Source organism: Mustela nivalis (assembly GCF_964662115.1).
Source record: "Mustela nivalis genome assembly, chromosome: X".
NCBI classification, from domain to species: Eukaryota; Metazoa; Chordata; class Mammalia; order Carnivora; family Mustelidae; genus Mustela; species Mustela nivalis.
The window spans coordinates 49,344,340-49,416,428 of NC_139040.1; the positions used below are offsets into that span (position 1 = coordinate 49,344,340).

The 72,089-nt window shown below is 36.7% G+C and overlaps 2 pseudogenes across 2 annotated transcripts; both read left to right on the forward strand.

The window, feature by feature from the left end:
* Window positions 1–29,665: 29,665 nt before the first annotated feature.
* Window positions 29,666–30,685, forward strand: LOC309855825 (L-lactate dehydrogenase A chain pseudogene; annotated as a pseudogene). Its single transcript has one exon. The product of its transcript is annotated as an L-lactate dehydrogenase A chain pseudogene (transcript).
* A 36,027-nt stretch (window positions 30,686–66,712) lies between these two features.
* On the forward strand, window positions 66,713–68,320 carry LOC309855563 (elongation factor 1-alpha 1 pseudogene; annotated as a pseudogene). The gene has a single exon. The product of its transcript is annotated as an elongation factor 1-alpha 1 pseudogene (transcript).
* Window positions 68,321–72,089: the final 3,769 nt, after the last annotated feature.

The following is a 72,089-nucleotide window of genomic DNA, read 5'->3' on the forward strand; positions in this document are numbered from 1 at the left end:
GGGCAGTGTTGCTAAAATACAACAAAAGACTGACAAGACTAAATGGTGCCAAAGATATAGAGTCATTGGAAGTCTAATACATTGTTGGTGAAAATGGGAAAATGTTAAAAACAAGTTTGGAGAAAGGACTAGAATTTCTTATCAAATTAAACACACCATAGTGAAGAATCACCAATTCCAATCCTAAGCATTTACCAAAGAGAAATAAAAACATATGCTCACACATTAACAGTAAAAAACGAGTTGTATTAAGTATCTCTTGCTTTGTAATTAATTACCACAAACTTGGCTTAAAACAATACATGATCATTGTCAAACAGTTTTTGTGGGTCAGAAACTAAAGCATATCTTAACTGGGTCTTATGCTTAGTGTTTCAGATGAATGAAATTACAATGTCAACCAGAATGCATTTTTACCTTGAGGCTCAACTGGGAAAGAATCTACTCCAAATGTCATCAGGTTGTTGGAATAATTAACTGTCTTGTGGTTGGGAGTTGAACACCCCAGCTGCTGGTTTACAGTTTGTTGGAGGCTGCCTTTACTTCCTAGTCATGTGGTATTCTCAAACTGACTATTTATTTCATCCAAGTTAGGTAAGGAGAGAGTCTCTAGAAAGAGATTATTAGCAAGACATGGAGTTGTATAATGTAACAAAATCATGGGAGTGACATACCTTTTCTATATTCTGTTGGTTAGAATCAGGTCACAGGTATTCCCCACATTCAAGAACAGGAGATTATACAAGCACGTGAGCACCAAGTAGTAAGCACAACATAACACCCTAGAGTCTGTCTACCATAAAGTTTACAGGAACTTTATTCATAATAGCAGAAAATTAGAAAGAGCCAAAGTATTGGTCAATAGGAAAACCGAAGAATAATCTGGAGTAAAGGTACAAATAAATAACTACTCAAGGGGAAGAGTCAGGATGGCAGAGAAGTAGCAGGCTGAGACTGCTTCAGCTAGCAGGAGATCAGCTAGATAGCTTATCTAAAGATTGCAAACACCTACAAATCCATCGGCAGATCAAAGAGAAGAAGAACAGCAATTCTAGAAAGAGAAAAACAACCACTTTCTGAAAGGTAGGACTGGCGGAGAAGTAAATCCAAAGCAATGGGAAGATAGACTCAGGGAGGAGGGGCCAGCTCCCAGCAAGCAGCAGAGCAATGGAGCACAAAATCGGGACTTTCAAAAGTCTGTTTCATTGAGAGACATCACTCCAGAGGCTAAACCAGGATGAAGCCCACATGGGGTCAGCGTGACCTCAGGTCCCGCAGGGTCACAGAAGGATGGGGGGTGTCCGAGTGTCACAGAGCTTACAATTATTAGAACGGAGAAGCCGGCTACATAGAGCTGACAGTGAGCTCATAGCCCAGGGGGTACCTTGAACTGGTCGCAGGCTCGGTGAGCTTGGAGTGCGGCCTGAGGTCAGACAGATGGGAGTTACTGGGCGCTATTCTCTGAGGGCGCACTGAGGAGTGGGGCCCCGGGCTCTTGGCTCCTCCGGGCCAGAGACCAGTAGGCCACCACTTGTATTCCTGTCCTCCAGAACTCTATGGAAATCGCTCAGGGAACAAAAGCTCCTGAAAACTAACCCAAGCAGATTATTCAGCCGAGCCCCTGGTAAGGGCAGTACAATTCCACCTGGGGAAAAGGCACTTGAGAATCACTACAAGAGACCCCTCCACCAGAAGATCAACAAAAAATCCAGCCATGACCAAGTTCGCCTACCAAGGAGTACAGTTTCAATACCAAGGAGAGCAGAAGAATTCCAGAGAAGGAAAAAGCAAAGCACGGAACTCATGGCTTTCTCCCTATGATTCCATAGTCTTGCAGTTAGTTTAATTTTTTTTTTCATTTTTTTCTATTCTTCTGCTAAAATTTTTTTAACTTTTACCCTTTGCATTTTTAACGTTTTTTAACTAGTTTAATATATATATATTTTCTTTTTTATACTTTTCTTTATTCGTTTTCTTTTTTTAATTCCTTTATTTCTTTCCTTTTTTTTTTTTCTTTCTTTCTTTCTGAACCTCTTTTTATCCCCCCTAACAATTTGGGATCTCTTCTGATTTGGTTAAAGCATATTTTCCTGGGGTTGTTGCCACCCTTTTAGTATTTTACTTGCCTCTTCATATACTCTTATCTGGACAAAATGACAAGGTGGAAAAATTCGCCACAAAAAAAAGAACAAGAGGAAGTACCACAGGATAGGGACATAATCAATACAGACATTGGTAATATGTCAGATCTAGAGTTCAGAATGACAATTCTCAAGGTTCTAGCCGGGCTCGAAAAAGGCATGGAAGATATTAGAGAAAACCTCTATGGAGATATAAAAGCCCTTTCTGGAGAAATAAAAGAACTAAAATCTAGCCAAGCTGAAATAAAAAAAAGCTATTAATGAGCTACAATAAAAAAGGGAGGCTCTCACTGCTAGGATAAATGAGGCAGAAGAAAGAATTAGTGATATAGAAGACAAAATGACAGAGAATAAAGAAGCTGAGAAAAAGAGGGACAAACAGCTATTGGACGACGAGGGGAGAATTCGAGAGAAAAGTGACACCATAAGAGGAAACAACATTAGAGTAATTGGGATTCCAGAAGAAGAAGAAAGAGAGAGGGGAGCAGAAGATATACTGGAGAGAATTATTGGGGAAAATTTCCCCAATATGGCAAAGGGAACAAGAATCAAAACTCAGGAGGATCAGAGAATGCCCCTCAAAATCAATAAGAATAGGCGCACACCCCGTGACCTAATACTAAAATTTACAAGTCTTAGTGACAAAGAGAAAATCCTGAAAGCAGCCAGGGAATAGAAGTCTGTAACATACAATGGTAAAAATATTAGAGTGGCAGAAGACTTATCCACAGAGACCTGGCAGGCCTGAAAGAGCTGGCATGATATATGCAGAGCACTAAACGAGTAAAACATGCAGCCAAGAATACTATATCCAGCTAGGCTATCATTGAAAATAGAAGGAGAGATTAGAAGCTTCCAGGACAAACAAAAACTGAAAGAATTTGCAAACACCAAACCAGCTCTACAGGAAATCTTGTAAGGGGTCCTCTAAGCAAAGAGAGAGCCTTCAAGTGGTAGATCAGAAAGGAACAGAGACCATACACAGTAACAGTCACCATACAGGCAATACAATGGCACTAAATTCATATCTCTCAATAGTTACCCTGAATGTTAACGGGCTTAATGCCATAATCAAAAGACACAGGGTATCAGAATGAATAAAAAAACCAAAACCCATCTATATGTTGCCTCCAAGAAACTCATTTTAAGCCTGAAGACACCTCCAGATTTAAAGTGAGGGGGTGGAAAAGAATTTACCATGCTAATGGACATCAGAAGAAAGCAGGAATGGCATTCCTTATATCAGATCAATTAGATTTTAAGCCAAAGACTATAATAAAAATGAGAAAGGACACTATATCATACTCAAGGGGTCTGTCCAACTAGAAGATCTAACAATTTTAAATATCTATGCCCCCAACGTGGGAGCAGCCAAATACATAAACAAATTAAGAGCAAAATCAAAGAAACACATAAACAATAATACAGTAATTCTAGGGGACTTTAACACTCCTCTCACTGAAATTGACAAATCATCCAAGCAAAAAATAAACAAGGAAATAAAGGCCTTAAATGACACACTGGACTAGATGGACATCACAGATATATTCAGAACATTTCATCCCAAAGCAACAGAATACACATTCTTCTCCAGTGCACATGGAACATTCTCCAGAGTAGATCACATACTCGGTCCTAAATCAGGACTCAACCGGTATCAAAAGATTGGGATCATTCCCTGCATATTCTAAGACCACAACGCTCTGTAGCTAGAACTCAACCACAAAAGAAAGTTTGGAAAGAACCCAAATACATGGAGACTAAACAACATTCTTCTAAAGAATGAATGGGTTAACCAGGAAATTAAAGAAGAATTGAAAAAAAACCATGAAAACAAATGATAATGAAAACACAATGGTTCAAAATCTGTGGGACACAACAAAGGCAGTCCTGAGAGGAAAATATATAGTGGTATAAGCCTTTCTCAAGAAACAAGAAAGGTCTCAGGTACACAACCTAACACCTAAAGGAGCTGGAGAAAGAACAAGAAAGAAACCCTAAACCCAGCAGCAGAAGAGAAATCATAAAGATAAGGGCAGAAAACAATGAAATAGAAACCAAGGAAACAAAAGAACAAAACAACGAAACTAGGAGCTGGTTCTTTGAAAGAATTAATAAAATTGATAAAACCCTGGCCAGAATTATCAAGAGGAAAAGAGAAAGGACCCAAATAAATAAAAGCATGAATGAAAGAGGAGAGATCACAACTAACACCAAAGAAATACAAACAATTAAAAAAACATACTATGAACAACAAATTTGACAATCTGGAAGAAATCGATGCATTCCTAGAAACCTATAAACTACCACAACAGAACAAGGAAGAAATAGAAAGCCCGAACAGACCCATAACCAGTAAGGAGATTGAAACAGTCATTAAAAATCTCCAAACAAAATTCCAGGGCCAGACGGCTTCCTGGGGGAATTCTACCAAACATTTAAAGAAGAACTAATTCCTTTTCTCCTGAAAGTGTTCCAAAAAATAGAAATGGAAGGAAAACTTCCAAACTCATTTTATGAGGCCAGCATCACCTTGATACCAAAACCAGACAAGGAGCCCATCAACAAAGAGAATTACAGACCTATATCCTTGATGAACACAGATGCGAAAAAACTCACCAAAATAGTAGCATATAGGATTCAACAGTACATTAAAAGGATTATTCACCACGATCAAGTGGGATTTATTCCAGGGCTGCAAGGTTGGTTCAACATCCACAAGTCAATCCATGTGATACAACACATCTATAAAAGAAAGAACAAGAACCATAGGATATTCTCAATAGATGCTGAAAAAGCATTTGACAAAGTACAGCATCCCTTCTTGATCAAAACTCTTCAATGTGTAGGGATAGAGGGCACATACCTCAATATTATCAAAGCCATTTATGAAAAACCCACCGCAAATATAATTCTCAATGGAGAAAAACTGAGAGCTTTTCCACTAAGGTCAAGAACACCTCATGGATGTCCATTACCACACTGCTATTCAACATAGTACTAGAAGTCCTAGCCTCAGCAATCAGACAAATAAATAAATAAATAAAAGGCATCCAAATCAGCAAAGAAGAAGTCAAACTATCACTCTTCACAGATGATATGATACTATATGTGGAAAACCCAAAAGACTGCACTCCAAAACTGCTAGAACTTGTACAGGAATTCAGTAAAGTGTCAGGATATAAAATCAATGCACAGAAATAATTTGCATTTCTATACACCAACAACAAGACAGAAGAAAGAGAAATTGAGGACTCAATCCCATTTACACTTGCACCCCAAACCATAAGATACCTAAGAATAAACCTAACCAAAGAGGCTAAGTATCTATACTCAGAAAACTATAAAGTACTCATGAAAGAAATTGAGGAAGACACAACAAAATAGAAATATGTTCCATGCTCCTGGATTGGAAGAATAAATATTGTGAAAATGTCTATGCTACTTAAAGCAATCTACACATTTAATGCAATTCCTATCAAACTACCATCCATCCTTTTCAACGAAATGGAACAAATAATCCTAAAATTTATATGGAACCAGGAAAGACCTCGAATAACCAAATAAATATTGAAAAAGAAAGCCAAAGTTGGTGGCATCACAATTCCGGACTTCAAGCTCTATTACAAAGCTGTCATCATCAAGACAGTATGAACTGGCACAAAAACAGACACATAGATCAATGGAACAGAATAGAAATCCCAGAAATAGACCCTCAACTCTATGGTTAACTAATCTTCCACAAAGCAGGAAAGAATATCCAATGGAAAAAAGACAGCCTCTGCAATGAATGGTGTTGGGAAAATTGGACAGCCACATGCAGAAAAATGAAATTGGACCATTTCCTTACACCACACATGAAAATAGACACAAAATGGATGAAGGACCTCAATGTGAGAAAGGAATCCATCAAAATCCTTGAGGAGAACACAGGCAGCAACCTCTTCGACCTCAACCGCAGCAACATCTTCTTAGGAACATCGCCAAAGGCTGGGAAGCAAGGGCAAAAATGAACTATTGGGATTTTATCAAAATCAAAAGCTTTTGCACAGCAAAGAAAACAGTTAACAAAACCAAAAGACAACTGACAGAATGGGAGAAGATATTTGCAAACGACATATCAGATAAAGGACTAGTGTCCAGAATCTATAAAGAACATAGCAAACTCAACACCCAAAGAACAAATAATCCAATCAAGAAATGGGCAGAGGACATGAACAGACATTTCTGCAAAGAAGACATCCAGATGGCCAACAGACACATGAAAAAAGTGCTCCATATCACTCGGCATAAGGGAAATACAAATCAAAACCACATTGAGATATCACCTCACACCAGTCAGAATGGCTAAAATCAACAAGTCAGGAAATGACAGATGCTGGCGAGGATGTGGAGAAAGGGGAACCCTCCTACACTGCAGGTGGGAATGCAAGCTGGTGCAGCCACTCTGGAAAACCACATGGAGTTTCCTCAAAATGTTGAAAATAGAACTGACCTATCACCCAGCAATTGCACTATTGGGTATTTACCCTAAAGATACAAACGTAGTGATCCAAAGGGGCACGTGCACCCGAATGTTTATAGCAGCAATGTCCACAATAGCCAAACTATGGAAAGAACCTAGATGTCCATCAACAGATGAATGGATAAAGAAGAAGTGGTATATATACACAATGGAATACTATGCAGCCATCAAAAGAAACGAAATTTTGCCATTTGTGACAACGTGGATGGAACTAGAGGGTATCATGCTTAGCGAAATAAGTCAATCGGAGAAAGACAACTATCATATGATCTCCCTGATATGAGAATGTGGTGATGCAACATGGGGGCTTAAGGAGGTAGGAGAAGAATCAATGAATCAAGATGGGATTGGGAGGGAGACAAACCATAAGTGACTCTTAATCTCACAAAACAAACTAAAGAGTGCTGGGGGGGGAGAGGGGTTGGAAGAAAGAGGGTGGGATTATGGACATTGGGGAGGGTATGTGCTTTGGTGAGTGCTGTGAAGTATGTAAACTGGGCGATTCACAGACCTGTACCCCTGGGGATAAAAATATATGTTTATAAAAAATTAAAAAATTAAAAAAATAACCACTCAAAAATTATAAGGCACAAACTTCCAATATATACAACAATATAAATAAATTTCAAAAATATGCTGATTAGTGAAATAAGCCTTACTCAAATGAATGCATAGAGCATGATTCTACTTATTTGAAATTCTATAACAGGAACAACTAATTTATGATGAGAAAAACCAGAAAAGCAAATTTCCCTGAGGGATGGTAATGAGACTGATTAAGAAGAAACATGAGAGAATTTTCTGATATGAAGTAATGTTCTATATCACTACTGTAATGTTCCTGACCAGAGAGCTCAGTTGAAATCACTAAAATGCTGGGAGTCATACTGTATCAGTGACACTAAAAACTGTAATACTCAGTAAGGATATTTTCTCAGAGTTTATCATTCACTTCATTTCTAAAAATGTTTATTTCTAAGATTAAAATTATTATGAGATTCTTCATTACAAATGAACTTCAGATTAAAAAATATGCAAGAAAGTATAGAATTAGAATAATCACCATTTTTGCAGTCCTCAGTGTAATCATGGATTCAGACAATGATTACCAATGGTTCTAAAACTGTTGGGTAAAAGGATATTGGATCACAGGACAGTTACAGTTCTCAGAATATCAGTCAGCAGAATATATATTAACTGTAAAGGGGAAATATACATTACATTGAAGAAATCAGGCATAAACAACAAACTAGTGATCAAACGTGGCATCACCTAAAACATGAGACAATCTGACATTAATGACGTGAACTTTTTAAAAATGTCAATTTTGTAAAAGAAAAAAAAGGCAAAGAGGACTATTCTAGATCAAAGGAAGCTAAAGATTCTAATAATCAAATATAGGTCCCTAGATTTAAAAATGGTCCCTAGATTGAGGAAGTGGTGATGCAACATGGAGGCTTAAGTGGGTAGGAGAAGAATAAAAGAAACAAGATGGGATTGGGAGGGAGACAAACCATAAGTGACTCTTAATCTCACAAAACAAACTGAGGGTTGCTGGGGGAGGGGGTTTGGGAGAAGAGGGTGGGATTATGGACATTGGGGAGGGTATGTGCTTTGGTGAGTGCTGTGAAGTGTGTAAACCTGGTGATTCACAGACCTGTACCCCTGGGGATAAAAATATATGTTTATAAAAAATAAAAAATTAAAAAAAAAAAACTCTAAAGAACTGTGGAGGAAAAGTTGAAGAAATTTTAATATAGTCTATATTAGAAAATATTTCTTTTTTAAATTAATTTATTTTCAGCATAACAGTATTCATTATTTTTTCACCACACTCAGTGCTCTATCTGAAACTATTTCTGATGGTTCAGCAAATAATTGATAATAGATCATAGCAAAAGAAAGAAGGAAAGATAATCAAAGAAAGAAGGAAAGATAATAGAAAGAAAGAAGAAAGAAAGAAAGAAAGGCAGATAAACCAGGACAAGATGATAATTGGTAAATCTAAGTTAAAGGTATGCATGCTCTTCTTTCAACTTTTATGTAGGTTTAAAATTGTCTGAAATAAAAATTGGTGGGACTATAATTTGACTGATAGCCAGGATCATATATTTAGTACTATGCTACCCCTTCCACTATACATAACTATAAAACGTGACAAAATATATGGAGCAATAGTTTTCAAATATTATACAACAGGCAGTACAAGATTATGATTGCTGACAAAGGGGAACACAGGAAGTGAGCCCAATTATTTTCCTGATTTTCAGCCAAGAGGCACTTTCCAGAATGTTTTAAATAGGTGGAGAACAAACCATGTCAATATTCCAGAGCTGAACAGATTTCAAAGTTAGGTTCTGTGTAGGTGGGTGGATTTTGTAAGGCAAAATAAAAGAAAAGGGAGCTATGCAGAGAGAAGCTCCAGGAATACACAGAAGTATACCAATGATTATTAGGTTGCATATGTGCAAGGCAGAATACAACTATTGAGGATACATAAACTAAATGGAGATTCCAGAGTTTGCAAAGTACTAGAAATTACCCAGATTCTGATCAACCAAGAAGAACAGACATTACTGAATAACACGGACATTAGATGAGACCTGCCTCATTCACATGAGACATTTAGATAAGACATAGTTGCACACCTAAGAAGAAGAGAAGAGAAAAGGGGACAGAAAAATTTATTGAGGAAATAATAACTGAAAACTTTTCTAGCCTGGGAAAGGGAACAGGCATGCAGATTGAAGAGGCACAAAGAATTCCCATCAAAATCACCAAAAGCAGGCCAACGTCAAGATATATTGTAACTTAATTTGCAAAATATAATAATAAAGAAAAAAATCTGGAATGCAGCAAGGTAAAACAAGTCCAGATTTTACAAGAGAAGACCCCATAAGACTATCTGCAGCTTTCTAAACAGAAATGTGGCAAGCCAGAGAAGAATGGCATGATATATTAAATGGGTTGATTAGGAAAAATCTGCAGCCAAGAATACTCTATCCAGCAAGGTTATCATTCAGAAGAGAAGCAGAGATAAAGAGTTTCCCAACTAACAAAAACTAACGGAGTTTGTGACCAATAAAACAGCCTTAAAAGAAATATTAAAGGGAATATTTTTAGTGGAAAGGAAAGACCAAAAGTGACAAAGACTAGAAAGTAAAAGAGAAAATCTCCAGAAACAATGACAAAACAAGTAACAAAATGGCAATAAATACATATCTAGCAATAATTACTCTGAATGTGAACTGACAGAATAGTCAAATCAAAAGACATGGGATGGTAGACGTATCATATAAGAAGAAAATCAATAAAGAAACAAGAGTATTGAATGACACAATGGACCAGGTGGACCTCATAGATTGATGCAACACATTCCATCCTAAAACAACTGAATACACATTCTTCTTGAGCGCACATGAAACATTCTTCAGAATAAAACAAATACTGGATCACAAATCAGGGCTCAACCAACACCAAAAGATTGAGATTATCCCCCACATATTCTCAAACCACAATCCTTTGAAACTAGAACACAACCACAAGAAAAAGTTTGGAAGGCATTCAAACACTTCAAAACTAAAAACCAGGGGCAACTGGGTGGCTCAGTGGGTTAAAGCCTCTGCCTTCAGCTCGGTTCATGGTCCCAGGGTCCTGGGATCGAGCCCCACATCGGGCTCTCTGCTCTGCGGAGGGCCTGCTTCCTCCTTTCTCTCTCTGCCTGCCTCTCTGCCTACTTGTGATCTCTGTCTGTCAAATGAATAAATAAAATCTAAAAAAAAAAACCCCAAAACCAAAAACCACCCTGCTTAAGAATGTTTGAATCAACCAGGAAAACAAAGAAGAATTAAAACAATTCATGGAAAACAAAAAGAATGAAGACCCATCAGTCCAAAAACTATGGGATATGGCAAAGGTGGTCCTAAGGGGGAAATACATAGCTATGTAAGCCTCCCTCAAAAAAATTGAGAAATCCAGAATAAACCAGCTTTCTTTACACCTTAAAAACCTGGAGAATCAACAACAAATTAAGTCATCCCACACACAAGAGGGGAAAAATCAAGATTAGAGCAGAGATCAATGAGATAGAAATTAGACATACAGAAGAACACATCAACAAAACTAGAAGTTGATTTTTTGAAAGAATCAATAAGATTAATAAACCACTGGTCAAACTAATCCAAAAGAGAAGTGACAGGGCCCAGATTAATAAAATTATGAATGAAAAGGGAGAGATCACGACTAATGCCAAGGAAATAGAAATAATCATCAGAAATTATTATCAAGGGGGGGGACAAGATGGCGGGGGTGTAGGAGGAGGCGCCTTTTCAGCCGGTACCCCAAAGTGAACTGATTACCTACCAAAGAACTCCATTCACCCATGAAATCAGCCTGAGATCAGAATTATACACATCTGGATCTCTACAGGGGCAGAAGATACCAGTGGGCAGGTAAAGCAGAGTGGGAACCACGGACTGATATTGGATGATAAACAAAAGGGGGAGGGAGCCACCAGAGGCAACCCATTGGAAAGTAATACTCCAATACGAGCCAGAGTGCCCTGCGTCTGGGGACCAGCATTAACTTAGAGACTGGTTGAAAGCACTCCAAAAGAACAAAGGATCGCAGGGGGAAATTGTGGGAATCGGGGTGGCTAGGGACAAGGGCTTAAGTCCCCGGTCCCAGGATAGCCTCCCCTGCGCTAAGGCAGAGAGAGTGTGGCAGAGAAACGAGGTCTTGGTCCCTAAGCCGCCATTGTGCCTGAGAATGCGTGGGTTCTGGTTCCTGTGAGGGGATGGAAGCCACGCCTGTTGGCAGATCGCGCGAGTCCTACTACAAAGCCTGAGATACACGCGCACGTCCCTCATGCTCCCCTGAGAGAGTTACAAAGGCCCAGCCCACGCTCTTTGACCCGCACCATTGTTTCAAAGCCTAAGCCTCGTGCCCCAAACTCTCCCCTGACAGAGGTGCGCAAAAGCCTAGCCCGGTGCTCTCCGACCAGCGCCTCATCTCAGTGCCTGAGACACGCGCGACCCACAACCGCCCCTGAAAGAAGTGCGCACAAGCCGGGCACTCTTAGACCCAGCAAGACCAGGCACTCCCAGCCCGGGCCAGCGGCAAAATCTCAGTGTGCGATTGCTGCTAGGAACCTCTCTGGCGGTTGGGAGCTCCCAGACAGCCGCCACTGCCTTGGCTTTGGGTACAAGCAAAAATCCTGAGCCCTCAGGGTCTGCAACTTGGAACCTGCTCTGCCAGCGGCCAAGGGGGAGCTAATTTAGGCTCTGCACCCAGACTGAGGCTTCTCTCTGAGAGGGAGATCAGGGTGAGGTTTGTTTTCCTCTAAAACTACAAAAACCATCAAAGGCGGTCAAGGAGAGAGAAAAAAAAGTGAACAAACATAAAACCCGCCAGAGAACAAAAGCCTGAAAAAAACCAGTTTCCTCAGAGCCCACCCACTTGAGGGGGGTGGGAGGACTTAACTCAGGAAACATCATTGACTGACAACCCACGTGGCAGGCCCCTCCCCCAGAAAACAAACCAAGAAAGGAAAAAAAAAAAAGGACTACAAGAGAACAACCACTACTTCATAGGAAAACTTGTATTGTTCACTCGTTCCCACTATTCCAGTTCATTTTTTTTACACATAGGTAATTTTTTTTAACCTATTTACCATCACATCACTGTACACTGATGTACAGTACATCAAATTCCATAATACCCTTCTAACCTGAACTTTTTGATACATACACCTATGTTTTTCTTTTGCATTTTTATTTTTTGAATTCCTTTTTTTTAAAATTTTAGTTTAGTTTAGTCTAGTATATTCCTTTTTATTTTTATCCTCTAATATTCATATAGAGTTAAACTTCAAAGTAATCCCCTTTCCCCAATCAATACTACCCCTATAGGTCAACCAATTTTTAATCCCCTTTATCTTAGGAAAGTTGAATCCTTTAACAAAGATATCAAGATACAATCAGGGAGAATCAAAACAACCTTCCTCGCACACACTGAGAATTTATAAGAACTCTCCCATCATTTTCTTCCAACAGTGTTTCTGGGTTTTTGTGTTTGTCCCGATAGCATATAAATCTTACATTTGGGGTTCTTTTTGATGAGGTTCTTCCTTTACTTGCATATATATATATATATATATATATATATATTTTTTTTTTTTTTTCTCTCTTGTCATAAACTTGTATAAGTCTTTTTGTCTATTTTGTTTTTCTATTTCATGAATCTTACCTTGGGGCCCATCTGGGCTGAAACTTCTCTTTCATCATCCCTTTCTTTCCTGTTTCTCTCTCTCTCTCTCTCTTTTTTTTTTTTCATTTCTTTTTTTTTTTTTCTTTTCTTTTGTCTCTTGTTTGGGTGGGGAATCCTGATTGCTCAGAAGTGTTCCAGTGTGCACCTTGACTGCACCACAGTTTATACATCCAGCTACATCTGTTCAGTCATCTCCCACCAAAATGACTAGGAGGAGGAATGCCCAACAGAAGAAAAATAAAGAGGATGGACCTTCTGCAACAGAGCTAATGGCTATCAACATAGACAATATGTTGAAAAGAGAATTCAGGCTAACAATTATCCAGGCAATAGCTAGGTTGGAGAAAGCCACGAATGACCAAATGGAATTGATTAAGGCTGAACTGAAAGCGACCAGACAGGATGTTCACAATGTTAGGGCAGAGCTTAAAACTACCAGGGAGGAGGTTCGCAATGCTCTCAATGAGTTCCAATATAATCTAAACTCTCTGAAAGCAAAGGTAACTGAGACAGAAGATAGAATTAGTGATCTGGAAGACAAACAGATAGAGAGAAAGAATTAGGAAGAAGCCTGGAAAAAGCAACTTAGAAGCCACGAAAACAGAATCAGGGAAATAATGATGCCATGAAGTGTTCCAACATCAGAATTATTGGAATCCCTGAAGGGGAGGAGAAAGAAAGAAGTCTAGAAAATAGAGTGGAACAAGTCCTTCATGAAAATTTTCCCAATCTCACAAATGGAACCAGCGTTCATGTACTAGAGGCTGAAAGGTCTCCACCCAAGATTATACATTCCAAAAAAACATCACGACAACTGACATTCAAATTGAGGAATTATAATTGTAGGTATAATCTCTTGAAAGCCACCAGGGCAAAGAGGCTCCTTACTTACAGAGGGAAGCCCATCAGAATAACGTCAGACCTGTCCACAGAGACCTGGCAAGCCAGAAAAGGCTGGCAAGATATATTCAGGGCACTAAATTTGAAGAACATGCAGCCAAGAATACTTTATCCAGCAAGACTGACATTCAAAATGGATGGAGAGATGAAGAGTTTCCAAGACCGGCAAGGCTTAAAAGACTGTGCAACCACCAAGCTGACACTGCAGGAAATATTAAGGGGAGTTCTATAAAAAAGGAAAAATCCTAAGAATAGCATTGAGCAGAAATATAGAGACATTCTACAGAAAGAAAGACTTCAAAGGTAACTTGATGTCAATAAAAACGTATCTATCAATAATATGGCCTAAATGCGCCCATAAAACAGCACAGGGTGGCAGATTGGATAAAACGACAGGACCGATCTATATGTTGTCTACAAGAGACCCATTTTGAACATAAAGATACAACCAGACTGAAAGTGAAGGGACGGAGAAGCATCTTTCATGCCAATGGGATTCAAAATAAGGCTAGGATAGCGATTCTCATATCAGATAAATTAGATTTTAAACTAAAGACTGTAGTGAGAGATACAGAAGGACACTACATAATCCTTAAAGGGACTATCCACCAAGATGATCTAACAATTGTAAATATCTATTCTCCCAATATGGGAGCAAACAATTACATAAGAAAACTGTTAATCAAGATAAAGAGTCATATTGATATGAATACACTAATCGTAGGAGATCTTAACACACCTATCTCAGAAATAGACAGATCATCAAAGCAGAAAATGAATAAAGAAACAAGAGCATCGAATGACACATTGGACCAGATGGATCTCATAGATACATATAGAACATTCCACCCTAAAACAACAGAATACTCATTCTACTCAAGTGCACACCTAAACTTCTCCAGAATAGACCACATACTGCTTCACAAATCAGGACTCAGCCAATACCAAAAGACTGAGATTATTCCCTGCATATTCTCAGATCACAATGCTTTGAAACTGGAGCTCAATCACAAGGAAAAGTTCAGAAGGAACTCAAACACCTGGAAGCTAAAGACCACCTTGCTTAAGAATGCTTGGATCAACCAGGAGATCAAAGAAGAACTGAAACAATTCATGGAAACCAATGACAGTGAAGATACTTCTGTCCAAAACCTATGGGATACAGCAAAGGCGGGCCTAAGGGGAAAATACATAGCCATCCAAGCTTCCCTCAAAAAATTTTAAAAATCCAGAATACACCAGCTGTTGCTACACCTTAAAGAACTGGAGAATCAACAACAAATCAAACCAACTCCAAACATAAGAAGGGAAATCATCAAGATTAGAGCTGAGATTAATGAGGTAGAAACCAGAGATACAGTAGAACATATCAATGAAACTAGAAGCTGGTTTTTTGAAAGAATCAATAAGATCGATAAACCATTGGCCACACTAATCCAAAAGAAAAGTGAGAAAGCCCAAATTCATAAAATTATGAATGAAAAGGGAGAGATCACAACAAACACCAAGGAAGTAGAAACAATCATCAGAAGTTATTATCAACAGTTATATGCCAATAAGCTTAGCAACCGAGATGAAATGGACGCATTCCTGGAAAACTATAAACTACCAAAATTGAACCAGGAAGAAATCGACAACCTGAACAGACCGATATCTAATAACGAGATTGAAGCAGTGATCAAAAACCTCCCAAAAAACAAGAGCCCAGGGCCTGACGGGTTCCCTGGGGAATTCTACCAAACTTTCAAAGAAGAAATAACACTTATTCTCCTAAAGCTGTTTCAAAGAATTGAAGCAGAAGGAAAAATTCCAGACTGTTTCTATGAAGCCAGCATTACCCTGATCCCCAAACTAGGCAAAGACCCTACCAAAAAGGAGAATTTTAGACCATATCACTGATGAATATGGATGCTAAGATTCTCGACAAGATCCTAGCCAACAGGATCCAACAGCACATTAAAAAGATTATCCACCATGATCAGATGGGATTCATCCCTGGGCTACAAGGATGGTTCAACATTTGCAAATCATCAATGTGATACAACAAATTAATATGAGAAGAGAAAAGAACCACATGGTCCTCTCAATTGATGTAGAAAAAACATTTGACAAAATCCAGCATCTGTTCCTGATTAAAACACTTCAAAGTATAGGGATAGAGGGAACATTATTGAAACTCATCAAATCTATCTATGAAAGACCCACAGCAAATATCATCCTCAATGGGAAAAAGCTTGCAGCCTTCCCATTGAGATCAGGAACAAGACAAGGATGCCCACTTTCACCACTCTTGTTCAACATAGTATGAGAAGTCCTAGCAACAGCAATCAGACAACAAAGAGAGATAAAAGGTATCCAAATTGGCAATTAAGAAGTCAAACTCTCTCTCTTCACAGACGACATGATTCTTTATACAAAAAACCCAAAAGACTCCACCCCCAAACTACTAGAACTCATACAGCAATTCAGCAATGTGGCAGGATGCAAAGTCAATGTGCAGAAATCAGTGGCTTTATTATACACTAGCAATGAAAATACAGAAAGGGAAATTAGAGAATCGATTCCATTTACTATAGCACCAAGAACCATAAGGTACCTGGGAATAAACCCAACCAAAGAGGTAAAGGATCTGTACTCGAGGAATTAGAGAACACTCATGAAGGAAATTGAAGAAGACACAAAAAGATGGAAGACCGTTCCATGCTCTTGGATCGGAAGAATAAATATTGTAAAAATGTCTATACTGCCTAGAGCAATCTATACTTTTAATGCCATTCCAATCAAAATTTCACCGGTATTCTTCAAAGAGCTGGATCAAATAATCCAAAAATTTGTATGGAATCAAAAGAGACCCCGAATTGCTAAGGAAATGTTGAAAAACAAAAATAAAGCTGGGGGCATTACATTACCTGATTTCAAGCTTTATTACAAAGCTGTGATCACCAAGACAGCATGGTACTGGCATAAAAACAGACCCATTGACCAGTGGAACAGAGTAGAGAGCCCAGATATGGACTCTCAACTCTATGGTCAATTAATCTTTGACAAAACAGGAAAAAATATACAGTGGAAAAAAGACTGTCTCCTCAATAAATGGTGCTGGGAATACTGGACAGCTATAGGTAGAAGAATGAAACTCGACCATTCTCTTACACCGTACACAAAGATAAACTCAAAATGGATAAAAGACCTAAACGTGAGACAGGAATCCTTCAGACTCCTAGAGGAGAACATAGGCAGTAATCTCTTCGATATCAGCCACAGCAACTTCTTTCAAGATATGTCTCCAAAGGCAAAGGAAACAAAAGCGAAGATGAACTTTTGGGACTTCACAAAATCAAAAGCTTCTGCACAGCAAAGGAAACAGTCAACAAAACAAAGAGGCAACCAAAGGAATGGAAGAAGATATTTGCAAATGAAGTACAGACAAAAGGTTGATATCCAGGATCTATAATGAACTCCTCAAAATCAACACACAGGAAACAGGCAAACATATAAAAAAATGGGAAGAAGATATGAACAGACACTTCTCCAATCAAGACATACAAATGGCTATCAGACACATGAAAAAATGTTCATTATCACTAGCCATCAGGGAGATTCAAATTAAAACCACATTGAGATATCACCTTACACCAGTTAGAAGGGCCAAAATTAGCACGACAGGAAACAACATGTTTTGGAGAGGATGTGAAGAAAGGGGAACCCTCTTCCACTGTTGGTGGGAATGCAAGTTGGTGCAACCTCTTTTGAGAACATTGTGGAGATTCCTCAAGAAATTAAAAATAGAACTTCCCTATGACCCTGCCATTGCACTCCTTGGTATTTACCACAAAGATACAGATGTAGTGAAATGAAGGACCATCTGTACCCCAATGTTTATAGCAGCAATGGCCATGGTCGCCAAACTATGGAAAGAACCAAGATGCCCTTCAACAGACGAATGGATAAGGAAGATGTGGTCCACATACACTATGGTGTATTATGCCTCCATCAGAAAGGACGAATACCCAACTTTTGTAGCAACATGGATGGGACTGGAAGAGATTATGCTGAGTGAAATAAGTCAAGCAGAGAGAGTCAATTATCATATGGTTTCACTTATTTGTCGAGCATGACAAATAGCATGGAGGACAAGGGGTGTTAGAGAGGAGAAGGGAGTTGTGGTAATTGGAAGGGGAGGTGAATCATGAGAGACTATGGACTCTGAAAAACAATCTTAGGGGTTTGAAGTGGTGTGGGGGTGGGAGGTTTGGGGTACCAGGTGGTGGGTATTATAGAGGGCATGGATTGCATGGAGCATTGGGTGTGGTGAAAATTAATGAATACTGTTTTTCTGAAAATAAATTAATTTAAAATAAAAAGAAAAAAAAAAGAAATTATTATCAAGAGTTATATGCCAGGGGTGCCTGAGTGGCTAAGTGGGTTAAAGCCTCTCCTTTGCCTCAGGTCATGATCTCAGGGTGCTGAGACCTAGCCCCACATTTGGATGTCTTCTCAGCGGGGAGCCTGCTTCCTCTTCTCTCTCTCTGCCTGCCTCTCTTTCCACATGTGATCGCTGTCAAACAAATAAAATCTTTTTTAAAAAAGAGTTATATACCAATAAGTTATACCACCTAGAGAAAATGGATGCATTCCTGGAAACCTATAAACTTCCAAAACTGAATCAGGAAGAAACTGACAGCCTGAATAGACCCACATCTAGTAAAAAGATTGAAGCAATGATCAACAACCTCCCAAAAAGAAAGCCCCCAGGACCTGATGGATTCCCTGGAGAATTCTACCAAACATTCAAAAAAGAAATAATACCTGCTTTCCTGAAGCTATTTCAAAAAAAATAAATAAATAAATAAAAAAAAGGAGAAGGAAAACATCCCGACTCTTTTTATGAAGCCAGAATTACCCTGATCCCAAACCAGGCAAATGTCCCTTGAAAAAGTTGAATAGCAGACCGATATCACTGAAGAATATGGATGCCAAGATTCTCAACAAGATCGAGCTAATAGGATCCAACAGTACATTAAAAAGATTATACACCATGACAAGGCGGGATTTATCCATGCAATGCAAGAATACTTCAACATCCACAAATCAGTAAGAGGAGAAGAAACACATGGTCCTCTCAATTGATGCAGAAAAAGCGTTTGACCAGATACAACATCTGTTCCTGACTAAAATGATTCAAAGTATAGGAATAGAGTGAACATTCTTCAACTTCATAAAACATATCTATGAAATATCACCCTCAGCAAATATAATTCTCAATGGGGAAAAGCTGAAAGCTTTCCCTCTGACATAAGGAACACAATAAGGATGTCCACTCTTGCCACTGTTATTCAACATATTACTAGAAGTCCTAGCAACAGCAATTAGACAACAAAAAGAAACAAAAAGTATTCAAATTGACAAAGAAGAAGTCAAACTCTCTCTCTTAGCAAATGACACAATACTTTATATGGAAATCCCAAAAGACTCCACCCCCAAACTACTAGAACTCATACAGCAATTCTGTAATGTGGTAGGATGCAAAATCAATGTACAGGAACCAGTTGCTTTCTTATACACTAACAATGAAAATATAGAAAGGGAAATAAAAGAATCAATTCCATTTACTATACTACCAAGAACCATAAGATACCAGGGAATAAACCTAACCTAAGAGGTATAAATCTGTACTTGAGGAACTACAGAACATTCATGAAAGAAATTGAAAAACACACAAAAAGATGGAAGACCATTCCATACTCATGGATCAGAAGAATAAACGCCATTAAAATGTCTATACTGCCAGAGAGGAGGAGTCAATAGCTGAGGAGTAGCATGCTGAGATGACTCAGACAGCAGGAGATCAGCTAGATAATTTATAAAACCATTCCAAACACCTACAATTCCAACAGGAGATTGAAAAGAAGAAGAGCAACAATTCTAGAAACAGAAAATTGACCACTTTCTGAAACGTAGGACCTGTGAAGAAATGAATCCAAAACAATGGGAAGATAGACCATGGGGGGAAGGGGCTGGCTCCCAGCAAGCAATGGAGCAACAGAGCACAAAATCAGAACTTTTAAAAGTCTGCTTCACTGAGGGACATCACTCCAGAGGCTAAGCCGGGGGGAAGCCCACATGGGGAAAGTGTGGTCTCAGGTCCCATGGGGTCACAGAAGGATCAGGGGTGTCTGAGTGTCATAGAGCTCACAAGTATTGGTGCAGGGAAGCCAGCTAATAGACAGAGCCCAGGAGTGAATTCTCAACTCGAGGTTACCTTAAACCATGATTCATGGTACAGTCAGGCCACTGCTCTTTGAGCAGGGACCCCATGAGATCCAGGGAGAGCTCCCTGGGAGAGCACAGGGATCTGCTGAATTTGGAGATATTAGGCGGGACTGTGTGCCAGAGACAGAGATGCTTGGTCACAGGCTGGGTAAGCTCAGAGCGCAGCCAGAAGCCAGGGACATTGAAGTGATTGAGCACTTTCCTTCAAGGGTACACTGAGGAGAGGGACCCAGAGCTCTCAGCTCCCCTGAACTGGAGATTGGGAGGCCAGCATTTTCATTCCTGTCATCCAGAACTCTACGGAAAGGGTTCAGGGAACAAAAGCTCCTGAAAGCAAACCTGAGCAGATTACTCAGCCCAGCCACTGGTTAGGGTGGTGCAATTCCATCTCAGGCAAAGACGCTTGAGAAATACTACAACAGGCCACTCTCCCAGAAGATCAGCAAGAAATCCAGCCAAGACCAAGTTCACTTACCAAGAAGAACAGCGAAATTCCAGAGGAGGAGAAAGCAAAACATGGAATTCATGGCTTTCTAACCATGATTCTTTAGTCTTGCAAAGTTAATTAATTTTTTAAATTTTTTTCTTATGTTAATTTTTTAAAATTTTTACTCTTTCCTCTTTTAATGTATTTAACTAGATTATCTTAAACTATCATAAAAAATCTTTTTGAACCTTCATTATTATAGTCATAGTTTATCTTTCATTGTATCCTACTTTCTTTTTTGTATACACATGGGGTTTTTTATTCTATAAAAATTGGGAAACAACTTCTAATAGATCCACATATACCCTAAATCTATCACAGGGCTTTGTTCTAGTCTCCAACCTGAGCAAATTTTCTCCACTTTCTTTTTCTTTATTCTCACAAACAACTAATCATATCAACTCCTTTTTTAGAATTTTTTTTAAAATTCTCAACTTTATAGTCATATTCCATTCCTTCATTGTGTTTACCATTATTATTAAAAAGTTTTTCATTCCTTAAAACTCTGGGAGGTAGTTCCTCATAAGAGACCAAAGTACTCCCAAAATTAAGTGGGTGACTCTGTTCTATTAAATATATATATATATATATATATATATATATATATATATATATATATTTTATCCTTTTTTAAAATTTTTTTCTGAAATTCTTTTTAGCCCCTTTGATCCCCACATGATTTGGGGTCTCTTCCGATTTGGTTAGAGCACACTTTCCTGGGGTCTTTGCCACCCTTTTACTGTTTTATTCGCTCCTTCATATATTCTTATTTGGATAAAATGACAAGGCAAAAAAACTCACCACAAAAAAATAAAAGAAAACAAAACAAAACAAACAAACAAACAAACAAAAAAAACAAGAGGCAGTACCAAAAGCTAGGAACCTAATCAATACAGACATTGGTAATATGTCGGATTTAGAGCTCAGAATGATGATTCTCAAGGTGCTAGCTGGGCTCAAAAAAAGGCAAGGAAGATACTAAAGAAACCCTGTCTGGAGAAATAAAAGCCATTTTAAGAGAAATAAAATAACTAAAATCTAACCAAGTTGAAATTTTAAAAAGCTATTAATGAGGTGCAATAAAAAATGGAGGTTCTTGCTACTAGGATAAATGAGGCAGAAGAAAGAATTAGTGATATAGAAGACCAAATGACAGAGAATAAAGAAGCTGAGCAAAAGAGAGACAAACAACTACTGGACCATGAGGGGAGAATTCAAGAGATAAGTGATACGACTTAAAGTTGAAACAACATTAGAATATTTGGGATTCCAGAAGAAGAAGAAAGATAGAGGGGAACAGAAAGTACATTGGAGAGAATTATTGTAGGGGATTTCCCTAATATGGCAAAGGGAACGAGCATCAAACTCCAGGAGGTGCAGAGAACCCCCCTCAAAATCAGTAAGAGTAGGTCCACACCCCATCACATAATAATTAAATTTACAAGTCTTAGCAACAAAGAGAAAATCCTGAAAGCAGCCCGGGAAAAGAACTCTCTAACATAAAATGGTAAAAATATTAGATTGGCAGCAGACTTATCCACAGAGACCTGGCAGGCCAGAAAGAATTGGTATGATATATTCAGAGCACCAAACAAGAAAAACGTGCCACCAAGAATACTATAACCAGCTAGGCTATTACTGAAAATAGAAGGAGATATAAAAAGCTTCCAGGACAAAACAACAACAACAAAAAACAAAACAAAACAAACAAACAAACAAACAAAAAAAAACGGAAGGAATTTGCAAACACCAAACCAGACCTACAGGAAATATTGAAAGGGTTCCCCTACGTGAAGAGAGACCCTGAAAGTAGTAGATCAGAAAGGAAAAAAGACAATATAAAGTAATATTCACCTTACAGGCAATACAATGGCACTAAATTCCTATCTCTCAATAGTTACTTTCAAAGTAAATGTGCTAAATCCCCCCAATGAAAAAACACAGGGTATCAGAGTGGATTAAAAAAAAAAAAAGACAAAACCTATCAATATGCTGTCTACAAGAAACACATTTTATACCTGAAGATACCTCTAGGTTTAAAGCGAGGGTGTGGAAAACAATTTATCATGCTAATGGACATCAAAAGAAAGGCGGGGTGGCAATCCTTATATCAGATCAATTAGATTTTTAAGTCAAAGACTATAATAAGAGATGAGGAGGGACACTATATCATACTCAAAGGTTCTGTCCAACAAGAAGATCTAAAATATTTAAAAATCTATGGCCCTAACATGGGAGCAGCCAGCTATATAAACCAATTAATAACAAAATCAAAGAAACACATCAACAATAATACAATAATAGTAGGGTACTTTAACACTCCCCTCACTGAGATTGACAGATCATCTAAGCAAAAGATCAATAAGGAAATAAAGGCCTAAAATGACACACTGGACCAGATGGACGTCACATATATATTCAGAACATTCCATCCCAAAGCAACAGAATACACATTCTTCTTTAGTGCACTTGGAACATTTTCGAGAATAGACCACATCCTGGGTCATAAATCAGATCTCAACTGGTACAAAAGATTGGATCATTCCCTGCATATTTTCAGACCACAATGCTCTGATGCTAGGATTCAATCACAGGAGGAAATTTGGAAAGAACCCAAATACATGAAGACTAAACAGCATCCTTCTAAAGAATGAATGGGTCAGCCAGGAAATTAAAGAAGACTTGAAAAAATTCATGAAAACAAATGATAATGAAAACACAATGGTTCAAAATCTGTGGAACACAGCAAAGGCAGTTCTGGGAGGAAAATATATAGCAATACAAGCCTTTCGCAAGAAACAAGAAAGGTCTCAAATGCACTACCTAACCCTCCACCTAAAGGAGTTGGAGAAAGAACAACAAAAAAAGCCTAAACCCAGCAGAAGAAGAGAAATCATAAAGATCAGAGCAGAAATCAATGAAATAGAAACCAAGAAAACAATAGAACAAATCAATAAAACTAGAAGCTGATTCTTTGAAAGAATTAATAAGATTGATAAACCCCTGGCCAGACTTATCAAGAAGAAAATAGAAAGGACCCAAATAAATAAAATCATGAGTGAAACAGGTGAGATCACAACTGACACCAAAGAAAAACAAACAAACAAAAAAAATAAGAACATATTGTGAGCAACTCTATGCCAGCAAATTTGACAATCTGGAAGAAATGGATGCATTCCTAGAGAATAAAAACTACCAAAACTGAACCAGGAAGAAATAGAAAACCTGAACAGACCCATAACCAGTAAAGACAAAGAAGCACTCATCAAAAATCTCCCAACAAACAAGATCCCAAGGCCAGATGACTTCGCAGGGGAATTCTACCAATTATTTAAGGAAGAATTAAGTCCTACTCACCTGAAACCATTCCAAAAAATAGAAATGGAAGGAAAACTTTCAAACTCATTTTATGAGGCCAGCATTACCTTGATCTCAAGACCAGAGGAGGATCCCATCAAAAAAGAGAATTACAGACCAATATCCCTGATGAACACAGATGCGAACATTCTCACTAAAATACTAGCCAATAGGATTCAACAGTACATTAAGGATGATTCACCATGACCAAGTGGGATTTATTCCAGGGCTGCAAGGTTGGTTCAACATCCACAAATCAATCAATATGATACAATACATTAATAAAAGAAAGAACAAGAACCATATGATCCTCTCAATAGATGCTGAAAAAGCATTTGCCAAAGTACAGCATCCTTTCCTGATCAAAACTCTTCAAAGTGTAGGGATAGAGGGTACAAACCTCAATATCATCAAACCATCTGTGAAAAACCCACCATATATATCATTCTGAATGGAGAAAAACTGAGAACTTTTCTGCTAAGGTCAGGAACATGGCACGGATGTCCGTTATCACCACTGCTATTTAGCTTCAGCGATAGACAACAAAAAGTAATTAAAGTCATCCAAATCGGCAAAGAAGAATTCAAACTCTCACTCTTTGCAGATGATATGATACTTTATGTGGAAAACCCAAAAGACACCACTCCAAATCTGCTAGAATTCATACAGGAATTCAGTTAAGTGTCAGGATATAAGGTCAATGCACAGAAATCAGTTGTATTTCTTTATACCAACAACAAGACAGAAGAGAGAGAAATTAAGGAGGCAATCCTATTTACAATTGGACCCCAAACCATAAGATACATAGGAATAAACCTAACCAAAGAGGCAAAGAATCTATACTCAGAAAACTATAAAGTACTCATGGAAGAAATTGAAGAAGACACAAAGAAATAGAATAATGTTCCATGCTCCTGGATTGGAAGAACAAATATTGTGAAAATGTCTATGCTACTGAAACAATCTACACATTTAATGCAATCCCTAACAAAATCCCATCCATTTTTTTTTTCAAAGAAATGGAGCAAATCTTCTTAAAATTTATATGGAACCAGAGAAGACCTTGACTAGTCAAAGGAATATTGAAAAAGAAAGCCAAAGTGGGTGGTATCACAATTCTAAACTTCAAGGTCTATTATAAAGCTGTCATCATCAAGACAGTATGGTCCTGGCAAAAACAAACAAACAAACAAAAACAAAAACAAAAACAAAAAACCAGACACTTAGATCAATGGAACAGAAAAGGAGCCCAGAAATAGACCCCCCAACTCTATGGTCAACTAATCTTTGACAAAGCAAGAACAAATGTCCAGTGGAAAAAAGACAGTCTCTTCAACAGATTGTGTTGGGAAAATTGGACAGTCACATGCAGAAAAATGAAATTGGACCATTTCCTTACACCACACACAAAAACAGACTTAAAATGGATAAACAACCTCATTGTGAGAAAGGAATCCTTCAAAATCCTTGAAAATACAGGCAGCAACCTCCTTGACCTCAGCCACAGCATATTCTTCCTAGGAACATTGCCAAAGCCATGGGAAGCAAGGGCAAAAATGAACTATTGAGACTTCATCAAGATCAAAAACATTTGCACAGCAAAGGAAACAGTTAAATAAACAAAAGTAAATTACAGAATGGGAGAAGATATATGGAAATGACATATCAGATAAAGGCCTAGTATCCAAAATCTATAAAGAACTTATCAAACTCAACACCCAAAGAACAAATAATCCAATCAAGAAATGGACAGAGGACATGAACAGACATTTCTGCAAAGAAGCCATCCAGTTGGCCAACAGACACAAGAAAAAGTGTTCCGCATCACTTGGCATCAAAGAAATACAAATCAAAACCATAATGAGACACCACCTTACAACAGTCAGAATGACTAAAATTAACAAGGCATGAAATGACAGACACTGGCAAGGATGTGGAGAAAGGAGAACCCTCCTACACTGTTGGTGGGAATTCAAGCCGGTGCAACCACTCTGGAAAGCAGCATGGATGTTCCTCAAAAAGTTGAAAATAGAGCTACCCTATGACACTGCAATTGCATTACTGGGTATTTATGCTAAATATACAAATGTAGTGATCCGAAGGGGCATGTGCACCTGAATGTTTATAGAAGCAATGTCCACAATAGCCAAACTATGGAAAGAACCAGGATATCCATCAACAGATGAATGGATAAATAAGAAGTGATATATGTATACAATGGAATACTATGCAACCATGAAAAGAAATGAAATCTTGCCATTTGCGATGACGTGGATGCAACTGCCGGATATTGTTATGCTTAGCAAAATAAGCCAATAAGAGAAAGACAATTATCATATGATCCATTGATATGAGGAAGTTGAGAGGCAATGTTTGGTTTTGTGGGGTAGGAAAAGAATAAATGAAACAAGATGAGATCAGGAGGGAGACAAACCATAATAGACTCTTAATCTCACAATACAAACTGAGGGTTTGCAGAGGGAGGGGGTAGGGAGAGGGTGGTGCAGTTATGCATATTGGGGAAGGTATGTGCTATGAAGTGTGAAACTGGCAATTCACAGACCTGTACCCTTGGGGCTAATAATACATTATATGTTAAACAAACAAAAAAGAAAAACTATAAAAAATAAAATAACTTTAAAAATTTAAAAAAGAAGAAGAAGAACTATATCTTAGTTGTATATCTTGGTTGTCAAATTCATTTTACATTTAAAAAGAAAAATGGTTAATCACAAAATCCCCTAACTCAGTGAATTTTTTTATTTTCAAATATTGTGGCCAGAACAACCTGGGGTCCCTGTTAATTGTGCAAGTTCCTGGTTCTACCACAGACCTAATTTAAAATCTCTTGAGATAGAACCTGGAATCCACATTTTTGATAAATTTCCCAGATGATTCCTGTTCATACAACTATCTGGAAACCAGTATTCTAATTGATTATAGAGCTTAGAGAAAGCACTTTAAATTTCTAAGAAAGGATCAGGAATGAAAGTATAATAGACAAAAAAAGGAAGTAGTGAATAGATCACAAATGTTCACTCTCATAATCATTAGATCTGTATCTTCAAAATCTTGAACACATACTATACACACACATACACAGAGAATATTGTTTTATTAGGGTTCTTAATAAATGCTACTAAATATTTTTTAAATCAGAATATGAAATGAAGTATGTAATAAAATGCCTTTATATAATTTCAAAATATGTACACATCACACATACTTATACAAGGATAGATATATCCTTTGATAAGTAGTCTTTCCTTATTTTATTGATGATTAGAGCTCAGTTTTCAGCCTCTTTGTTGCTCAGTGGGTCCATATAATAGGATCAGACCAAAAGTTTGTTAATGGAATGGTATGCTAAAGTTGAAGGAGGTCTTTTTCAGGATTGGAAATGTTAGTCTATTTCCTGCTAGCAAAAATACTGATATGTTGCCTGGAATGCTAACATGATGGTGGGGCTCAAATAGGCAAATTGTAAACTTTTGAAAGTGGCTTAATAATAAGATAGAAGAAGAATTATAATAATCATTGAGTATTGTACTAGCCTGAAACCGTCTATATTAGGTGAAGAAAAAAATGTCTTCAGGGTTATGTTAGTTTTTCATGTTAATCACATATAAACCAACTTTGTCTCTATATTTAGAGAGAGGGGGTAAGGAGAGTTTAAAATCCAAGAAGTAAAATATCAAAGGTTTAAGGCTTAAAGATTTAAGTAAATATCAAACTTTAGTTCTTTGCAAAAATCAACAAAGCTGACAAACCTTTAGTTAGACTAACCAAAAGAAGAGGAAAGAAGATTCAAATTGCTAAACTCAACAATAAGAAAAAGGACATCACCATCAACTCACACAGGGGAAATAGTGTAGAGGAAACAATAAACAAATGCATGACTACAAATTAGATAATCTAGATGAAATGGTATTCTTTTCATAAGATTTTATTTATTTATTTGAGAGAGAGAGAGTGAGAGAGAGCACAGTAGGGTGAAGACCAGAGGGTGAGAGAGGAGCAGACACCTGCTGAGCAGGAAGCCTAATGCAGGACAGAATACTGGGACTTCAGAATCATGACCTGAGCTGAAGGTAGTTGCCTAACCAACTGAGCCACCCAGGTGCCCTGATGAAATGGTATTTTTAAAAAGATTCAAACTACCAGAAATGACTCAAGTAGAATTAAAAACCTCGATAGAACTATATAACAAATTAATAAACTTAATTGTTAATTAAAAGAGTAGCCCAGAACCCAGCATCACTGGTGAATTCCACCAAATGTATAAAGAATAATGAACAGAATTCCTTTACAAACACTTCCAAAAAATAAAAGTGGAGGGAACATTTCCCAATTCATTCTATGAGAACAGTATAATCCTAATACCAAAGCCAGGCAAAGACATCAGTTATTAAAATATATATATATATATATATTTTTTTTTAATTTCTTGAGGAATCTTCACACTGTTCTCCAAAGAGGCTGCACCAACTTGCATTCCCACCAACAGCGGAAGAGGGTTCCCCTTTCTCCACATCCTCTCCAACACATGTTGTTTCCTGTTTTGTTAATTTTGGCCATTCTAACTGGTGTAAGGTGATATCTCAATGTGGTTTTAATTTGAATTTCCCTGAGGGCTAATGATGATGAACATTTTTTCATGTGTCTGGTAGCCATTTGTATGTCTTGATTGGAGAAGTGTCTGTTCATATCTTCTGCCCATTTTTTGATATGTTTTCCTGTTTCATGTGTGTTGAGTTTGAGGAGGTGTCGTGAAAAGAAGGGCCATCTGTACCCCAATGTTTATAGCAGCAATGGCCATGGTCGCCAAACTATGGAAAGAACCAAGATGCCCTTCAACAGACAAATGGATAAGGAAGATGTGGTCCATATACACTATGGAGTATTATGCCTCCATCAGAAAGGATGAATACCCAACTTTTGTAGCAACATGGACGGGACTGGAAGAGATTATGCTGAGTGAAATAAGTCAAGCAGAGAGAGTCAATTATCATATGGTTTCACTTATTTGTCGAGCATAACAAATATCATGGAGGACAAGGGGTGTTAGAGAGGAGAAGGGAGTTGGGGGAAATTGGAAGGGGAGGTGAATCATGAGAGACTATGGACTCTGAAAAACAATCTGAGGGGTTTGAAGTGGTGGGTGTGTGGCAGGTTGGTGTACCAGGTGGTGGGTATTATAGAGGGCACGCATTGCATGGAGCACTGGGTGTGGTGAAAAAAATATTGAATACTCTTTTTCTGAAAATAAATAAATTAATTTAATTTAAAAAAGAAAAAAGTATATATATATATATATATATAAAATAAAAAACACTACAGATAATATCTTGCACAGAGACACTGAAATGTTCAAGAAAATAGTAGTGAACCAAATCCAGCAACACTAAAAAAAAAAAAAAAAAAAAAAAATACGGCCAATTAGGATTTACCTATAAAGAACTCCTCAAACTCAACATACACAAAATAGATAATCACATCAAAAAATGGGCAGAAGACATGATCAGACACTTCTCCAAAGAAGACATATAAATGACTAACAAGCACATGAAAAAATGTTCATTATCATTAGCCATCAGGGAGATTCAAATCAAAACCACATTGAGGGTGTCAGAGCTGCTGCCTCCAAGTCGGGATCCAGTCTCCCAGCACTGCTGCCAGCGCCCTCCCTCCCCACGTGCACTCCCAACTCCTTTTGGTTCTAAGTCCAAAATGGCAACTCTCAAAGATCAGCTGATTCAGAATCTTCTTAAGGAAGAACATGTCCCCCAAAATAAGATTACAGGGGTTGGGTTGGGGTTGGTGCTGTTGGCATGACTTGTGCCATCAGTATCTTAATGAAGGACTTGGCAGATGAATTTGCTCTTGTTGATGTCACAGAAGACAAACTGAAGAGAGAGATGATGGATCTCCAGCACGGAAGCCTTTTCGTTAGAACACCAAAAATTGTCTCTGGCAAAGACTATAATGTGACTGCAAACTCCAAGCTGGTTATTATCACAGCTGGGGCACATCAGCAAGAGGGAGAAAGCTGTCTTAATTCGGTCCAGCGTAACGGGAACATCTTTAAGTTCATCATTCTTAATGTCATCAAATACAGTCCAAATTGCAAGTTGTTTGTTGTTTCCAATCCAGTGGATATCTTGACCTATGTGGCTTGGAAGATAAGTGGCTTTCCCAAAAACCTTGTTAATTGGAAGTGGTTGCAATCTGCATTCAGCCCGGTTCCGTTACCTAATGGGGGAAAGGCTGGGAGTTCACCCGTTAAGCTGTCATGGGTGGCTCCTCGGGGAGCATGGAGACTCCAGTGTGCCTATATGGAGTGGAGTAAACATTGCTGGTGTCTCTCTGAAGAATCTGCACCTGGACTTAGGCACTGATGCAGATAAGGAACAGTGGAAAGAGGTTCATAAACAGGTGGTTGAGAGTGCCTATGAGGTGATCAAACTGAAAGGCTACACTTCCTGGGCCATTGGACTGTCTGTGGCAGATTTGGCAGAAAGTATAATGAAGAATCTTAGGCGGGTGCATCCAATTTCCACCATGATTAATGGTCTGTATGGAATAAAAGATGATGTCTTCCCTAATGTTCCTTGCATCTTGGGACAGAATGAAATTTCAGATGTTGTGAAGGTGACTATAACTCCTGAGGAAGAAGTCCGTTTGAAGAAGAGCGCGGATACACTCTGGGGGATCCCAAAGGACCTGCAGTTTTAAAGTTTTCTAATGTACCACTTCACTGTCTAGACTATGACAGGGTTGTAGTTGGAGGTTGTGTACATTGTCCTTATTATCTGAATTGTTATTTAAATAATATCAAAATAGCCTAAGGAAAAAACATCGGTTTCTTAAATTTTTAAATACGAATGGTTCAGTAAACCCTGCAGCTATACCCTAATGCCGGATGATACCTGCCTTTGTAGTCCTAAATGGGTTCATCTAAGAGGCACCACTGCCAATACTGCATATGCAGCAGGTGCTCTTCAAACCAGGTGCGTATTTCCTGTGTGTTCTATGACTTCTGGTTCCTTCACCCAACACGCCTAGTCCATCTTTTCCAGTCAGTCACATCCTGGGCTCCAATGTATAAATTCATTATTGCATGTATCGTGCGTAACTGTTCCAAAGGATATTACTTCGTGTACCATGTATGTCTGAATATAGTGTACATTGCCATATAATGTAAAAAGACCATACAACCAACTAAGTGTTGTACCAACTAAAATACCAAATAAAATTTGAACAGTGACTTTTTTTTTTGAAAAAAAAATTGAGGTACCACCTTATACCAGTTAGTATGGCCAAAATCATCAAGACAGTAAACAACAAGTGTTGGAGAGGATGTAGAGAAAGGGGGACCATCTAATGCTGTTAGTGGGAATGCAAGTTGTTGCAGCCACTTTGGAAAACAGTGTGGAGATTCCTTAGGAAATTAAAAACAGAGCTTCCCTATGACCCTACAATTGCACTGCTAGGTATTTACCCCAAGGATACAGATGTAGTGAAAAGAAGGGCCATCTGTACCACAGTATTCATAGCAGCAATGGCCACAGTTGCCAAACTGTGGAAAGAACCAAGATGTCCTTCAATGGAAGAATGGTTAAAGAAGATATGGTCCATATACGCAATGGAGTATTATGCCTCCATCAGAAAGGATGAATATCCAACTTTTGTATCAACATGGACGGGAATAGAGGAGATTATATTGACTGAAATAAGTCAAGCAGAGGGAGTCAATTGTCATATGGTTTCACTTTTTTGTGGAGAATAAGGAATAGCACAGAGGACTTTGGGAGATGGAGAGAAGTGAGTTGGGGGAAATTGGAGGTGGATACAAATCACGAGAGACTGTGGACTCTGATACACAAACTGAGGGCTTTGGAGGGGGGGAGGTTGGGGCGTTGGGTGAGGTGTTGTTGTTGGATATTAAGGAAGGCACGTATTGCATGGAGCACTGAGTGTGGAGAATAAAAAATAAATTTTGGATCACTGAAAAAATAAAATTAAATTAAATTTTAAAAAAGACATAGGATGTCAGAATGGATAAAAATAAAAGACCCATCTGTTTTCTGCCTATGGGAGACTCATTTTAGACCTAAAGACATTTTCAGCTTTGAAGCCAGGGGATATGTAAATATTTATTATGTAATTGGACATCAAAATAAGCCATAATAGCATTACGTATATAAGACAAACTAGATATTAAACCAAAGATTCTAAGAAGAGATGAAGAAGAGCACTATATCATAATAAAGGGGACTATCCAACAATAATACTTAACTATTTTAAATATTTATACCCCCAATTTGGGAGAACCAAAATATATAAAACAATATAATACTAAACATAAAGTAATTCATTGATAATAATACAGTAATAGTAGTGGACTTTAATAATCCAGTAACGTCAGTGGACAGATCTTCTCAGCAGAAAATCAATAAGGAAACAAAGGATTTGAATGATGCACTGGACCCAATGGGCTTAAGAGATACGTTAGAACATTTTATCCTAAAGAGGAGAACACACATTCCTTTCACAAGTACCCAGGGTATTCTCCAGAATAGATCAAATACTATATCACAAATCAGTTCTCAACAAGTACAAAAGAGTGAGATCATACCATGCATATTTTCTGACCACATTGCTATGAAACTTGAGGTCAACAAGAAAAAATATGGAAAAACACAAATACATGGATGTTAGAGAACATGTTATTAAACAATGAATGGGGAACCAGGAAATTAAAGAATAAATTAAAAAATACATGAAAACATTGAAAATGAAAATATGGGGTTCAAAACCTCTGCAAAGAAGCCAGAGAGGTCCGAAGGGCAAAATATATTGCAATATAGCCCTACCTCAAGAAGCAAGAAATCCTCAAATAAACAACCTAAAGGAGCTAGAAAAAGAGCAACAAAGCCTAAAGACAGTAGAAGGGAAATAATAAAGATTAGAATAGAAATAAATGATATAGAAATTAAAGAAAAAAGAGAACTAATCAATGAAACCAGGAGCTGCTTCATTGAAAACCTAAATAAAATTTACAGACTCCTAGACAGACTTATCAAAAATAAAGGAGAAAGGACCCAAATAAATAAAATCACAAATGAGAAAGGAGAAACCGCAATCCCTGCAGAATACAATGATAAGATAATATTATGAGAAATTATATCCAAACAAATTGGACAATCCGGAAGAAATGGATAAAATCCTTGGAGCATATAAAATACCAACACTAAAATGGGAAGGCATTGAAAACTTGAATAGACTGAAAAAAAGCAAAGAAATTGAATTAGTAATCAAAAATCTCCCAACAAACAAAAGTCCAGCTCCAGATTACTTCACAGGGGAATTCTACCAAACATTTTTTTTTTCTTTTCTGCCAAACATTTAAATAAAAGTTAATGCCTATTCTTCTCAAATTATCCCAAAAAAATATATATGTAAGGAAACTTCCAAATTCATTCTATGAAGTCAGCACCACCTGATATCAAAACCAGGTAAAGACTCCACTATAAAAGATAATTACAGACCATTATCCCTGATGAACATGGATGCAAAAATTCTTGACAAAATATTAGAAAATCAAATCCAACAGTACATTAAAAGAATCCTTCATCATGATCAAGTAGGACTTACTCCTGGACTGCAAAGTTGGTTCAATATTGGCAAATCAAACATTATTCACCACATTAATAAAAGAATAAGAAACAGATGATCCTTTCAATAGATAAAAAAGCAGTTAACAAAATTCAATGTATATTAATGATAAATACTCTCAACAAAATAGGATTAGAGGGAACATAACTCAACATAATAAAGACCATATAGGAAAAACCCACAGCTAATATCATTCTCCATGGTGAAAAACTGATAACTTTTTCTTGAGGTTGGTAACAAGACAGGGATGTTCACTCTTGTCAATGTTATTTAGCAAAGTATTGGAAGTCCTAACCTCAGCAATCAGATAAGAAAAAGAAACAAATACATTCAAATTGGCAAGGAAGAAGAAACATTTTCACTATTTGCAGTCTACATGATACTCCGTTTAGAAAACACAATAGAATCCATCAAAAAATTGTCAGAACTGATACAAAAATTCAGTAATGTCACAGGATACAAAATCAAGTACAGAATTCTATTGTATTTCTATACACCAATAATGAACAAATAGAAAGTGAAATCAAGGAATCAATCCCAGTTACAACCTGTATCAAAACTGTAAAAGACTCAGGAATAAACCTAACTAAAGAGGTAAAAGATCTATACTCTGAAAACTATAGAACACTTATGAAAGAAATTGAAAAGGACACAAATAAATGGAAAAACGTCCCATGCCCACGGATTGAAAGAAGAAACAGTGTTAAAATGTCTAAACTACCCAAAGTTACATTTAATACATTTAATACAAACTCTATCAAAAATACCACCAACATTTTTCACAGAGCTAGAACAAACAACCCTAAAGTTTGTATGGAACCAAAAAAGAACCTGAAGAGCCAAAGAAATCTTAAAAAAAAAAAAAAAAGATGTATGCATCAGAATTCCAGACTTCAAACTATTTTACAAAGCGGTAGTCATCAAGCAGTGTGGTCTTAGCACAAAAATAGACCCATAAATCAATAAACAAAATAGAAAACCAGGAAATGAACCCACAACTACATGGTGAATTAATTTTAGACAAAGCAGGAAAGAATATTCAGTGGAAAAAAGACAGTCTTTTCAAGAAATGACATTGGGAAAACTGGACAAAACAATGCTAAAGAATGAAACTGGACCACTTTTTTTTTTTTTTTTTTTTACAGCATACAGAAAAATAAATTCAAAATGAATGAAAGACCTCAATGTAAGACAGGAAGCAATCAAAATCTTAGAGGAAAACATAGACAGTAACTTCTTTGACATCAGCCTTTGCTAATTCTTTCTAGATATGTCTCATAAGGCAAGGGAAACAAAAGCAAAAATAAATTTTGGGATTTCATCAAAATAAGAAGCTTCTACAGAGTGAAGGAAGCAATCAACAAAGCTAAATTCAACCTAGAGAATGGGAGAAGATATTTGCAAATGACCTATCTGATAAAGGGTGAGTATTCATAATACAGAAAGAATTTATAAAACTCAATGCCCCCCCAAACCTAAATCAAACAGTTAATAAATAAGCACAAGATATGTATAGACATTTTTCTAAAGACACAGATGTTTCAGTCCTGGTAGGTGATAGGTTTCCAGGAAAGCATCTGTTTCTTCCAGGTTGATTAATTAATTGAAATATAGTTATTGACAATGATTTATCATAATTGTTTCTATTTCCTTGGTGTTGATCATGATCTCTCCCCTTTCATTCATATTTTATTAATTTGGGTCCTTTCTCTTTTCTTCTGGATAAGTTTGGTCAGTGGTTTATCAATGTCATTTTTTTTTTTCAAAGAACCTGCTTCTCATTTCATTGATCTGCTCTAGTAAATTTCTGGTTTCTATTTCATTGATCACTGCTCTAGTATTAATTATTTCTCTTCTTGTGCATGACTTAGGCTCTGATGTTTTTTTCTCCAGTTTTTTGAGGTATAAAGTTAGCTGGTGAATTTGGGACTTTCAATTTTTTTTTTTTTTTTATTTTTTTTTTTTTTATTAAATTTATTTTTTATTTTCAGCATAACAGTATTCATTATTTTTCACCACACCCAGTGCTCCATGCAATTCGTGCCCTTTATAATAAGAGATTATTATGCTGAGTGAAATAAGTCAAGCAGAGGGACTTTCAATTTTTTTGAAGGAGGCTTGGATGGTTATGTTTTTCCACATTAGGACTGCCTTTGCAGTATTCCAGTGGTTTTGGACCAATGTGTTTTTATTCTCATTGGTTTTTATGAATTATTTAAGTTCTTTAATGTCCTTATTGACCCAAACATTCTTCAGGAGGATGGTCTTTAGCTTCCAAGTGTTTTAATCTCTTCCAAAATTTTCCTGTGACTGAGTTTCAGTTTAGATTGCAATCAAAGCATTTTGATTTAAAAATATGCAGGGGAAAATTTCAATCTTTCTGTATCAGTTGAATTGTGACCAAGCATATGGTCTGTTTTGGAGAAAGTTCCGTGTACACTTGGGAAGAATGAGTATTCTGTTGTTTTAAGGTGGAATGTTCTGTGTATATCAGTGAGGTCCATCTGGTCAAGTGTGTCATTCAAAGCTCTTGTTTCTTTGTTGATTTTCTGCTTAGATGATCTGTCTGTTGCTGAGAGTGGAGTGTTGAAGTCTCCTACTATTAATGTATTGTTATCAGTATGCCTCTTTATTTTGGTTAACAGTTTGTTTATGTAGTTGGCTGCTCCCATGTAGGGGCATACATATTTACAATTCTTAGATCTTCTTGTTGGATAGACCCTTTTAGAATGATATAGAGTCCTTATGTAACTCTAACTGCAGTATTTAGCTTATAATATAATTTGTCTGATATGAGAACTGTTACCTCAATGTTCTTTTGAGGTCTGTTGACATGAAAGATGGTTTTCCATCCCTTCACATTCAGTCTGAATGTATCTGTAAGTTCAAAATGAGTATCCTGTAGACAACATATGGATAGGTCCTGTCTTTTTATCTAATCTGCAACCCTATGCCTTTTCATGGAAGCATTTAGGCCATATATATTGAGAGTATTATTGAAAGATATGATTTTGTTGTCATCATGTTGCCTGTGAAGTCCTTGTTTCTATACATTATCTCTGTAAATTTCTGTTCTGTATCACTCTTGGGGTCTTTCTTCTTTGACAAAACCTTCCTTAATCTTTCTTGCAGGGCTGACTTAGTAGTCACTTATTCTTCAGCTTCTGGCAGTCGTGGACGCTCTTTATTTCTCCAACCATTCTGAATGACAGCCTTGCCAGATAAAGTAGTCTTGGCTGCATGTTCTTCTCATTTAGTACCCTGAATATGGCTTTTCAGCCCTTTCTGGCTTTTCAGGTATCTGTGGACAGCTTTGACATTATTATGATGCTCCTTCCTCTGTATGTAAGTAATCTCTTCCCCCAACTGACCTTAAGATAGTTTCCATTGTTCTAAGATTTGTTCTAATATTACATGCTAGGACATTGGTCTGTTTTCCTTGAACTTGAGAGGAATTCTTTCTGCCTCTAGGACAAGAATCCTAAAATTTGTATGGAACCAAAAAATACACCAAATCACAAAAAAAAAAAAAAAAAAGCTGAAAAAGAAAAACAAATCTGAGAGCATCACATTGCCTGATTTCAAGCTATATTACAAAGCTGTGATCACCAAGACAGCATGGTACTGGCACAAAAACAGAAACATAGACCAATGGAACAGAGTAGAGAGCCCAGATCTGGACCCTTGAAGGTACAGTCATATAATCTTGGACAAATCGGGAAAAGAATATCCAATGGGAAAAAGACAGTGTTCAATAAATGGTGTTGGGAAAATTGGACAGCGATATACAGAAGAATGAAGCTCCACCACTCTCTTTCACCATACTCAAAGATAACCTCGAAATGGATGAAAGACCTCATGTGAGAGAGGAATCCACAAAATCCTGGAGGAGAACATAGGCAGTAACCTCTTCAACACTGGCCACAGCAACTTCTTTCAAGACAGTCTCCAAAGGCAAGAGAAAAAAAAAAAAGCACACACACACAAAAAGCAGTGTGGTCTTAGCACAAAAATAGACCCATAAATCAATAAACAAAATAGAAAACCCAGAAATGAACCCACAACTCCATGGTGAATTAATTTTAGACAAAGCAGGAAAGAATATTCAGTGGAAAAAAGACAGCCTTTTCAAGAAATGACATTGGGAAAACTTTTCACAAAGGAAGGGAAAAATGAAGGTGGGGGGGGAGTTAGAGGGGGAGATGAACCATGAAAGACTATAGACTCCAGGAAACAAACTGAGGGTTTTAGAAGGGAGGGCAGTGGTGGGTATTACGGAGGGCACATATTTCATGGAGCACTGGGTGTTATATGCAAACGATAAATCGTGGAACACTACATCAAAAAGTATTGATGTACTGCATGGTGACAAACAGGACATAATAAAATAAATAAATATATCATCATCAGGTGTTAAAAAAAAAGAAAACATACAGATGGCTAACAGACATATGAAAAGATACTCAGCATCACTCCTCATCAGGGAAATACAAATTAAAAATACACTGATCTATCACCTCACACCTGTCAGAATGGCTAAAATTAACAACCCAGGAAACAACAGATATTTGCAAAAATGTGGAGAAAAGGGAACGTTCCTACACTGTTTGTGGCAATGCAAACTATGCAGCCACTCTGGAAAACAGTATGAAGATTCCTCAAAATTTAAGAATAGAATTAACCTATGTTTTTGCCTTTGCACTAGTAGGTATTTACCCAAAGGATACAAATAGTGATTTGAAGACATACATGCACCCAATGTTTCTAGCAGCATCATTGAAAATAGCCAAATTATGGAAAGAGCCCTAGCATCCCTCAACTGATGATTGGATAAAGAAGGGATAGCATATATATATATATATATATGCACAATGGAATATTCTTCAGTTGTAAAAAGAATGAAATCTTCCCATTGCAATGACGTGGACGGAACTAGAGAATATTATGTAAGAGAAAGGCAAAGACCATATGATTTTACTCATATGTGGAATTTAAGAAACAAAACAAGTGAACATAGGGGGAATAAGAGTGGCAAACCAAGAACCAGAACCTTAACTATAGAGAACAAACATGGTTATTGGAGGGGTGGTGGGTGGGATGGGTTAAATAGGTGATGGGTATTAAGAAGTGCACTTGTGATGAGCACCACGTGTTGTATGTAAGTGATGAATCACTAAATTCTACACCCTAAACTAACATTATGCTGTATGTTAAATAACTGGAATTTAAATGAAAAAATTTTGAAGACCTATTTGCACACCTAAGTCATAAGGCTATTTCAACTTTAGAACAAATACAACCTTTCAACTTCCCTAACAAAGCTTAAAACATGCTTCAAAGTAAAACATGCTTAGCACACTAAGCTAATTAATTACCTAGTGAACAAAATTCAGTATGCTCAAAATTAAGAATGGAATAGCTGATAAATATCTAGAAGAGAAGATATTTATTTTAATAACCAGAGAGCTGTTCAATTTCCAATCAATGTCCTTAAACTTTATCAGTATTGAAGAAATTGTTTAATCAGGCTCAGTTTGGCCATGGAATCTTTATAATTTTAATAATTCCCCAGTGAAAATAAAATATGGTAGTCTTACTATACAGAGAACCTACGGTTATTTTTGGTTAATGACTCCTAAAACAATGGCAACTCAAAATGTAGACATGCATGCTCCTCCACTAAGAATTAATGAAACCAGAAGTTGGTGCTCAAAAAATATTTCCAAGGACATTTTGAAAATTTCAGGGCACTTTGAAACATGATAATATTCTAGATAATTTCTATCATGGCATTGCACAAAATGTGTCAAAACAATTTGTAATTCTGATGGGTTGAGACAGACTATTCTTTTTTTTTTTTAAGATTTTACTTATTTATTTGACAGACAGAGATCACAAGTAGGCAGAGAGACAGTCAGAGAGAGAAGGGGTAGGAAGCAGGCTCCCTGCAGAGCAGACACCCTGATGCAGAGCTCAATCCCAGGACCCTGGGATCATGACCTAAGCCAAAGGCAGAGGCTTTAACCCACTGAGCCACCCAGGCACCCCTGAGACAGACCATTCTTAGTAGTTTTGTTAACTTTAGAAAGCCCTATTTGAATATATGGAAAAATAGGAAGCCTACATCTTTCTACTTTGAGGAAGCTGAAACTACAAAATTATATACACAATGCTATCAGAGATTTAAAAAATATTGTAAAGTAGTTTCATAATAATAATTGTCTTTCACACATTTCACAGGATATGGAATAACTATCAATCACTGGCATCTACAAATCTATCTGATACTTTTTGATGCTCAGTTACAATGGAACCTTTATCCAACACTTAAAAAGAATAAGGTATCTTAGTGAGAAATCCTTTTTTTATCAACCCTGCTTCAAATATTTGAAGAAGGAGAAGAGAAATCTTCAAGTGGTAAAGGATTTACTTTCTTCACAGGGCCTACTTCATTTGTGATTTCCATATTTCCTGCAAGAGTTTAATTAAGCCTTATTGTTTTGACTTTCACCTCTTTTTAAAAAATGTATTTATTCATTTATTCATTTCTAGTAATCTCTGCACTCAACGTGGGGCTCCAACTCATAATAATAAGATCAAGAGTTTCATGCTTTGTCAACTGAGCCAGCCACACACCACCTTGATTTTTTAGTTTCAGTTAACCTTTTCCTAGTGTGAACTCACAGAACCTAGCTTCACTGGGTTTAAAAAAAAATAAAATAAAGACTTTTATTTATTTATTTTGACAGAGAGATGGAGTACATATAAGTGAGGAGATGGATAGAGGAAGAAGCAGAGAGAAATTCTTAAGCAACTCCCCGCTGATTATGGACACCCCCTTCCAACCTGAGGCTCCATCTGATGACCCTGAGATCATGACCTGAGCTGAAATCAAGTCTGATGTTCAACTGACTGAGCCACCCAGGAGCCCTGGCTTCACAGTTTTAACAAGAAAGTTTCTACATGTCAATTTTCAAATAATTTAAATAAAAATGCTATAGGCATCAAATTACAGCTCAAAGAAATGAGCACCGAACTGACTTCCATTGGAGTAGGGAATTTAAATTTAATTTGGCTAAAAAGATCCCTCTCTCTCTCTGTTATTTAGATATATGTATGTGTTTAGTGTTTTGATTCTAGAGTGCACAAAATATGGTGCATTCAAAACTACAATGCTGCTGGTCTAAAATATCATTAGAAAGTTAATTTTATTTGTGAAAATGTGGACTTATTTCAGCATGACCTTTACTCATAGACTGCTGTATATCAGTAAAATAAGATATTGCATTTTCTATAAGTAGATTATTATTGGTACACATGAGCTTTCTTCTTTTTTTGGAAATGTTAGTCTTTCACCACACAGCTGTACTTCATAAGTGAGAAAAATATTGACATGGTCATTCACAAGTTGGAATCCTTCAAAGGGCATTAATTTTATATTGGGAATGTAAAATAAGGGACACCTGGGTGGCTTGGTCATTAAGCGTCTGCCTTTGGTTCAGGTCATGATCCCAGGGTCCTGGTATTGAGCCCCACATCGGACCCCTGCTTGGTGGGAAGCCTGATTCTCCCTCTCCCACTCCCCCTTCTTGTATCCCTCTCTCACTGTCTCTTTCTCTCTGTCAGATAAACAAATAAAATTTAAAAATAAGAAATGTAAAATAAATAATTTGATCACCTAACAGGATCAAATGCATATAATCACATGGGTCTGAATTCTGACATGAAATTCTGAATCTTTTTATTTTTTTTCCTTTTTACTGATGTCTTGAGATCCTATTTTTAAAATGGTATTTGACTTCATATATACCTTTCCATGCTTTAGTAACATTGTTCAAGTTGATCAGAAATGTCATTTATATTGCTGAAACATTCTGTAAGCTATAAGCAAAAACCATGGTAATTAAGTCATACTTTATGTGATCAATATCTCAGAACAGTTTTAATGCAGAATAGGTATGAATAAGGTCAAGTGAAACACCTTCCCTAGGTAACCTTTTTTTTTTTTTTTTCATTTTCCCATGCCAGTATTAAAAGTGGCACAAAGTGATATTTAATTGTCTTAAAACTTTCACACTTATGCAATCTGAGATTCTAGAGAACTTTTACTTATATCTTGACCCCATTTAAGAAAGTATTCTTCTCCTTGGATCTGTAGGGATAGATTGGCATCATCAGAATCCAAACATAATAAAAACTAAAGAATAGTCTGTCAGCAAAATTACAAGGAATCATTGTATATGGGTTATTTTTCCTCTGGTATGAATATATTGATACATACTATCTTCTATGATACCAGGATTTAACAACTTTAAGACTAATACAATAAGAAAGTAAGCCATTTATGGACAATAAATACAATTAGTAGGTGCAAGTTTGAAAACTATAAGAGGATAACATATACACTTATTTTTATTTCATATTCTGAAGTGTTACAACTTTATCCTCAGCACGTCCTAAAACCCCAGGGAAAATTTACAACAGCATACTATGAATATTCAAGAATAAAAGAAATGTGTTGGCTCAAAGACATGATACCTTACATAAAGCATTTCCTCAAAATAACAAATGAAAGGACTGATTTTGTCAGTTGATACGGTGATTGGAATGCCAAACAATTTTTTTTTTAATTGTGCTAGGTTAGTCGCTGTACAGTACATCATTAGTTATTGATGTAATGTTCCAAGATTCATTGTTTACGTATAACACCCAGAGCTCCATGCAATGCAAGCCTTCCTTTTCTTTTTTATTAAGATTTAATTTTTTTATTAGTCAAAGAGAGACAGAGAGAGACCACAAGTAGGGGGAGCAGCAGACACAGCGAGAAGCAGGCCCCCCACAGAACAAGGAAGCTGATTCTGGACTTGATCCCAAGACACTGGGATCATGACCTGAGCCAAAGGCAGACACTTAACCAATAGAGCCACCCAAGCATCCCAAGTGCCCTTGTTAATACTCATCACTGGGCCAACCCCTGACCCCACACACCTCACTTCTAAAATCCTGTTTGTTCCTCAGAGTCTGAATTCTCTCATGGTTCATCTCCCCCTCCAATTTCTCCCTCTCATTTTCCCTTCCTTCTCTTAATGTCCTCCATGCTATTCCTTATGTTCCAAAAGTAAGTGAATCCATATGATAATTGATCTTCTCTGCTTGACTTATTTCAGTCATCAAAATCTCCTCCAGTCCCATCCATGTTAATGAAAAAGTTGGGTATTCATCCTTTCTGATGGCTGAATGGTATTCCATTGTATATATGGACTACATCATTGTCCATTTGTCTGTTGAAAGGCATCTCTGCTCTTTCCACAGTTTAGCTGTTGTGGACATTGTTGTTCTGAACATTGGGGTGCATGTGCCCCTTCTTTTCATTTCATCTGTACCTTTGGGGTAAATAGCAGGTAGTGCAATTGCAGGGCCATAGGGGAGCTATATTTTTTATTTTTTTGAGAATCCTCCACACTCCTTTCCAAAGTAGATGCACCAACTTGCATTACCACCAACAGTATAAGAGAGTTTTCCTTTCTCCACATCCTCTCCAACATTTGTTGTTTCTTGCCTTGTCAATTTTTTCCATTCTGACTGGTATAGGGTGGTGTCTCAGTGTGGTTTTGATTTAAATTTCCCTGATGGTTAATGATGATGAACAGTTTTTCATGTGACTGTTAGCCATGTGTATGTCTTCACTGGGGAAGTGTCTGTTCCTGTCTTTTGCCCATTTTTTTGACTTGATTATTTGTGTTTTTGGGTGTTGAGTTTGAGCAGTTCTTTATAGATCTTGGATATCAGCCCTTTGTCTGTAGTATCATTTGCAAGTAACTTCTCCCATTCCATGGGTTGCCTCTTCGTTTTGTTGATGTTTCCTTTGCTGTGCAGAATCTTTTGATCTTGATGAAGTCCCAAAAGTTCATTTTTGCTTTTTTTTTCTCTTGCCTTTGGAGACTGTCTTGAAAGAAGTTGCTGTGGCCAGTGTTGAAGAGGTTATTGCCTATGTTCTCCTCCAGGATTTTGTGGATTCCTCTCTCACATGAGGTCTTTCATCCATTTCGAGGTTATCTTTGAGTATGGTGAAAGAGAGTGGTGGAGCTTCATTCTTCTGTATATCGCTGTCCAATTTTCCCAACACCATTTATTGAACACTGTCTTTTTCTCATTGGATATTCTTTTCCCGATTTGTCCAAGATTATATGACTGTACCTTCAGGGGTCCAGATCTGGGCTCTCTACTCTGTTCCATTGGTCTATGTTTCTGTTTTTGTGCCAGTACCATGCTGTCTTGGTGATCACAGCTTTGTAATATAGCTTGAAATCAGGCAATGTGATGCTCTCAGATTTGTTTTTCTTTTTCAACATTTCCTTAGCAATTCGGGGTCTTTTCTTGGTCCATATAAATTTTAGGATTGTTTGTTCCAGCACTTTGAAAAATAGATTTGATTAGAATAGCACTGAAAGTATAGATTTCTCTGGGCAGCATAGACATTTTAACAATGCTTATTCTTCTGATCCATGAACATGGAATATTTTTCATTTTTGTTTCTTCTTCAGTTTCTTTCATGAGTGTTCTTTAGTTCCTAGAGTATAGATCATTTACTTCTTTGCTTAGGTTAATTCCAAGCTACCTTATCATTTTTGGTGCTACTGTAAATGGAATACATTCTTTAATTTCTCTTTCCAGAGTTTCCTTTTTGGTGTATAAAAAAGCAATGGGTTTTTCTGTGCATTGATTTAATATATTGCTACATTTCTGAAATGCTGTATGGATTCTAGTAATTTATGGGTAGAGATTTTTGGGTTTTCCATGTAAAGTATCATGTCATCTGAGAAGAGAGAGAGTTAGACTTCTTGGCCGATTTAAATATATTTCTTTTTGTTGTTGTTGTTGACTGTTGCTGGTCTTCTATTAGTATGTTGAATAATAGTGGCAAGAGTGGACATCCCTGTCACTTTCCTGATCTTAAGGGAAAGGATGTCGGGATTTCTCCATTGAGGATGATATTTGCTGTGGGTTTTTCATAGATGGATTTTATGAAATTAAGGAATATTCCCTCACTCCCTATACTCTAAGTAGTTTTAATTAGGGAAGGATGCTGTATTTTGTTAAATGCTTTTTCTGCATCAATTGAGAGGACCATATATTTCTTTTCTCATCTGTTATTAATTTGTTCTATCATTGATTGGCAAATATTGAACCACTCTCACATCTCAAGGATAAATCCTACCTGGTCATGGTGGATAACCTTTTTTTTTTTTTTTAAGATTTTATTTATTTAACAGAGAGAGGGAGATCACAAGTAGGCAGAGAGAGAGGGGGAAGCAGGCTCCCCACAGAGCAGAAAGCCTGATGCAGGGCTCGATCCCAGAACCCTGGGATTATGACCTGAGCCAAAGGCAGAGGCTTAACACACTGAGCCATCCATGTGCCCCGTGGATAATCTTTTAAACAAACTGTTGAATCCTGTTACCAAGGATCTTCTTGAGAATCTCGGCATCTATATACATCAGGGATATTGGTCTGAAATTCTCCTTTTTGGTGAGGTCTTTGCCTGGTTTGGGGATCAAGGTAATGCTGGTCTCATAGAAAGAGACTGGAAATTTTCCCTCTATTTCTGTTTTTTGAAACAGCTCCAGTAGAATAGTATTAATTCTTCTTTGAAGGTTTGATATAATTCCCCAGGGAATCCATCAGGTCCTGGGCTCTTGTTTTTTGGGAGGTTTTTGATCACTGCTTCAATATTGTTACTAGATATTGGTCTCTTCAGGATGTCAATTTCTCCCTGTTTCAGTCTTGGAAGTTTATAGTCTCCAGGAAGGCATCCATTTCTTCTAGGTTACTTAATTTATTGGCATATAGCTGTTGATAATAATTTCTGATGATTATTTCTATTTCCCTATTGTTAGTCATGATCTCCCCTTTTCAGTCATAGTTGTATTAATTTGGGTCTTTTCTCTTTTCTTTTGGATAAGTCTGGTCAGTAGTTTATCAATCTTATTAATTCTTTCAAAGAACCAACTTCTAGTTTCATTAATGTGTTCTGCTGTATTTCTGGTTTCTAATTCATTGATCTCTGCCCTAATCTTCCTTTCTTGTGTGTGGGTTAGGTTTAATTTGTTGTTGATTCTCCAGATCTTTAAGGTGTAAAGACAGTTTGTGAATTCAGGATTTTTTTTTTTTTTTTTTTTCTGAGGGAGACTTGGATGGCTATGTATTTCTCCCTTAGTACCACCTTTGCTGTATCCCATAGGTTTTGGACTGAAGTGTCTTCATTCTCATTGGTTTCCATGAATTGTTTAAGTACTTCATTGATTTCCTGATTGACCCAAACATTCTTCAGCAGGATGGTCTTTAGCTTCTAACTGTTTAAATTTCTTCTAAACTTCTTTTTTTAATTGAGTTCCAGTTCCATACCATTGTGATCTGAGAATATGCAGGGAATAATCTCAATCTTTTTGTATAGGTTGAGACCTGCTCTGTGACCCAGTATTTGGTCTATTCTAGGGAAAGTTCCATGTACACTCGAGAAGAATGTGTATTCTGTTGTTTTAAGGGTGGAATGCTCTGTATATATCTATGAGGTCTGTCTGGTCCTGTGTGTCATTCAAAGCTCTTGTTTATTTGTTCATTTTCTGATTAGATGATCCTACTATTGCTGAGAGCGAAATGTTAATATCCCCTACAATTAACATATTATATCAATATGTCTTCATTTCGATTAACAGCTGTCTTATGTAGTTGGCTTCTCTTATGCTGGAGACATAGATATTTTAATTCTTAGGTATTCTTGGAAGGATAAAGGATAGACCCTTAAAGGATAGACCCTTTAAGAATGGTATGGAGTCTTTCTGTATCTCTGACTACAGTCTTTAGCTTAAAATCTAGTTTGTCAGATATAAGGATTGCTAACCCAGCTTTCTTTTGTGGTCCACTGTTTAGATGTATCTTTATGTTCAATATGAGTCTCTTGTAGATAGCATATGGACGGGTTCTGTCTTTTTATCCAGTCTGCAACCCTGTACTATTTTATGGGAACATTTAGGCTGTACATATTGAGAATGGTTATTGAAAGATATATTTTTATTGTCATCATTCTGCCTGTGAGGTCCTTGTTCCTACAGATTATCTCTGTAAATCTATGTTTCAAATAAAATGTTCTATATCCCTCTCAGAGTCTTTATTCTTTTATAGAACCCCCCATAGTATTTCTTGTGGGACTGGCATAGTGATCACATATTCTTTCAGTTTTGGGTAGTCTTGGAAGCCCTTTATCTCTCCATCCATCCTAAATGACAGCCTTGCCAGATAAAATATTCTTGACCAATGTTCCTCTCATTTAGTACCTGGAATATACCTTGTCAGCCCTTTCTGACTTGCCAGGTTTCTGTGTACAGGTCTGAAGTTATTATGATGATCCCCCTCTGTACATAATGAAGCTCTTCCCCCTCCCTGCCCTTAAGATGTTTTCCCTGGTTTTAAGATTTGCAAGTTTAGTCTGCCCTCTTTGACCTTGAGGGGTGCTCTCTCTGCCTCTAAGACATGAACTCTTGTTTTATTCCCCAGATTAGGGAAATTCTAAGTTAGGATTTGCTCAGCTATATGTTGTAGTTCCCTGTCTCTCTCTCCAACCCCTCAGGGATCCAATAATTCTAATTTTAGAACATTTCATGGCATCACTTATTTCTCTAATTCTGTTTTCTTGGATTCTAAGCTGTTTGTTCCAGGCCTCCTCCTGATCCTTCTTTTCTATTAGTTTATCTTCTATATCACTAATTCATTCTTCTGCCTCATTTACCCTAGCTATTAGAGTATCTAGATTAGATTAGAACTCATTGATAGCATTTTTAAGTTCCGCCAAATCAGTTCTCACTTCTGTCCTTAGAGAATCTACATTACCTTAATGGTTTTTCTTCAACCTAGCTATTGTCTGCATGACTGTTACCCTGAATTCTATTTCTGACATACTGCTTATGTCCATATCCATTCGTTTCTTGGCAGAGGTCACAATCTCTGAATTTTTCCTGTGTTGGTGTGTCTCCCTTCTAGTCATTCTGGTGAGAGGTGGTTGAGGGAATGTACAGAGTCCAAACTATTGACCATAACCCAAAGAAAATGTACCTGTTTTATAGGGACCTTAAAGTTTCTGGTCTCTTGTTCTTTCAGTCTGTCTTCTGGAGGTGGGACCTGCCATGTTGTTACTCATGCAAACCTGCTTAGGCAGAATTGCCCTGCCCCCCCGTGGGGGGCATGGGCTTAGTGAAAACCAGTTTGGGGGGCTTTTGTTATCTGGCAGCATTCTCTGGCAGCATTCCCTGGTGGTTTTCTGTGTCTCTTCTGAGAGAGCAGAAGTGACCATACCTAATTCTCTGTCTCAGAACAGAGTAAATGCAGTCTATTCTCCAGAAAAAGCCCTTCAGGTCACACTGTTGTTTTTGTTTTTGTTTTTGTTTTGTCTGTGCTACTAAAAACCACAACATTCTGGGTTGTGGGCTCCACAGCAGCACTCCCAGCCCTCAATTTCAGGTCCAAGCTTGTCTCTGTCCTTTGTGCTTCTAAAACCACCAGCCACTCCCAATTCACATGTGCATCTCCGCAGCTTCAGGTTTCAGTCTGGGGCCTGCCCTAAAGTCCTTTTTCCATGGCTACGTCTGCGAGTCTCTGGGACATTTTTTTTTTTTTACATTCTTGTGTTATTTGACCTTTCTGGTGCCAGTGCTTATGGCATCTCCCCACCTCCTTCCATATATCTTCTGATATTTGCCCGCAGAATTGTGGGTCCCTGCTTCATAATGTAAAACCAGTCACTGGAGATACTCTGTTGGTATAGATTCTGATATATCTTTTTACAACTCAGGATGATTTCATGGGTGTCATCTACCAGTGGTCTGGTAGATATCCAATTCAATTCAGAGGACCTGTTGAAATAGAGCCCCTTATTCCTCCACCATGTTGGCTCCCTTCCCTCTACACAATTCTTTTTTTTTTTTTTTAAGATTTTATTTATTTATTTGACAGACAGAGATCACAAGCAGGCAGAGAGGCAGGCAGAGAGAGAGGAAGGGAAGCAGGCTCCCCACTGAGCAGAGAGCCCAATATGGGGCTTGATCCCAGGACCCTGGGATCATGATCTGAACCAAAGACAGAGGTTTAACCCACTGAGCCACCCAGGTGCCCCCCTCTACACAATTCTTTATAACCATTTATGTTTTGGCATTTAAGAAAGGGTGTTCAAATATTTAAAAATAAGAGTGAAACTTCCAATACATGAAATAATTTTTTTAAATTTTTTTATTTTTTCAGCATAACAGTATTCATTATTTTTGCATCACACCCAGTTTGAGTACTGCTTCTCTTCAATAACTGAATTTAAAACTGGAAACTAAATAACAAATGAGGAATGGCTAAGGATTGCCACTGGAATAAGATGAAGTAAATGTTGAAGAAAAGAATGAGTTATGTCAACGTACTGAGCCATGATGTCTCAGAGAGCCTATACTAAAAATCATGTAGTCAAGTTTCCAGAAGAAAAAAAAATCAACCTAGTCTTTCTGTCTCACCCCTGTATGGTCAAAGCCATTTTGAAAATGACAAGGAAGGACTGTGGAATATGAATCACTGTCAGAGACTTGTGACAATAATATTATGGGTCAAGCTAGCACACTCAAAATGCTTCCTATCAAAATAGCACAGTGGCTATATGTTGTCCAATAAAAATTAGAATCTGGAGTTGAGGTTATGAAAGCACTGCAGATTGATAAACAATCCATCTTGTTCTTTGAATTTCCCAAAGTAAAGCAGAGTAGGTCTCAAAGAGTGTAGGAAACCCTGGTATTTAGGAGCAATGGTTGGGTTGGGGGTGGGGGATGAAACAGAAGGGGTAGAATCAAAAAATAAGTCAGATACTTTATCACAATGTCAGTATGAGGATAAGTAGGAAAAAAATATTTTACATTTCTAGTCTTGCCATCACCAACAACAGTAATTCTCACAGTCCCCCAAATTTGTGTTAAAGCTTTAAAGCAATATGCTAAATCATTTCACAAGTTTTCTTCAAACTCTAAGAGTGACAATAAAACAGAGCATTTCCTTACACAGTTTGGGTAAAGATATCTAGCAATCCCATATCTATTAAGAATTTATAAAGAAACCATAGTGCTAGAGTATTTCTGTGAGTTTGGAGAATTCATTTAATGAATGTATATACTGTAAAATTGGGATAATAAAGTTTAGCAGGTTTTTGTTGTTGTTGTTGTTGTTGCTTTTTGCCTTGAAAATTTAGTGTCAGGTTATGAGTGAAGTGATTCTGTTTTTTTCCTACCAAATGACAAGATATCATGTTAACTCTCTGTTAAGATTGTCTCTTCCACAAACTCTGTTAGGATTAATTTCTGTTAGATTTGGTTATGTTGCTGCTCATAATAATTATACAAATCAATAAGGAATCCTGAGTTGTTGGACTCAAGAGCAAGCAACATACCCATTTTCTACCCTAGATAGACTTACCTCATCTTTTGCTGAATCCATTCTGCACTGAGAACAGTACTAACAATGCACAAAGGAATGACATCTGATTTTTGTCCTTCAATTTGTGCACATTTTTTTATTCAAAGGTAGTGCTCAGGATTTGGTGCTCAAGATATGTCAAACTGTCTGAATTATCTTCCTCTAAGTTATTCTTATGCAGGACACTGCTTTGTCTAAAAAGCTCTCTTTAATGTCAACATAACAAACACTTTGTTTTAAAAGATTTTATTTATTTATTTGACAGACAGAGAGAAATCACAAGTAGGCAGAGAGGCAGGCAGAGAGAGAGGGAGAAGTAGGCTCCCCCACTGAGCAGAGAGACTGATGTGGGGCTTGATCCCAGGACCCTGAGATCATGACCTGAGCCGAAGGCAGAGGCTTAACCCACTGAGCAACCCAGGGGCCCCTCAATGTAACACTTTTAATGTATGCAGTAACTGTTTTTGCTTTCTTTGCTTTTGACCAAGAATACCATGTTTGTTATTTGTAGTTTTCACATAATTTTGTATATTCTTGGAAGATTATTCTATACACATTTCTTTGCATTTTATCTTGCTTAGATAAGCTTATTAGCTCATCGATTTCTGAATATATATTTATTTTGAGAAGACAGTATATTCTGCTAAATTAGACGAGGGTAACCAGGGGATTTTTTTTTTCTGTGAGTCTCAAAATAAGAGATTAATGTGTTCATTCATTTAAGTTTTATTGGATTTATTCTATACACTCTACTAGAGATAAAATTATATCTAAGGTAGAGGACCAGCCTTATGAAGTTCTTCTTCTATCTACTATAGTAAGTGATAGGTGTTGTAAGTGGCTGTAAAAGATCTAAATTTACATGCGGCAGGGGTGAGGCTTCACAAGGTGGGTACATTTAAATTGAATCTTGCAAGAAGAATATCTAAAGGGTAGCAGAATATGTCACACTAAAATATGCCTCTTTGACAAAGATTATTTTGAGCTTACATTTTGAGAAATAGCAGACATAGGAGGAGCTCTGGAAACAAAGTAGAGGTTACCCTTTTGAAAGAAAAACTTAGAAGGAAATCTTCATTTGGTAAGGATATGTCCCTTTCTGAGTCAGGAAGAGAAGGATGACTCTAAATCAAGTGAATTTGATTCAAATTAGGCATAATGAACCTTATCCTCCTTTACTGTACTTTCACGGGTAACTTTTTATAACTGTCTCTTCCCCCTTTCTTTTGTCTTCAGTTGGAGATGGAATTTAAACAGGATGGCTTAGGCCACCTTCAGGAGTTATTTATTTTTCCCTTCACATCTCCCATATATACATGAGGAGTGCATGTTAATAAATTTCTGTTTGTTTTTCTCCTTGTCATCTGGTTTTTATTATCAGGACCTAAGCTAAGAACTCAGAAGAGTAGAAAGGAAATTGTTTTTCTTCCCCCATATATCTCACAAAAAGATAAGGCAAGAGGGAACAACATAGGATGAAGAAACTTGGCCAGTTCAGCTATTAAGTACTTGAGCATAAACATACTAAAACATTAAAACATTATACTTTAGGTCAATGAATCTCCTTGGTGTACATAAGTTAAGAAAGTTTAAAAATGCTGGTGTCCAGACATTACCTTTCCAAGATTCTAATTTATTGACTTACAGTGAATAAATAATTTGTAAAAGATCCCTGATTATTCTAATCTACAGTCAGTGGAAAATCACCGTTTTACACAGTTGGGGAGGAATTAAAGAGTTTAAGCAGGACAATGAACAATAATTTGGGGAAACAAAGGAGCCTGCTTCTCCTTCTCCCTCTGCCACACCCCCTGTTTGCGTTCTCTTGCTCTTTCTCTCAAATAAATAAATAAAATCTTTAAGAACAAAACCAAAACCAAAAACAAAACCTATGCACATTTTTAAGTTAGATTTTATTTTTTCTTAATGATTGCTAAGAGTTTTTATTATATTCTGGGCACAAAGCCTAATAAACAGATGTTCCTAATTTATGAAGCCAATTTATTATTTTATTTAGTCTTTTATGATTTTTATTTTATGTTTATTTAATAAGAAAAAAAACATGCCATCATTACAAAAATATTTTTCTGTTTTCTCTTAGAACAAAGTTTCACAAACTTTTTCTATAAAAGGCAAGCTAGTACATCTGTATGACTTTGTGGGCCATATGCTCTCCATCATAACTACTCAGTTCTGCCTTGTAGCATGAAAGCAATCATAAATGACTGAGCTGGCTGTGTTCCAATAAAACTTTATTTATAAACAGAGGTACTTGGTCAGATTTATTTTATGAGCCATAGTTTTAATAGTTCAATTGTTTTATCATTTACATTTAGGTCTATGACCCAAGTTAATTTGATTTTTGTGCATGGTGTGATGTAGAATGAAGGTCCTTTTTTTGCATATAAATATACAATTACTCTGACACCATTTATTAAAAAGATTATCTTCCCTCACTTAATTACAATGTGATATTTGATGTAAGTTAAGTGGCTATTTGTGGGCCTATTTTTGGAATCTGTTTTACTCCATTTTACTTCATTTACTCCATTGCCAATCATTTTAACAATATCACATTGCCTGAATCTTAACAAGCTTATCATTAGTCTTCAAATGAGAGAGTGTTAGGTCGTCCACCTTTGTTTTCTCTTCTTAAGATTGTGTTAACTATTCAAAGACCTTTGCATTGTGACACAAATTTTATAACTGGCTTGTCAATTTACACAATATCCTGCAGGAGTTTGATTGGGATTACATTTACTTTACCTATCCATTTTGGAATTCACATTCATAACATTATCAAGCCTTCCAATCAGTCCACAAACATGGTATGCTTTTCCATTTATTTAGATCTTTTTTTGACATTTTTTCAGAATATTTTGTTATTTTAGGTATAATTGTTTATTACATATTTCATTATATTTATTTCTAAGTATTTGATGCTTTTTAAAAATTTTTTAATTATTATTATTTTTTTATTTGACAGACAGAGATCACAAGCAGACAGAGAGGCAGGCATAGAGAGAGGGGGAAGCAGGCTCCCGGCTGAGCAGAGAGCCTGATGTGGGGCTCGATCCCAGGACCCTGGGATCATGACCTGAGCCGAAGGCAGAGGCTTTAACCCACTGAGCCACCCAGGTGCCCCGATGCTTTTTCTTAATAAGTGACATTTTGAATTTTATTTGCCAAAAATTTTTGTTACTTTACTGAAATACAAATAATTTTTGCATCTTGAATTTTTTCAAGAAGCTTTGATAAATTCACTAATTAAATCCAATTGTGTTTTTGAAACTTTTCTTGTCCCCGAAACCCACAAGTTAAAAAAAAAAAAAGACTAAAGAAACTAATGAACTATTATAGAAAATGGGTAATAACAGCACTAACTAAAATGATGGGTATGAAAAGAGATTTTAAAACATATAAAAGAATTCATGGAAATTGAAAGTTTTATGATAATGTAAACTGAAGATTAGAAGGAGTCTATCAGATCTCTTTCTTGGGTGGATGAATAGTTAATGCTACCATTTACTAAGAATGGAAATACAGGAAAAAGAAAACTCTTTGGAAAAAATAATGAGATCAGTTATTGTTTGTTTGTTTGTTTGTTTGTTTTAAAGATTGTATTTATGTGTTTGACAGATAGAGATCACATGTAGGCAGAAAGGCAGGCAGAGTGTGGGTGGAGGGAAACAGGCTCCCTGCTGAGCAGAGAGCCCAATGTGGGGTTGAATCCCAGGAACCTGCGATCATGACCTGAGCTGAAGGCAGAGGCTTTAACCCACTGAGCAACCCAGGTGCCCCATGAGATCAGTTTTTAATAAATTCTTTTGAGTTGTATGTAAGATATCTAAGGAAAATTTTCTAAAAAATTGAATATAGAAATCTGGACTTCAGCTATCTAGTTTTCAGGACTTTAAGTGTTAGTTGACGCCATGGAGACATAGATTAAAGCATATAAACAATGTCTAAAGTGAAAAGGGAGCTAAAAATTTTAGTGCATTTAGGAAAATGCCAATATTAAAGGAGCAGTGAAATGAGAAAAGGCAACAAAGGAGAAGAAAAGAAAATGTTCAAGAGAAGAGAAACAAGAAAGGATAATCACAAAAGCTAATGAAAGTAAGATTTTCAAGAGGTAGAGCATTGCTGCAATGTTAACTGCAATGAACTGGTCAAGTGATAAAGATACTGAAACTGAAATTACCAATTTAGAAGTCATTAATTATTTTTCCCATAAACACTTAAGCAACATGATGAGGAAGGAAAGCAAAATGAAGTAAATTGAATTGGAGTAGAGGAAATCAAAGACAACTGAGCAAAGTAGTGTTTGTAAAATCTCTCATGTGAAGAGGAGGAGATAAGGCTCTGGACAAAGGGTGATACACATTCAAAGGAGTATATTTTTGAAGGAGAATATTTGATAATATTTATATCTCTATTTTACCCAAAGAGTTTGAGGCTATAGATGCAAGAAGAGATAATTAATGGAAAAGATCTTACAGTACATAGGAGAGTGGATTTGATGTATAAACACCACCCAAATTAAATTAAACTTATTTTTATTATTTATTTTTTATTTATTTAATTAATTTAGTTAGTTTAGAGAGAGAGAAATCATATGAGCAGAGGAAGAGGGAGAGAGAGAATCTTAAGCATGCTCCATACTCAGCATGGAGACCAATGTGGGGCTTAATCTCATGACCCTGAGATCATGTCCTGAGCTGCAGTCAAGAGTTGGACACTTGGGGCGCCTGGGTGGCTCAGTGGGTTAAGCCGCTGCCTTCGGCTCAGATTATGATCCCAGAGTCCTGGGATCAAGTCCCACATTGGGCTCTCTGCTCAGCAGGGAGCCTGCTTCCTCCTCTCTCTCTCTGCCTGTCTCTCTGCCTACATGTAATCTCTCTCTGTCAAATAAATAAATAAAATCTTTAAAAAAAAAAAAAAAGAGTTGGACACTTAACTGACTGGGCCAACCAGGTGCCCCTAAACTAGACTTTTCTGTAATAGGATAAAGAGAAACATAAATATTTATGTTTTGTACATTTGGGGCACAAATATTGGATATAAGTTAACACATGCTAGTTTTAGCTTCTCTCCCATCTAGTCTTTCACACTCTATTATCTAACCTGACATCTTTGAATAACTTCTAAGTTGTCATCAAATGAATGGAAAAAATCTCACCTTACTCTACTTTCTTTAAATATAAGGCAGTCTTTCTGATCTTAACCTAGTTTTGCTAATAGATCTTTGGTCTAGACTGGACCCAAATAAAGTGGTTTGTGCTGTTCTAATGTCTTCTACCCTTCTCCAGGGAGCATCAGGGTAGCAAAAAATATGTATTTCTTTATACCATGCCATGCTTACCTTGCAATCCTTTAGATATCCTATGGTAGCATACCTTTAATTATGCCTGTAAAAATCAAGCTACAGATTTAAGTAATATGTGATGGTCTTCGTGAAGATAGGAACATATAAAGAAAAGACACTCATTCTATCTTTGCTACATAAGCTACCATCCACCCCCATCTCCTCCAAATACAAAATCCCAAATAGAATTAAGTGAATAGTAAAGCAATGTATGTTCTGAAGATTTGTGTTATAAGCAAATAATCATAAGGTGCATAAAGACTTTTTAAAGAAAGCAGTGCCAATTTAATACACTGCATTTAATACATGGAACAGCAACAAAGAAATAAATTTTATTGGAATATGACTAGTTTTTAGTATTAGTGAAGAAGTAGAGACATCTGGTAAATGGAGGTTTGTGATTACATTAATTAAAGGAAACTTTGAAGGCAGTAAATTGAAATTAACAGGTTTAAATAACTGTAACAGAAAATGAGTGGTCAAGATCATTTTTAAGAGACTTCCTTAAAACATATTTAATATTAAAGTAGCATTATAAAATCAGATTCTATCTCTATAATAACAAATAAATATTTTTAAATGCTTCCCTTTACATTTACCACGACATGCAAAATGCATAAGGTGATGAGTGAGAAGTTAAAAAGATGAGACTGAGTTCCTAAATTAATTCATTCATCTAGTATTTGTAGAGTATATTTTCCTTTTAATGAACACACGTAATTCATATTAGCATTACTGGGAGGAAGTTACACTTGTATGGGAAGAATACATCAATCAACATGTCAAAATCTGAGAACACTTTGTGAAGGATTTGTTATTTCAGTTTATTGCACAAGTGCTGTCTGCATGACATGAAACAGAAACATTCAGTCATGCAAATGTTTGCTAATATCTGCATGTTTTAAATTGGAGGTAAAATGTATAAAGTGTTTACTTCATTTATATGTAAAAAGAAAAAGCAACTAACATTTGCCAAACCCCAAGCATGTGGCAAGCACTGTGCTAAGTCCCTAATGGGTATATTGCCACAAAAATGTTATAAAATCATTCCAAGAATCATGGCTTAAAATAATCATTTACTTTCATGAGTCTGTGGGTCAATTAAGCACTGGTTGATAGAGATCTTAAGCTAGTGTTGCTCATGGATATAGAGGTTTTCTAGTTGTCTGATCTAGTCTGGGCCCGGTAAGGTAGTTTTTTATGCTCTAATGTCTCTTACCTTTCTCAAGGGAGCAGCAGTGTAATCTATTCTTATGTGATGTTAAAGCAACAAGAGAGCTTTATAAGCTGAGTGGCACAGAAGCTTTACATATTCTGATCATGTTATGTCCTCTAACATGCCATCTATTAAAGAAACAGAATCTGAAATATACATTATTTTGTTTAACATATCCCCACAAGATAGTATTATTAGCTCCATATTACAAGTAGGAAACTGGAAGAGAGTTTAAGTGACTTGCCCAACTCATAGAAGTTATATGTTGCAGAGCTAATGCCTAAATTCTTGATTTTTGTTTTTCTAATAATTTCCTATGCATATGGGTTTAAAATTTGCAACTGAAATGATCTGCCAATCCATATATAAATGATACTAGCAGATCAACAATGAGCCTAAATATGTGTGTATGTATATATATATATATATATACACATAGTCATTGATTAATAAAAACAACCACTACTTGAATCAATGGAGTGACATTTAAATCATGCTTTAGGTTCTCTCTCTATTTTTTTAAATTGAAGTTTAGCTGACATACAATGTCACCTTAGTTTTGGGTGTACAACTTCATGATTCAACAACCCTATACATTATGTTACACTCACCACAAGTCTAGCTACCATCTGTCACTGTATGCTATTTTAACACAATGGACTATATATTCTCTATGCTAAACCTTTCACCCCTGTGATATTCATTTCATAACTAGTAGTCTGTATCTCCCACTCTCCTACCATTTTGCCCAACCCTCTTCCCCCAGCCTCTTGTAACCACCAATTAGTTTCCTGTATTTATGGGTCTCTTCATGCTTTGTTTGTTTATCCATTTGTTTTATTTTTAGATTCTATGTATAAGTGAAATCATATAGTATTTGTCTTCCTCAGTCTGACTTATTTCACTTAGCATAATATCCTCTGGGTCCATTCATGTTGTCATAAGTGAGACAATTTAATTCTTTTTTGTGGTGATATATATATATATATAGTCTTCTTTATTCACTCATCTATTGGTGAACACTAATTTGCATCCATATTGGCTATTGTAAATTATGCTGCAATATATTGGAGTGCATAAATCTTTTTAAATGGTGTTTTTCTTTCTTTGGGTAAACACCTGGTAGTAAAATTACTGGATTCTACAGTATTTATGTTTTTAACTTTTTGAGGAATCCCCATACCATCTTCCACAGTGACTGCACCAATTTACATTCCCACCAACATCGCATGATAGTTCTTTATCCTCTATCTCCTCACTAACACTTGTTATTTCTTCTTTTTGAAGGCATTCTGGCTGCTGTGAAGTTATAACTTATTGTGATTTTGACTTGCATTTTCCTGATGATTAGAGATGCTGAACATAGTTTCATGTGTCTGTTGGCCCTTGGTATGTCTTCTTAGGAAAAATGTCTCTTCAGGTCTCCTACCCATTTTTTTCTAATATTTTACTTATTTATTTGACACACAGAGAGATAAAGAAACTATCTGTGGAGGGAGCTGTAGGCTGAGGGAGAGAGAGAAGCAGGCTCCCTGACAAGCAGGACTCCATCACAAAACCCTGGGATCATGACCTGAGCTGAAGGTAGTCACTTAACCAACTGAGCCACCCAGGTGACCCTCCTCTGTCCATTTTTAATCAGATGATATGATTCATGTTTTTGATGTTGAGTTGTATAATTTTTTATATATCTTAGATATTAACACATTATCAGATATATCATTTGCAAATATTTTCTCCCATTTAGCAGGTTGTCTTTTCATTTCCTTCATGGTGCAGAACCTTTTTTCTTCTTCTTCTTTTTTTTTTTCCAATAGTTTATTTTTTGTTTTTGCTTCCATTGCCTGAGGAAACATCTAAAAAAACAAAACAAAACAAAATAAACATTGCTAAGGCTGATGTCAAAGAGATTACTTTCTATGTTTTCTTTTAAGAGATTTTATGGTTTCAGTTCTTAAGTTTAGGTCTTTCATCTATTTTGAACTTATTTTTGCATATGGTGTAGGAAAGTGGTCCAGTTTAATTCTTTTGCACATAGATGTCTGTTTCCGCAGCATCATTTATTGAAGAGACTGTTTTTCCCCATTGTATATTCTTGTCTCTTTCGCCATAAATTATTTGACCATATAGACATGGATTTATTTGTGGGCTCTCTATTCTGTTTCATTGATGTATGTGACTATTTTTGTGCCAGCATCATACTATGTTGATTATTATAGCTTTGTACTATATTTTGAAGTCTTGGATTTTGATACCTCCAGCTTTATTCTCTTTTCTCAATGTTGCTTTGGCTATTCAGGGTTTTTTGTGGTTCCATAAAAATTTTAGTAACATTTGTTCTAGTTCTGTGAAAAAAAAATGTTACTGATATTTTGATAAGGATTACATTAGTTCTGCACATTGCTTTGGGTAGTATAGACATTTAAAAAAAATTTTAAAGATTTTATTTATTTATTTGACAGACAGAGCCCACAAGTAGGCAGAGAAGCAGGCAGAGAGAGAGGAGGAAGCAGGCTCTCCACCAAGCAGAAAACCTGATGTGGGGCTCGATCCCAGGACCCTGGAACCATCACCTGAGCTGAAGGCAGAGGCTTTAACACACTGAGCCACCCAGGCACCCAGGGTAGTATAGACATTTTAACAATATTAATTCTTCTTATCCACAAATATGAAATACCTCTAATTTCAATTTCTTTCATCATTTGGTCTTACCGTTTTTAAGTACAGGTAATCAACTTTCCTGGTTAAGTTTATTCATAGACATTGTATTCTTTCCATGGACAATTATGAATGAGATTGCTTTCTTAATCCCTTTTTCTGCCACCTAATTATCAGTGTATGTAAACACAACAGATTTCTGTACATTATTTTTATACCTGCAGCTTTACTGAATTCGTTGCTTACTTCATATATATATATATATATATATATATATATATATATATATATATTTGGTGGCCTTTAGGGTTTTCTATGTATAGCATCATGTCATGTCCAAATAGTGATCGTTTTACTTTTCCTTACAAATTTGGATGACTTTTATTTATTTTTCTTGTCTGATTGCTGCTGCTAGGGTTTCTAGTACTTTGCTAAATAAAGTTAGCTAAGGTGGATATGCTTGTTTTTTTCCTAATCTTAGACAAAAAAACTCCCAGTTTTTCACAATTCATATGATGCTACTTGTGGATTTGTCATGTATGGTCTAATCATGCTTTAATTTTAAATTGCTCATAAATATAAAATCTCTGTCAGAGATGTATGTGACAAGATGATTTTGTCCTTCTAAATTTCCCTTATCATCCCAATTGTGAAGAAACAATATAATCAGTTTTCTTTTTCTTTTTTTCTGATTCTGGGCTGAGGGATGTTGAAAAAGTTGTGAAAGAGACTAACCCCAATTGTACACATGTATAGATATATTCTGAGAGGGAAAGAAACAAGTTGAGAGAACACATATTATGTAGCATAAGTTTTCTCAAAAAGTGTATTAATGATAATATCATTTATTCAGACACATATAAAAACATACTCAAGTTTCCTCCATCCTTAAAAACATGTATAACAGCAAAAATTTCCATTCCATTCCTTCAACTTACTATTGTATCTTTTTTGTAACTTACAGTATGCAAATCATATGGTTGTCATGAGAATTAAATGATGTAATATCTGGTAACCACTTTGAAAAATCCCTAGCATATTAAGTACTCAAAAAAAACTCTCTTCTTTGGTGAAACTGCATTGTTATGTCTTCTTCCAATTTTTAACATACTAATTCCTCCTCCCAATACCTATATGTATGTGTTTTCTCAGTTTGTCTTTATACTTCTCTTCTATAATCTTTTGTTAATCTTATCTAATAACATGAGTTTAACTATTACATTGGTGCCAAAACCTCTCAAATCTATGTCTGGCCTAACCACTCTCCAAATACCACTCTCTATTTCAATTTAACACAATTTCTTCATATTCAGTTTTCTAGTGATGGAAAAACTGCTCAGTAGTCTGATCACATGATCCCTTCATATCCTTGAAGATTACAACTTTCATGACTTAGCCGTCTTTTTTGCTAAACTAAGTACTCCAACCCTTTTAACCTTTTCTTATAGAGACTGCTTTCCATTTCTTTGAAAAAATAATTTTTAAGATTGTATTTATTTATTTGACAGACAGAGATCACAAATAGGCAGGGAAGCAGCCAGAGAGAGAGGAGGAGAAGCAGGCTCCCTGCTAAGCAGAGAGCCAGATGCAGGGCTCAATCCCAGGACCCTGGGATCATGACCTGAGCCGAAGCTAGAGGCTTAATTCACTAAGCCACCCAGATGCCCCCAAATTCTTTATTATATTATTCTGTACCTTCCCATATCTTTATATTCTTTTTATAGTATAAAGATTCACTCTTTGTAACTCTCAAAGAAGAAAAAAAGTTTTGACTAATATTGATTACAATGAAAATGTATTCTATCCTCGGTTGCTAATCTCCATAATCTCCATATGAGGTTTCATTAATTAAGTTGTAGGTAAGAACAGTAATTTTCCTGTTCTGCTTGATTCTAGCTGGGTTTGTTTCAAAAGATAAAAGTGTAAACTTAAATTACTATGAATGACAATATCAAGACCTCAAATTGTGGGTTTTATGCATAGCAATTTGTCATTATTAATTCATACTGTTCACTATGTGACAGGAGCCAAACAAAATAGAATCCAGGATTGGGCTCTAGGCTTATTCCATATCCTAGGAGGTCAGCTAAAGGAGTTCTCATGAGGATATATTGAAGATCATTTTACATTACAAAAATCAAAACCCAGAAGCATGGTGAATGTAGGAATGAATTCAAAATAAACTAGTGTTGGGGCACCTGGGTGGCTCAGTGGGTTAAAGCCTCTACCTTCAGCTTGGGTCGTGATCCCAGGGTCCTGAGATTGAGCCCCACATCTGGCTCTCTGCTCCGTGGAGAGCCTGCTTCCTCCTCTCTCTCTGCCTGCCTCTCTGCCTACTTGCGATCTCTGTCTGTCAGATAAATAAATAAAATCTTTTAAAAAAATAAAATAAAAATAAACTAGTGTCTTATTTTATGAACAAGGAATAATCAGACATGGTCAGCTTTCTGAAAAATTTGGATATGTAAATCATTTTATAAAATAACTATGAATATGAATTTGAATACTAAACCCTCACACACCAAATTTCTTTAAAATAATCTCTTTAGGGGTGGCTGGGTGGCTCAATTGGTTAAGTGTCTGCCTTCAGCTCAGGTCATGATCCAGGGGCCTTGGGATTAAGCTCCACATCAGGCTCCCTGCTTCTCCCTCTCCCTCTGTTCCTCCCCCTGATCAAGTGCTCTCTCTCTCTCTCTCTCAAAGATAAATAAATAAATAATAAATAATAAAATAAAATGAAAATTTCTTTAAACCATTGTCCCCTTGAACACTCTGTCCATTCACAATATATAGTCATTGATCTTTTCTCATTAGCGCTTCCAAGAGCTTGAGGAACTGTTTGTGTAACAATTACAACTCTGTTCAAAACAGTTATATTATCTACGTCTATTGTTTATAGATTGACAGTAAAGAATCCATGGGGATCCAAAGTACTACAAATCTCTAAACATTCTTGGGGCTATAGGGAAGTTTAAAAAACACTGATAAGAAGCAGGTTGTAGATATTAACTAGATATGGTGTTGAAGACAGTCACACATGTATCAAACTCTGAGGTATATATTGATCCAAGATAAGACCAGTATTTACCTTAAGAAACACTGCATAACAATGGCCATGGTCGCCAAACTGTGGAAAGAACCAAGATGCCCTTCAATGGATGAATGGATAGGGAAGATGTGGTCCATATACACTATGGAGTATTATGCCTCCATCAGAAAGGATGAATACCCAACTTTTGTAGCAACATGGATGGGACTGGAAGAGATTATGCTGAGTGAAATAAGTCAAGCAGAGAGAGTCAATTATCATATGGTTTCACTTATTTGTGGAGTATAACAAATAACATGGACATAGGGAAATAGAGAGGAGAAGGGAGTTGGGGGAAATTGGAAGGGGAGGTGAACCATGAGAGACTATGGACTCTAATAAACAAAACAATCTGAGGGTTTTGAAGGGGCAGGGCTGGGAGTTTGGGGTACCAGGTGGTGGGTATTATAGAGGGCACGGATTGCATGGAGCACTGGGTGTGGTGCAAAAACAATGAATTCTGTTACACTGTGAAGAAATAAAAAAAGAAAGAAAGAAAGAAAGAAAGAAAGAAAGAAAGAAAGAAAGAAAGAAAGAAAGACTGCATAATGGTGTTAAACAAACACCCCTGTGGATACTTGTATTTTTATATACATTCTATGACTAAAATTAATTTTGATAAAAATTTTGATCTACTTTTATTTTGACATCTAAGGAATATTTGCAGCAATGCAAGAAATTAGATAGTGCTTTCTATTATATTGCTGTAGTCCATTTATTCAGCTATAGGAAAAAGCAGTATGTAACTTAACTTTTTTCTAATCAGCTTTGTGCTTTCTTCCTAGAAAGTTTTGCAGTTTTCAACAACTAGGAGTATGGACTAAAAAAATAAAAGACTTTAGAAAGAGAAAATTCAGCTTAAAATACTGTTTTTACCACTTCATTTATTAAATATTCAGCCCTGGGAAAGTTTTTAACCATTCTGAGGCTCAACTATACAATGGAGAAGTATATCAATGTCTGACTCAGGCATTGCAGGCAACCCAGGGGTTGCAATAAAAATTAAATGAGATGGAGCTTTTTCTTTTTAGATCCCCTTTTTAAAATTTTTTATTTTATTTTGTCATATTCTTTGCACTTTAAATTTATTCTATTCTTTTTTATTTTATTTTACTTTATTAAGATTTTATTTATTTATTTGACAGAGAGACACAGTGAGAGAGGTAATACAGGCAGGGGAGTGAGAGTGAGAAGGAGGCTTCCCACTGAGCAGGGAGCCTTATGCAGAGCTCAATCCCAGGACCCTGGGACATTGACCTGAGCTGAGGCAGATGCTTAATGGTTGAGCCACCAAGGTGCAACTATTTATTTTATTCTTGAGAAAATTAAATTAATTGATAATTATGTTGTTATGAATACCAAAATCTGGTAATAGAGAAGTACACTTAATCTAAGACTTTTATTATACAATAATGTGATTGAAGCAATATTTCTTTTAATATATATAAAAATTCACTGGTATGTTTATTTACTTGTTTTCCATTCTTTTTTTTCTACTTTAAGATTACTTTTCCCAGTTACTCTTAAGTAAATTCACATATTTTGTAACATTATTAATATGAATAAAACTAAAGGTTGAGCAATTTTACCAACTTTTAAGATTACTAAAATTGACATTCAAATTAGACAATTTTTTCCTACACTAAATAAACACAAATTTTGTGTTATATTATTAGTAATCTAAAAATTTTGCTTTTAAAAAATTATAATTGATAACTACAATGTAATTCAATATGCCTTTCTTTTTTGATTAAATTATGTCACAGTAATTTGTTTTTTTGTTTGTTCTTTTGTTTATTCAGTTTTTAAATTTTAATTCCAGTATAATTAACATATGGTGTTACATTTGTTTCAAATGTACAATATAGTGATTCAAAAATTCAATACATTATTACTCAATGCTCCTTATGATAAGTGTACACTTAATCCCATTCAATTATTTCATTCATCTCCCAACCCAGCTCCCCTCTGATATACTTTATTTTATTTTCAATTTTTTAATTTAAATTCCAGTTAGTAAACATACAGTGTAATTTGTTTCAGGAGTAGAATTTAGTGATTCATCATAACAGGGGTCTCCTTCACACCTATCACCCATTTACTCCATCCTCCATCTACCTCCCTCCATCAAACTTCACTTGGTTTGTTCTCTATAGTTATGAGTCTCTTGTGGTTTTCTTCCCTCTCTCTCATTTGTTTTTTCTTCCTGTATGTATACCTGTTTTCTTCTTAAATTCCACATAAGAGTGAAATCATATGGCATCCATCTTCCTCTCACTGAATTATTTTGCTTACCATAATAATGTAGTGACACATATACCATTACAAATAGCAAGCTTTCATTCTTTGTTTTATAATGTCACATATCATTATCTATTTTCTATTGATTTTCCTTTAATGAATTAGCATACAATGTGATTTTTTTTCCGTTTTATTTTATTTCTTTTCAGTGTTCCAAAATTCATTGTTTATGCACCACACTCAGTTCACCATGCAATAAGTGCCCTCCATACAACCTATCACCAGGCTCACCCAACCCCCCAACCCTCAATCCTCCAAAACCCTCAGTTTGTTTCTCAGAGTCCACAGTCTTTCATGGTTTGTCTCCCCTTCCAATTTCCCTCATCTCACTTCTCCTATCTCCCAATGTCCTCCGTGTTATTCCTTATGCTCCACAAGTAAGTGAAACCATATGATATTTGACTCTCTCTGCTTGACTTATTTCACTCAGCATAATCTCTTCCAGTCCCATCCACGTTGATATAAAAGTTGTGTATTCATCATAATACTCCAAATGCATAATACTCCATTGTATATATGACCACATCTTCCTTATACATTTGACTGGTGAAGGGCATCTTGGCTCTTTCCACAGTTTGGCGATTGTGGCCATTGCTGCTATGAACATTGGGGTACAGGTGGCCCTTCTTTTCACTACATTTGTATCTTTGGGGCAAATACCCAGTAATGCAATTGCAGGGTCCTGGAGAAGCTGTATTTTTAATTACTTAAGGAATCTCCATACTATTTTCCAAAGTGGCTGTACCAACTTGCATTCCCACCAACAGTGCAAGATGGTTCCCCTTTTCTCCACATCCTCTCCAACACTTGTTGTTTACTGTGTTGTTAATTTGGCCATTCTAACTGGTGTCAGGTGGTATCTCAATATGGTTTTGATTTGAATCTCCCTGATGTCTAATGATGATGAACATTTTTCCATGTATGTGTCAGCCATTTGTATTTCTTCTTTGGAGAAGTATCTGTTCATGTCTTCTGTCCATTTTTTTTTCCTACCTTTTTTTTTTTTTAACTTTTTATTCTTTATAACATATATTTTAATCCCCAGGGGTACAGGTCTGTGAATCACCAGGTTTACACACTTCACAGCACTCACCCAAGCACATACCCTCCCCAATGTCCATAATCCCACCCCCTTCTCCCAAACCCCCTCCCCCCAGCAACCCTCAGTTTGTTTTGTGAGATTAAGAGTCACTTATGGTTTGTCTCCCTCCCAATCCCATCTTGTTTCATTGATTCTTCTCCTACCCACTTAAGCCCCCATGTAGCATCACCACTTCCTCATATCAGGGAGATCATATGATAGTTGTCTTTCTCTGCTTGACTTATTTCGCTAAGCATGATACGCTCTAGTTCCATCCATGTTGTCGCAAATGGCAAGATTTCATTTCTTTTGATGGCTGCATAGTATTCCATTGTGTATATATACCACATCTTCTTGATCCATTCATCTGTTGATGGACATCTAGGTTCTTTCCATAGTTTGGCTATTGTGGACATTGCTGCTATAAACATTCGGGTGCACGTGCCCCTTTGGATCACTACGTTTGTATCTTTAGGGTAAATACCCAGTAGTGTCCATTTTTTGACGTGATTATCTGTTTTGGGTGTGTTGAGTTTGAGGACTTCTTTATAGATCTTGGATATCAGCCTTTCGTCTGTAGTGTCATTTGTGAATATCTCCTCCCATTCTATGGGTTGTCTCTTTGTTTTGTTGCCGGTTCCCTTTGCTGTGCAGAAGATTTTGATGTTGATGAAGTCCCAAAAGTTCATTATTGCTTTTTTTTCTTTTGCCTTTGGAGACATATATTGAAAGAAGTTGCATATTCTCAGACCACAATGTTTTGAAACTGGAACTCAACCACAAAAAGAAGTTTGGAAGAAATTCAAACACTTGAAGCTAAAGACCACCTTGCTTAAGAATGTTTGGATCAGCTTTTTTTCACAACAGGTTTGCCACCAGAACAGAGGCTTCATGAAAACCACTGCTCAACCTAAGCCAGAATGGGGAAGGAAAAGTCTCATATCAACATTGTTTTCATTGGACACGTAGATTCGGGCAAGTCTACCACTACTGGTCATCTTATCTACAAATGTGGTGGGATCGACAAAAGAACTATCGAAAAATTTGAGAAGGAGGCTGCTGAGATGGGAAAAGGCTCCTTCAAGTATGCCTGGGTCTTGGATAAATTGAAAGCTGAACGTGAAAGTGGTATCACCATTGATATCTCCCTGTGGAAATTTGAGACCAGCAAGTATTATGTGACCATCACTGATGCTCCAGGACACAGAGACTTTATCAAACACATGATTACAGGCACATCCTAGGCTGGCTGTGCCATCCTGATTGTTGCTGCTGGCATTGGTAAATTTGAAGAAGGTATCTCCAAGAATGGGCAGACCCGTGAGCATGCCCTTCTGGCTTACACATTGGGTGTAAAACAACTAATTGTTGGTGTTAACAAAATGAATTCCACTGAGCCACCCTACAACCAGAAGAGATATGAGGAAATCATTAAGGAAGTCAGCACCTACATTAAGAAAATTGGCTACAACCCCAGCACAGTAGAATTTGTGCCAATTTCTGGTTAGAATGGTGACAACATGCTGGAGCCAAGTGCTAACATGCCTTGGCTGAGGGATGGAAAGTCACCCGTAAAGATGGGAATGCCAGTGGAATCACACTGCTTGAAGCTCTGGATTGCATTCTGCCACCAACTCGTCCAACTGACAAGCCCTTGAGTCTGCCTCTCCGGGACATCTACAAAATTGGTGGTATCGGTACTGTCCCTGTGGGCCTAGTGGAGACTGGTGTTCTTAAACCTGGCATGGTAATCACCTTTGCTCCAGTCAATGTTACAACTGAAGTCAAGTCTTTTGAAATGCACTAGGAAGCTTTGAGTGAGGCTCTTCCTGGGGACAATGTGGGCTTTAATGTCAAGAATGTATCTGTCAAAGATGTTCATCATGGCAATGTGGCTGTTGACAGCAAAAATGACCCACCAATGGAAGCAGCTGGCTTCACAGCTCAGGTGATTATCCTGAACCATCCAGGCCAAATTAGTGCTGGATATGCACCTGTGCTGGATTGTCACACAGCTCACATTGCTTGCAAGTTTGCTGAGCTGAAGGAGAAGATAGATCATCATTCTGGAAAAAAGCTGGAATATGGTCCCAAGTTCTTGAAATCTGTGACGCTGCATTGTTGATATGGTTCCTGGCAAGCCTATGTGTGTTGAAGCTTCTCTGACTATCCTCCTCTGGGCTGTTTTGCTGTTCGTGAAATGAGACAGACAGTTGCTGTAGGTGTCATCAAAGCAGTGGACAAGAAGGCAGCTAGAGCTGGCAAGGTCACCAAGTCTGCCCAGAAAGGTCAGAAGGCTAAATGAATATTATCCCCAATACCTGCCACCCCAGTCTTAATCAGTGGTGGAAGAATGGTCTCAGAACTGTTTGTGTCAATTGGCCATTTAAGTTTAATAGTAAACGACTGGTTAATGATAACAATGCATCGTAAAACCTTCAGAAGGAAAGGAGAACGTTTTGTGGACCATTTGTGTGTGTGTGTGTGTGTGTGTGTGTGTGTGTGTGTGTGTGTAGCAGTTTTAAGTTATTAGTTTTTAAAATCAGTACTTTTTAATGGAAATAACTTGACCAAAAATCTGTCACAGAATTTTGAGACCCATTAAAACAAAAGTTTAATGAGGAGAAAAAAAAAAAAAAAAAAGAAAGAAAGAAAGAATGTTTGAATCAACCAGGAAATCAAAGAATAAATTGAACACTTCATGGAACCACTGAGAATGAAGACGCTTCAGTCCAAAACCTATGCAATATAGCAAAGACGGTCCTAAGCGGAAAGTACATAGCCATCCAAGCCTCCCTCAAAACAAAACAAAACAAAACAAACAAACAAAAAAACCTGCAGAAACAAAATACACAAGCTGTCTTTATACCTTAAAGAACTGGGGAATCAACAACAAATTAAGCCAACCCCACACACAAAAAGGGAAATAATCACGATTAGAGCAGAGAAAAATGAGATAGAAACTAGAGATACAGTAGAACACATCAATGAAACTTGAAGCTGGATTTTTTTCAAGATTTTATTTATTTATTTGACAGATAGAGATCACAAGTAAGCAGAGAGACAGGCAGAGAGAGAGGGGGGAGGAAGCAGGCTCCCTGCTGAGCAGAGAGCCTGATGCAGGGCTCCATCCCAGGACCCTGGGGTCATGACCTGAGCTGAAGGCAGAGGCTTTAAGCCACTGAGCCAACAGGCACCCCTGGATTTTTGAAAGAATCAATAAGATCGATAAACCACTGGCCAAACTCATCCAAAAGAAAAGTGAGAGGACCCAAATTAATAAAATTATGAATGAAAAGGGAGAGTTTTTTTTTTTTTTTTAAGTTGAATTGATGCTCTGTGTGGAGCTCCATGTGGAGCTTTAACTCACAACCCTGAGATAAATATGTGAGCTGTGTTCAAGACTCAAACACTGAACTGATTGAACTACCAGGCACCCTTTATTATTTTTGTTGCCTGAATAACAATCTATTGTCTATGTATGCATCATACATATATCACATCTTCTTTATACATTCATCAGTTCATGAACATCATTCAGGTTCTTTCTGTAATTTCACTGTTGTTGATAATAATGTTATAAACACAGGGTGCATGCATCCCCCAAAATCAGTATTTTTGTATCATTTGGGTAAATACCTACTAATGTAATTGCTAAATTCTGGCATAGTTCTAATTTTAAATTTTTGAGGGACCTCCATACTGTTTTCCAGAGTGGCTGCAGCAATTTCCATTCCTTCCAAAGTGTAAGCGAGTTCCCCCTTCTCTGAATCCTCACCAATATCTGTTGTTTCCTGTGTTGTTAATGTTAGCCATTCAGACAAGTATGAGATAATATCCCATCATAGTTTAGATTTGTAGTTTGTCAAATAGATTTGTCAGTGAGTAACATTAAGCATCTTTTCATGTACCTGTTAGCCATTTGGATGTCTTCTTGGAAAAAAAAAATGTCTACTCATGTGTTCTTCCCCTTTCTTAACTGGATTATTTAGGGATTTTTTTGGGGTGGCGTGATAAATTCTGTAAGTTTTTTTTTTTTACAGATTCTAGATAGTAACCCTTTATCAGATATGTCATTTGCAAATATCTTCTATTCTAGGCTGCCTTTTAGATTTGTTGATTGTTTCCTTCACTATGCAGAAAGTCTTTATCTTGATGAAGTCCCAATAGTTCATTTTTCTGTTTGTTTGTTTGTTTTTGTTTTCCTTGCTTCTGGAGACATGTCTAGTAAGAAATTGCTGCAGCCTACATCAAAAATGCTATTGCCTGTGTTTTCATCTAGGACTTTGACAGGTTCAGATCTCACATTTAGGTCTTTAATACATTTACATTTATTTTTGTGTATGGTGTAAAAAAGTGGTCCAGTGTCATTCTTTTGTATGTTGCTGTCCAGTTTTCCCAACACCATTTCCTGAAGAGACTGTCTTTTTTCCATTGGATATTCTTTCCTGCCTATTGAAGATTAGTTGCCCATAGTTTTTTGGTCAACTTCTGGGTATTCTATTCTGTTCCATTGACCTATGTGTCTTTTTTGTGCCAATAAAATAATTTCCTGATGACTACAGCTTTGTGTTTAGCTTTAAATCTGAAATCATGGTGCCTCCAGCTTTAGTTTGCCTTTTTGGGATTGCATTGACTATTTGAAGTCTTTGTAGTTCCATACAAATTTTAGGGTTGTTTATTCTAGATCTGGAAAAATACAGCTAGTATTCTGATAGGGGTTGCCTTAAATGTGTAGATTGTTTTGGGTACTATTGACATTTTAATGATTTTTTTCCTTCCATTCCATGAGCATGGAATGTTTTTCCATTTCTTTGTAATATCTTCAATTTTTTTTATAAGTGTTTAATAGTTTTCAGAGTACAGATATTTTACCTCCTTCATTAGGTTTACTGCTAAGTATTTTATTGTTTTTTAGTTCAATTATAACTGGGATTGATTCCATGATTAATCTGTCTGTCATTTCATAATTGGTGTATAGAAATGCAGCAGATTTCTATGCAATGGTTTGATATCCAGCGACTTTCCTGAATTCATGTATTAATTCCAGAAATTTTTTGGTGGAGTCCTTTGGATTTTATACATAGAGTATCACACTGACTGCAAATAGGGAAAGTTTGACATATTCCCTGAAAATTTTAATGTGATTGTTCCTTTTTATTGTCTGCTTGCTGAGGCTAAAACTTCCAGTACTATGTTAAATAACCATGGTGAGAGGAGACATCTCTGTCTTGTTCCTGAACATAGAGGAAAAGCCCTCATTTTTTCCCCATTAATGATGATATTAGCCATGGGTCTTTTGTGTATGGTCTTTATGATGTTGAGGTGTGTTCCATCTATTCATACTTGTTGAGGATTTTTACCAAGAATGGATACAATATTTTGTCAAATGCTTTTCCTACTTCTATTGAAAGTATTATATGGTTCTTACCATTTCTTCTATTAATATTATGTATCACATAAGCATTTTGCAAATATTGAACCAACACTGCAGCCCAGGAATAAATCCCATATAATCATGGTGAATAATTCTTTTCTTTAATGTTATATTTACCAACATATAGTACATCTTGGTTTTTGATGTAGTGTTCAATGATTCACTAGTTGTATGTAACACCCAGTGTTCATCACCACACTTGGCCTCCTTAATATCCATTCCTATTACCCCATTGTCCACCCCCTCCCTCATATAACCCTCAGTTTTATTACAAGAGTCCAGAGTCTCTCTCTTATGGTTTGTCTCCCTCTCCAATTTCTTCCCATTCACTTTTCCCTCCCTCCCCCGTGGTCTTCCATGCTATTCCTTATATTCCACATATGAGTGAAACTATATAATTATCTTTCTTGGCTTGACTTATTTCAAGTACCATAATCACCTCCAGTTCCATCCATGCCAGTGCAAATGGTGGGTCTTCATCTTTTCTGATGTAGTGAAATAGTCCCTTGTATATGTGAACCACATCCTCTTTACCCATTCATCTACTGAAGGAGCTCTCATCTCCTTCAACAGTTTGGCTATTCTGGACATTGATACTATGAATATTGGGGTCCATGTGGCCCTTGTTTTCACTACATCTGTATCTTTGCAGTAAATACCTAGTAGTGCAATTGCTGGGTTGTACAGCAGCTCTATTTTTAATGTCTTGAGGAATCTCCCTAATGTTTTCCAGAGTGGCTGTACCATCTTGTGTTCCCACCAACAGTGAAAGAGGGTTCCCCTTTCTCCACATCCTCACCAACACTTGTTGCTTATTGTCT